Raw genomic sequence first — 72,089 nt, forward strand, 5'->3', positions numbered from 1 at the left:
ATTGCTTCTTGTCTTTGCCTCAGTGAGTGTGTTGAATGGGTGGGATCACATGCGTGCGCACAATGACATACATGTTGTTGAATTCCCCTGCATGCAATCAACAACACTGCTCACCATGTCTGCTCTGTGCCAGCTGCTGGGATGGATCTATAACTTGTATAGGCACAGTTTCATCCGTGAGTTCATGGTGTGCCTGAAGTTGTACCTGTTCTTGCTGAAACTCATTCTCTCGTCTATGCAGCTCATGTTCTTCCTTGAGTTGCTGCTTCAGCACATGCAACTCCTTCTATGTTCTGTTCTCTACCTTCATGCAATCTTCGTGTCACGCTTTCACCTCATAGCATGAGTCTCCAAAGTTGCTTTCATCATAAGTGGATCTACTTGAGCTTGCAACTTTGTTCCGCCTCAGTGTTGTCAACAAACTTCCTCTTGCGTTCATTGCATCTGGTATGCTGCCTTCATTTGTTGTTCATGGTGCTGCTTGTTGTGATGATGCTGTTTTCGTATATTTATGTCCTTGTCTACAAACAACTTGATGTCTTCATGGTAGGCAAGTTCATAGACACTTGATCGATTGCATCCCCAAGTGTGCTATGAACGGTGTCTTCGACTCTGCTTTCCTGGAAACCATTGTACATGTACTGCTGAGAGGCACATGAACACCTGTGATACCTGGAGACATGGAAACACTCATGGTAAGCAATCTGTCAGTTGAAAACCAAAATGAACTTAAGAGTTGACTTGTAACATACATGTGTGAATGATCATGAAGGTCGCGCAATTTCCGCCGAGAGGTCAGGAAATTGACTGCCAAAACTATGCAAGGCACAGTCTGGGCTGTAAGGAGGCTAAATGACCGCTGGAACTGTGCAATGCATAGTCTAGCCTGGCCTGCTAAGGACTGAAACTGCGTAATACGCAATTTCAGTCAATAGTGACATGCAACCAGCAAACTGCATTGTGCAGTTTCTGGGGCCAACAGGACATTGCCTCCAAGAATTGTGCAATGAAAGGCTAGAGGTCAATACCTAGCTAGACTTGCCCAATTTCTAGAGGGAAGGCGGAGTCTTCGCTTCCAGAAATGTGCAATGCTAGCCGGGTAAGGCACGGTCCGGGACAAGGCAGCCCAGTCCAGTCGATGGGTAACTGAAAAGATGAGAAGTCTGAATGCATGGTGAGATGAGTGCAAACGAGAGTGAATGATCATTCATGCAAATAGAAAGTGCAGGATTCAGAAAATGGGAAAGCATGCATGTGTGTGAAGCGAGTCGCCACAACGATGACCCTCCATGCAAAACAGTGTCATGCATGCAACAACAGTGAGATGCAAATGATAATTGAAACGGTGCTAGTACAAGCTAGTATGCATGCAAACGACAACAAGCGCTCACTGAAATCAAGAAGACATCATTCATACAAAGCAAAAAACAAAAAGCACCAAAAATACAACGCAAGTCATGAGCAGTGGGCTTACCCCAAGACAGTTGAGTTGAATGTGTCGATGACTCCTAGATGCAATGTGGGATGCCAGAGCTTTAAGGTCGATGTGAGGAATGAGCTCTACAGCATCTAGTTGATGAGTTTTGATAATATCGAGGATGTGATGTGCATGCCACAAATCTAGGAAAAGCGACACTTAGCGGGAGTTTTTTGAGATGATCCTTACATGTAACCTCCAGATGCTAAAAATATATCTCTAAATCAAGGGATGCCTTTGCATGCTACCTTGGGAGGAGCAGACCATGCATGCAAATAATTTTTTCTCAGTCCTGGAGAGAACCAGTCAACTCAACTGCACATGCAATAGTCCGCTCATCTAGGAGGAAAAAATGTGCATTTCTAGCAAGGAGTTGGGTTGGCTACCCAGAGGGATTGCACAATTTCTAGGCAGAGCAACAAACTGTTGTCCATAATTGCTCAATTTCTGGGCAAAGAAGCTGACTGTTGTCCATAATTGCTCAATTTTTGGGCTGAGAAGCCCTGCTAGGAGGAATTGCGCAATTTTCTCAATGAAGAGTGACAGGGAGCATTGCGCAATTAGGAGCCCAGCAGGCTTCCAGACAGAATTGCACAATTTCTGGAGGGAAGGTTGGTTGCCCTCTAGAATTGCGCAATTTTTTGAGGGAGCTACTCAGCTTGTAGCTAGACCAAGTCCATATTAACAGCCTGTGAGGGGGATGCAACAAGCTTTGATGGACAAACTCTCATTCTGCAAGAAAAACACTGAAGCTTGCGTACTTGACAAGACAAGACATGTTACTGTGAAAGGTTGGTAGGTAGGTTCCAAAACAAAGCTAAGGAAAAATTTTGGAGGGTGGTTGTAGCCACGACAACACTTGGCAACACATTGGTAGAACTCCAACTCTCTAAATGGACCTTGTTCGTGAAAAGCAAGTCTAACAGCTCCTGAAGTATTGTTCATTTCTCAACTCGTCTTGGCCTCCACAGTTGTTTGATTGTAAGATGTAGCACCTGCCAAGCTCTTGGTCGATTGACACACATTCCAAGCCAAGTCAACATAGTATTTTCAATTGGGGTTCAGGGGTATATTGGTGCACAAGCAGTATAGTCATCAGAGCCTTAGTTTCATCTCTAGTGTTGCTCCGTTGCCAGCAAGCCTGGACAATACCCCCGCGAAGTCACGCAGGAACACAAGCATGGCTCCGCTACCAATGAGCCTGGTCAGTACCCCGGTAGAGTTACTTGCATCACCTTTCTATGTAGGAAGCCTTTCTCTTCTTTTGCCTTATTCATTTTCATTTTTTTTTTTACTTTTTTTACTTTTTCATTTTTTCATTTTTCATCTTCATAACTGTGCATATTACTTATTCATTTCAGAGGCGGAAGAGGGATCACGACTTATTGAGAGAAGAAGAGGTTGTTCCTTCAGAGAAGTAGTTTATGTATACCTCTGACGTGCTTGTTAATATTTTCCCCCTCACCTTACTCTACTTGACTGAGCTGACAAGGATTAACCCAAAAACAACCGACTAGAGTAGGTGATACTAGTTAGCGTGCAAGCGTTGTGTTTTCACCAAGGTTAACTTCAAACATTACCTATTTTCCATTGATGTATCATGGATCGAAGACAACAAGTTCTTACATAAGAGAGCAGACAACAGATAACCAAATGTTGATAGTTGTACAAGTCCTCTTGTACTTTACCCGGCTTGTTTCAAGAGTCGCACATGGTCCATGAGAAACTAACCTATGGAAAATAACAAGAAAACAAACCAAAAAACAAAGCAAGAAGCATATGTTGAGTGTATGCATTCTCTTGACTGTGACATGCAAGCAAACATGAGAAAGGTAGACCACTTACGTTGTGCATGTGTGCTTGTTGTGTAAGATTCCTCCAACGCATGAGCGATGGGATTGTGTAGTTCGAGTGGAGGAAACGAAATCTAGGTGTTTGGTTAATCTTCAATGCAAAGAAGAGAGTGATGAGGAGCCTTGAGTGTTTCAACAATTTCTTGACCAGAAGCGAAACCAACCTCACGACAGTGAGGGCCTGACATAACCATCAGCTCGGGATGAAGTGCCTCAACAGTATGTAGGGTTTTGACTTCGTTGACAGATATATCATCATAGACCAGCGTCTTAGACAAATTAACAATGCTTGAATCAACATTGTGACCAGATGAAGAAGTAGAGAGATCACAACAACCAAGATCAGAAAATTCAGGATGTTTTTCGGCATCCTCATGATTTGATGAATTAGGTAGAGGGGTATATGAGAAGCAAAGATGTTCACCCTCTGTGTTTTTTGAAATGACTGATGACAGATTGGATGGATTTTTGAAGGAATATGTGCCCTCTCCATACTGTGATGAAAAAATGAAATTCGACGTGTTCTGTGAATGATCCGCAATAGAAACATCCGAAAATGAGTTTTCATAGGCAAAATCAACAATGGTAGAATCACAAGGGATGTCAGGGTAAAGCAGATGAGGCGCGGCTTGAAGGGAGTCATCCTTCACCGCGAGTTATTCTTTAGATTCCTGCTCACACTCATCATGAATGATGGTGCAGGTTAGTTGCATAACACCAACTCCGTCGACAACTTGATCCTCATTCACAGCAGGTGAGGAGTCCGGAATGGAAGAACGCAAGACAGTACAATCCGGAGGATCAACAGAACACGGGGAAAAGGGTTTAGGGAATGAATCCACATGATGACCAACAGGCTTGCAAGCCAAATCTGTGCAGATCTCAAGAGTAGGTGGGGTGGGAGGATGTGATATTTCAACAGATGTGTGTGCATGATCTCCCACATCACTCCACAGTGGTGGAACTATTTAATGAGGTTCAAGCGGATAGTCACTTGTGACAACAACTTTGTCTGCCTGTGATTGCTCAGCTCCATCACCGAAGTGTGCTGAGCAGGGTTCGAATATGCGAAGAATATACTCAAATCTCCCATAAAGAAATTCCCAATCAATTTCATCTTCGGTAAATCAGTATGCAAGATTACAAAAGCATGTGTAAAACTGATCAACAAGTTCATTGGGTGTTTTTTGTAATTTCAAAATTTCTTGATCATGTGCTTTATGGTTAAAGTGATTGAAAGCATGGTCTATCTCTGTGAGCAGATGAGAAAGATAATGAATAGATTTTTTGGGCAGCGTGGCACACCAATTCATGGGGTGCCCTCGAAGCGTATAGACGAACAACGCATAGGTAATGTACTCTTCAAAGATTCATGTATTTCGCATGAGCCTACAATGCCGATTGTGTGCCTAACCAAGGCTAAGTGGCCTCCACCATCAAATGTTTTATGTGACAGGTTATCCGAGAGTGTTTCCGAGATAATGAAATCGTTTCCATAAGACATACACTCCAGAAGAGCAACTTTGTAGTTAGTCATGATAGATATGTAGAGACTCAAAACAGATGTGAGGACTCAGCTTATCATTTGGCCCTCCTCCTAGCACCAAAATGTTGACGGTGCTAGATCCGCCAACCTGTAAGGGGATCTCCCCGATAAGAACTCCCAATTAGACCTCAAACTGTTTGGTGTAGGAGTCCCAGCAGTGGCTTGTATGGTAATGCCTTGACCATGATTTCGCACAGAGGCAAGTAAGATGTCCCTGTTGGTAGCAAGGGTGTGACAACCATATTAAGTCAAGGAAGGTACATGAGAGGTTCTAACACATTGAGGGTGAAGAGAGTGCACCCCTTGGAAACTTGTAATAGTACCTAGCTTGGAAGGGAACACACGAGTGAAGATGCATCACAAGCTGGAAAGAAAGTTAGTGAGAAATCCAAAGCGATGGTTAAACCAATAGCACATTTCATAAAGATTAATACATACTTATACAGAATAGTCCATACATGCATGCGTAAGCAAACAAATACATATATCATTTAGAGTAAACCAGATAACATATAATACAATACAACATATGGATGAAACGTGTTGGATCTGTTATATTAAGAAGTGTAAGTTCCAGTCATACAATACATCCATGTCCAACCACTAGTTCCGACAGCGGAACGTTACAGCCACAACCACCTGATCCTCCAAAGAGATGTACTAACTCTGCGCACCGGAGAATCCAAGGCTCATTACAATATTGTCCAATCTTTTTCTAAGATAGTCCTATCAGAAGCTTGGCTAACCAAAAGCCTTTACAATGAGTTATGAGGTTCTATTTATATCAAATGATGGGGTGACCCTTGACATTCCCCTTTGTGACAGTTCATCTACTCTCATGACTCTTCATCTACTCTATGGTTGTTAAATCCAACTATCGGCACTTGAACTTCCACTTGACAAGATGTTACATTACAATGCACATGTTCTCATGTGAGACAACATGGCTTGATCAAGCCATGCAAGACACCACTGACACTCAGTCCATTGTGGCGAGACCAACTCTTTGACATGCTTGTGATGGTGAAAGTGGTGAGCTGATGCCAAGCTTGGTCGTCTTTGATGGTGTGCATGCACTCCATGGTGACATCTTGTTGAAGCGAACTCTTGCCTCTATTGCATTTGGGTGCATTGGTGTGGTTCCTCCATCCAACTCGTCTGCTAGCATGTGCATGGTCTTCTTGAGTTCGGTCGAACCAGCAACACACTAATGCATAGTGTCCATGTTGATCTTCTAGTGTGTGTTGGTGGTCATGCGCATCAACTGTCAACTGCATGTTCAGCTCCAGTCGAACTTGCTTCTTGTCTTTGCCTCAGTGAGTGTGATGAATGGGTGGGCTCGCATGAATGCACACAATGACATGCATGTTGTTGAATTCCCTTCCATGCAATCAAAAACATTGCTCACCATGTCTGCTCCATGCCAGCAGCTAGGATGTATCTATAACTTGTACGGGCACAGTTTCATCCGTGAGTGCATGTTGCGCCTATTGTTGTACCTGTTCCTACTGCAACTCATTCTCTCGTCTATGCAGCTCATGTTCTTCCTTGAGTTGTTGCTTCAACACATGCAACTCCTTCTCTGATCTGTTCTCTACCTTCACACAATCTTCATGTCACGTCGTCACCTCATATCCTGAGTCTCCAAAGTTGCTTTCATCACAAGTGGATCTACTTGAACTTGCAACTTTGTTCCGCCTTTTTGTTGTCAACAACCTTCCTCTTGCATTCGTTGCATCCATTATGATGCCTTCAGTTTTTGGTCATGGTGATGCTCTTTGTGATACTGTTGTCGTCACATCTTGATGTCCTTGTCTAACATCTTGATGTCTTCGTGGTAGGCAAGTTCATAGACACTTGATCGACTGCATCCCCAAGTGTGCTCTGAACGATGTCTTTGACTCTGCTCTCCTGGAAACCATTGTACCTATATTGCTGAGAGGCAGATGAACACCTGCAATACCTAGAGATATGGCAACACTTATGGCAAGAAATCTATCAGTCAAAAACCAAAACGAACTTGAGAACTGACTTGCAACATACCTGTGTGACTTATCATGAAGGTCGCGCAATTTCAGCCGAGAGGTCGGGAGACTGACTGCCAAAATTGCGCAAGGCACAATCAGGGCTGTCAAGAGGCTGACTAACTAATACACAGTCCAGCCTGGCCTGTTGAGGACTAAATTTGCGTAATGCGTAATTTCAGTCAGTAGTGACATGCAACCAACAAAATGCATTGTGTAGTTTCTAGGGCCAACACGACATTTCCTCCAAGAATCACTCAACGCAAGCGTGGAGGTCAGTGCCTGGCTAGAATAACACAATTTATGGAGGGAAAGTAGAGTCTTCACTTCCTAAAATGCACAGTGCTAGCTTGGAAAGGCATGGTCTGGGCCAAGGCAGCACAGTCCAGCCGACGGGTGAATGAAAACATGAGAATCCTAAATGCATGGTGAGATGAGTGCAAACAAGAGTGAATGATCATTCATTCAAACAACAAGTGCAAGATTCTGAAAACAGGAAAGCATGCATGTGTGTGAAGCGAGTCACTGCGATGAGGACCCTCCGTGCAAAATAGTGTCATGCATGCGACAGCATTGAGATGCAAATGAAAACTAAAACGGTGCTAGTATAAGCTAGTATGCATGCAAGTGACAGTAAGCATTCACTTAAACAAAGCAGAAAACATTCATACGAATCGATACACAAAAGCGCCAAAAACGCAGTGCAAGTCATAAGCTGCAAGCTTACCCCAAGACAACGGAGATGAATGTGTCGACGACTCCTAGATGCAATGTGGGATGCCAGAGCTGCAAGGTCAATGTAAGGAATGACCTTTGCAACGTCTAGTTGATGAGTTTTGATAATATCGAGGATATGACATGCATGCCACAAATCTAGGAAAGGCGACACTTGGCAAGAGTTTTCTAAGATGATCCTTACTTGTAACCTCCAGCTGCTAAAAATAGATCTTTGAATCAAGGGATGCCTTTGCATGCTGCCTTGGGAGGAGCAACCCATGTAGGCAAATAATTTTTCTTAGTCCTGGAGGGAACCATCAACTCAACTACACATGCAATAGTCTACTCATCTAGGAGGAAAAAATGTTCATTTCTAGGAGGGAGTTGGGTTGGCTGCCCAGAGGGATTGTGCAATTTCTGGGCAGAGCAACAGACTGTTGTCCATAATTGCTCAATTTATGGGCAGAGCAGCTGATTGTTGTCCAAAATTGCTCAATTTCTGGGCTGAGAAGCCCTGCTAGGAGGAATTGCGCAATTTTCTCAATGAACAGTGACAGGGAGCATTGCGCAATTCTGGAGCCCAGCAGGCTGCCAGAAAAAATTGCACAATTTCTGGAGGGAAGGCTGGTTGCCCTCCATAATTGCACAATTTCTTGAGGGAGCTACTCAGCTTGTAGCTGGACCAAGTCCATAGAAATATCCTGTGAGGGGGATGTAACAAGATTTGATGGACAAACTCTCATTCTGCAAGAAAAACATTGAAGCTTGTGTACTTGACAAGACAAGACATGTTACTGTGAAAGGTTGGTAGGGAGGTCCCAAAACGAAGCTAAGGAAAAAATTTGGAGGGTGGTTGTAGCCACGACAACACTTGACAACACACTGGTCTGAAATTTTTTAGGTGGCCTCAACTTGCCCTATGGGAAACCAAGTCTCTTGGCCACCTAACATCATGGTATGCCATCCAAAAGGGATACATTTTGAATCTTTATATCCAAGCTACATATGATTTTATGTCCATATTTATCCCTCTATCTACTTACCTACTAACATAGCTATAATTACAAGTAAAATTAAATGATATCCACATCAATATCTACAAAAAGATAGAGACATCATTTCATTAACCTACTTCTTCTACTCAAGCAGATTCAACTGGAACCAGGTCTTTTGCATTCGACCCCAAGAGTTCACCTGCTCTACCAGTATGCATAGAAAATGATTTTCGATTCATTGGAGGCACCCATCTTGCTTCTACATCTGAAACATGAGTTTCTATAAGTCTTTTGTAGTCCTGGGATGTCTGCACTGCAATAGCCAAATTCAAGGCATTTTGTTCCAGGGCCTTGCCCAGGATTCCCTTCATCGACCAGTAGAGGAAAAGAGTGTGCTTGAATTGGTTCACTGGCCTCGGGTGTTCTCTGAGTCAGGCACTAAGACCCACTAGTCATTGACTTCGATCTCCATAGAACCTAACTGACGGTTCAGGTCTTCCTCCCACTTCTCTATTAGCTTTCATATTTCTTCATCTATGCCTTCATGATTGGATTCCACTGCTTCATTGATGATATTAAAAATCGGTTTACGACCTCTCGGCTTGACCCCGAGGTTGTTGGGTTCCCCTTCCTCTTACTTTCCCTTATTTTTTCGGCCTCGACCTCGGCCACGCGGGGTTCGGCTGCGAGATTTAGTTGTCACACAAACCATTTTATCCCACTTCCTTCAAGGTGTTATGTGGCGATGGATGCTCTCTGGAGGAGTGAGACCTTGGCCTTTAGAATACCCATAACTATTTCCAACCTGCTTACCTATATAGAGAGCAACAAGCATAAATAAAACCTGAAAGAATTTATTACCAAGCATCTGAGGTTCAGAACATATTTTAATGTAATTTCCAAAAGTGACACATGCCAATTCAAACTTAGAATTGTGGTTGCCAAGTGCTTGGCTCCATATATTCCACCTCTCTTGAGTGTGACTCAAGGGAATAACCTTCCCATGCTGATAGGAGGTTACAGCCATAGAAATATCCCCATGCACCCAGTTACCCTGCTCTCCCTCGGCACAATTTCCCGCAGACTGCTAGCACCAGTCATACATAGGCTTCGCTATAATTACTCAGTTCTTTGTAAGATTGGCCCTGCTCAGTTGTGGAGTTGAGGCCACAGTTTTAATGAGAAAGCTACTCTTTATGGTTACGTGGATTCTCCCATCCCCCCTAGCATAAAGCATTTCCCAAGGCCATTCGACTAGAAGCCCAACGGATCGCATGCATGCATGCAATTCCCCATTCCTACCTACCCTCCCTACATTCCAGGCTAAGAAAATCCCCTAATGAGATAGACATGTGCCAAATTGCATAGAAATGGTGGTGCCTCATAGCCAATTCCATATATAGACCCCCCAACTCGACGTAAACCCAGACAGTGCAAGACCAAGACTCTTAGAACCCCACTGAATTATGCCCAACTATCCCAGAACGTAAATCAAGTATACTTTCAGTATTGCAAAAAGGGATATGGAGCAGACAACATACCAATTCACCCATGCAATGCCTGGTCAATATCACCCCTTGTCTATCCGCTCTCTGCAACTGCGAACTCCTAGCAACCTCCAAGTTTCTAACCTCATGCAATCACCCAACACTCGACAACAGAATTGAATACACCTCTTGCTGCCACCCACATACGTATTTCTCTTCCATCTACCCGACGGGACTCTGCAAACCTTGCCATGCATGTGGAGGGTGGTGGGTTGTTCTTTCGAGGCCCTTCCCATTAAAACATTTGATTGCATCAATATTCTCATACACACCCCGATTGGGGATTCTGTTTCAGTGCCAATAGACTGCATGAGCTATTTGCCATATCCTGGTTGAGAATTTCATCCAGTGGTTTCAACCTACCTTCCTTCTGTTGGGGAGGCCAAATCAATTCAAGGGGTTTGGTTTGGTGAGAATAACCCCAATTTTCCAAGAAATCAGTTGCATGATTTCCTTCCCTCCTTACATGCTTTGTGATTACATAGTCAAAATTCTTTATTAGCTCCCCCAGCTCCTGCACCAGCCTAGCAGTTCTCCAACTATGACTAAGCTTATCCCAATTAGTCCCCTAGCTTAGTTTCTTGAGAGTGATGATTACAAGTTTGGATTCCCCCTCCACTATTATCTTTATGTGTCCCATTGTAGTAGCTAGGATTAAGCCTTTACGGGCTCCTATGAATTCCTCTTCATTATTGCTTGCCTGTTTGCAGTAATCCGCACATATAAACCTGGTCTTGGCTTTGTGATCCCTAAATAACCCATTTAACCTTACAGGGCTCAGGTTTCCTTTCGAAGCACCATCGAAACTTATTTTAATGAAGCCCTCAGGTGGGGTGGTGAAGGTTTGAGTTGATTCCACTCGCCTTGAGATCAATTTCCAAGAGTCTGGGGCTATCATGGTCAATGCTAGCTTAAAACGTTTAAGAATTCTAGATTCTTGGGGCTTGACTTGTCAATCTTCTGGTGACCATTTCTCTACCAGGATAGTTTCACGTATATTTTAGACAATCCCTTCCAAAACTAGCTCTTGGGTCTGACCTCTATTCTTGAAGATCCTACAGTTTCGCTCCTTCCAGATTTCCCAAAGTGTAAGGCCAAAGACTAAATTCCAGGCTTGGTTGAGTACCGAGCTAGAGTATAGGCCTTGATACCACAAAAGGGTGGATTCCCTAATGCTCTGGGGGTCCTGGTCCATGTGACCGAAAAGATCCTCTACTTGATCCCATTTTTGTGTGGCAAGCGAGCATGTATTTAGAATTTTTTCCAACTCCTCAGTATGTTTTCCACATAGGATGCAGTAGGAGGGTTAGTAGAAGCCTCTCTTTTCAAGTTGAACCCATGTTAAAATTCTACCTCTACACACTAGCCATAGAAAGGTAGCCACTTTTGGCCACCAATTTCCTCCCCATATTTTTTCCCAAATTGTTTGTTGATTCTCGTGACCCCGGCCTACCTCTAACCTATAGGCCTCCTGGATCATGTAAGTGCCTTTTGTTGCATATCCCCATCTTAATATGTCCAACCCTTGTTGTCTAGTTATTCTTCTGGATTCCAACGCTTTTTCTAACTGCATCCATTGGTTCAAGTTTGGTGGTTCAAGCCAATCCTCCTAAGTTTTCCATTTTCTCCCTTCTTCAATGCCTGAGCCTTCTTTCCAATATTGGTTACTGTTTGATATTTGTTTTCTGAGGCATAGAGGAACATATCACTTAGGTCCTGTCTGGCAAAAAGCTTTCCCCTTTGTTGCCATGACTCCTACCAAAATCAAGTGGTAGCCCCTTTCCTGATTTCCCAGAAGAAATTTTGGTGAATAAGGTATCTGTTTTGAGCAGCTAGGTTCCATATTGACGATCCTTTAAGCGGATCCCAGTACCTAAGGATATCTTCGGTGCAGGTTGGCATAGCGTATTTCTTTGTCCAAATTTGTTTCCATATATTTGCACCGCCTCTTAGCCATCTCCACCAAGATTTAGCTCCCATGACTTGGTTTAATATGAGAGGATTGCGTAGCCCCAATCCCCATTCCATTTTGTGCTTAGATAAGTTGGGCCATGAGACTAGAGCCCATTTCTTGAGTTGTTGAGCTCCTCCCCAAAGGAATTTTTTGAAAGTATCAACCATTTTGGAACAATATATTTTAGGGGCAGCCATATAGCTGATAGATTGGGATGGAATACAGAACAGCTTTGAGGAGGACAATTCGACCTGCCAAGTTGAGATTTCAAAAAGTCTAGTTACTAAGCTTCTTCTGAATTTTCGGAAGGAGAGAGTTCCAGCGGGAGGTTTTTAAGGAATTCAAAGATGGGGGAATTCCCAAGTATTTGGAGGGTAGGGAGCCGATTCCAAATCCTAGCACACGTGCTAAGAAGGTTTGGATATTTCTAGTTGTATTGAAGAAGAAGATGCAGAATTTATCATTGTTGATTAGGGTCCCCGAGGCATGCATGAAGTCTTGGAGGATTTCTTTGAGACGTCAGAGTTCTTTCAAGGATACGTGGAAAAAGAGAATAATATCATCAAAAAACCGCTGGTGGGTGATTGGTAGGTCGTTTCCCCAAAGTCTGAGACCTCGAATTTTCAGGGATTGGGCTTCCTTTTTCAAATATCGACCAAGGCCTTCAGCATTAAAGATGAAGAGGAATGGCGAGAGCGAATCACCTTTCCTCAAACCTTGAGAGGGGTTGAAAGATCTAGTCAGGGAGCCATTTAAGTGGATAGAGTAAACATGAGAGACCACCATTGTTGAGATCCAGTTGATCCATCTCTAATTGAAGCCATAGGATTGAAGGATGTTGTTGAAGAAAATCTAGCTAATACGGTCCAAAATTTTGGATAGGTCGAGCTTAATCATCATACAAGGTGCTTTGAACTGATTTAAGGAATGGATTGCCTCTTGAGAAGTTATGAAGTCATCCAAAATTTGATGGCCCTCGACAACTCCTACTTGTTCTAGTGAGATGAGGTTGGGGAGCAGTGGTTTGAGGCGCTTCAATATTACAGTGGCTATGATTTTAAATATCACATTACACAAGGCTATAGGTCTAAACCCTTGTGGGTCCTTAGATTTAGTTGTTTTATGGATTAAAGTGATAAAAGTAGAATTCAATATTGGACATACCTTTTGGTTGCGTCTTGATTCCTCCACCATTTCCAATACATATTTGTCAATAAAGGTCCAGGCAACTTGGAAGAATTCCATTGTGACATCAAGGCCAGGGGCTTTATTCTTTTTCATTACTTTAACTGTCTCTTCCACTGCCTCCAAAGAGACGACCCTCATAAGCCTCGGGTTCTGATCTCTAGAAACCAAGTGGGGGATGTTTTGGGTAATTCTTTGAATTGCCTCTGACCTTTCATTATCTAGTTCCGTAAGAATATCATGGAAATGGTTCACATTCAGGTCCTCCATTTCCTCATGCTTGACAATTATGTTCCTGCCCTAGAAGATTCAGTTGTGATGGCGGTGTTGTACCATTTCTTTATGGAAGAACCGAGTGTATTTTCCCCTTCTCTTAGCCATTTAATCCTTGATTTATGTTTCCAAAAGATCTCTTTTTGTTTTCTATGTTCTTCCAGTCGGTTGATGATCCTCCCTTCTTCCTCCACTAGATGTTCGTCCCTTCCTTGGCTTATGATTTGTTGTTGGATCTTTTCCATCTTCTTGCTCAGTTGTTGTCGGTCTCTCATAATATGCTTTAACTCTTCCTTATTCCATTTCTTAATCTTGCTTTTCATTTCCTTGAGTTTCAATTGGAATGTGTGCATATGATTTATTCCCACTTCCTTATTGTCCTTCCACCGAGTTTCCACTTTCTGCATCAACTATGGATCTCTGAGCCAAAAGATTCGAATATAAAGGGTATGTTTTTGGGCCTCTTTTCAGGTCTATTTCCAAATGGATTGGCCAGTGATGAGAACCCATCCCCGGTAGGATATAGGCTTCCAAGAATATGTCACGGGTGACTACCTTCTCAAAGACTAGGAATCGATCTAGCCTAGAAGAGATCTGGTGAGGTCCCCCCCTCTTATTATTCCAAGTGTGGATTCCATTATTGGTCTCCATGTCAACTAAGTGAAGCTCAGTGATCATGTCCCTGAACCTTTCCATATTTGTGTCCTGGCTTCAGTTTCCTCCATTTTTCTCCTCCGAGGATGTGATCATGTTGAAATCTCCCTCGATGACCCATAAGTCATCTCAATAATATCCTCTCAAATTTTCTAGATTTTGTAAAAAAAAACCCTCTTTCTCCTGGAATATGTAGTCTAAATTCCTGTGAATAAGGCCTAGTCTCAGGATCCTATATGCTTAAATCTCCCAAAAAGGATTCTGGGCCTACTAACCCAATCCTCAAAAACTACCTCCGCCAAGTTCCATATGATAGCTAGTCCACCTGCATTGTCCCTGGCATCTTGGGCTACCACTTCATACTGCAGTTTGAAGGTATTTAGAATGTCTTTGCATTTGGATTATGATATTTTGGTTTCCTGAACCACCATGATGTTGGGCTTATCTTTCCTGAGTCTCTCTTTCAAATAGCGTTGTTTTCCTTTTCTATTAAGGGCTCTAATATTCCAAGATGTGATTATCATTTAGACGATTTGTTAAGTTGTTGGAAGACCACAGATAGCAGTATTACACTTCCTGAGTTCACTAGTGCTTCTCCTATCAATTGGATCATCTCATTTAATTTTCTCTGGCCTCATTTCTTCCCTCCTTTTCCCGAGGGTCCCTAGTCCCCCCATCAGTGTTTTGAGATCCTATTGTTCTAATTGAATTGATGCCCCTGTGTCATGTTTTGCTTTGTACTGTTGGAATGTTTCTTTGAAGAGTTTCTTTTAATATTCTGGTATAAATCATTCATCCAAATGCCTCCACTCGCTTAGCAACTTACATAGGACCTACTCCTCATTGCTTATCTCTTCTCTTTGGCTATCAATCTCCATGTTGGCCTGTTCTACTGGTTGTTCCATGGTCTCCTTTTCCATTATTACATCTTCCTCTTTTCTTTTGGCATTGTTACTATCCCTTGGCAAAGTTGGATGGTTGTCTAGTGGTTCCATTTTCACTTCTCCTATCTCCTCCTCCTCTTGTAGGATATCAAATCAATTATTAGCTTGTGATCCTTTGTTTGTTCATGGCTAGGGTGGATTATGGTGGTTTTTTTGGTTCCGCCTCCTCCTTTAGACTTCCTGAAATCCCTCCTCCTCCCCTTCTTTATTTTTCCTAGCGCTATTGGTTTTAGATGCCTCTTGAGTTTCGGGTTGGTTCAGAGGGAATTCCCAGAATAGATGCCCATATTCATGGCAGCGACGGCATCGGAAGGGTATGTGTCCTTAATCAATGGGTTGTTTCCAAACCTCCTCTTGGTATTCCAATTCAATGGACTCCGGCAGGGGTTTGGTTATATTCATATAAACACAGAGACGAGTGTCGAATGTATACTTTCCTTTTCTCGTCGAGTCTGCAACTGTTGGCATTGTGGTACATGTGTTGTCCTTGATGGAAACTCACATATATGATAACTAGATGTATCCACAGGTCAATTCAGAAATGATATAGTGATGTATGATGGAAAATCACATTGTAATAGGTTAATTCAGAGGTAACAGAGTAATGGCACAAAAGAACATGATGATGGGACAAAGTACTATAGATCAAAATCAAGAAATTGAGGAAAGAGAATGTTTTATGTTGTATACGTGTTTAACCTAGTCCAAGTCACATATACACGTAGGTACACAGAATAAAAGGAACGTATACGTATGCACGTAGTTTCATAGAAGGAAAAGCACATATGGGATGGAAAATTAAGGTTAAGTAATACCAAGGGTCCATACCATGGTATTAGCCCACAATATTGAGCAAAATAATGGTTACTTTATCCCGTCTAAGAATACCATAGGTTCTAAGTGGTTTTTTGGTTCATGGTATTGACAAAGGCTCTAAGTATATAAGGATGAGAAGATCAAAGGGCTAAAGGTGTAAGTGTAAGTGAAAGGGTTTTTCATGAATACTTCTATCTGAAGTATATTTTGTGTTGTAAGGGTTATGGGTATGATATATATCTTAAACATCTTATGCACCCTTGGATACAATGTTGGATCAGGATCATGAGACCTAAAATGACTTATCATTGTATGATCTGATAATGGATAGGCTAGATCTGAGTGCTAACGCATGTTTCATCCTTTAAATGCTATGATCTGGGTATATCTGAAGTCTTGGAAAGTTGCGAAGTTATAAGTCATTATTTGTAGATCTATACACAGCTTTGCCTCGATGAAGGCGTGTCTACACGCGAATTTAGCACTTCCAAGTAGCGTATGCAAAGGAAGGGCTGGATGTTCAGAAATGACTGATATATCTTATCAGTGTTGCTGCCTTATTGTTGTTTGTCAATGATGTCTTCATTAGATCTGAAGTTAAACTAATTGTATAAGGAGATTGAGTCTGGTTGACTGATTGATTGAGTAAGAAGGGTGATATTTTGTTGTTATCTGTTTAGAACTCTATTATATGATAGTAGATGTCTTTGGTTCAAACTTTTTATGATTTAGTATCTTTAGAGGTATATGCAAGTTGAGTTATAGAAAGTGGCGTATACACACAGGTTGTCCTCATTGAAGTAGTGTACACATTCTGACATATGATTTTTGAGGTTGCAGTTGGTTATGGTTGTTGTTGCAGTGTTTTGGGTTCATCTTTGTGTTCTGGTGACAATGATCTAACTATTCAAATTGATTGATTGTGTTTTTCTTCAGAGTTGATGGGTTTCAGTGATTGGTTGATGCAGTTGCGTTTGGAGGTTGTATTGCAGTGGTGATTGACTTTTATCTTTAATGTTACTAATGGGTCCATTCTAAAAATTTGATGAAACGTGGCCTACATATTGTGTTGATGTGTATCAAGAGTATCCACTCTGAAAATTTATGAAATGTGGTCCATGGAGGATGCTAGGGGTTGAAGCCTTCAGTGAGGAAGTTGAAGCTTCCTGCCAACAGTAGTTGGTGATCAGGGGGTTGAAGCTCCCTTCCAGTAGCAACTGGAGAACGAGTGAAGGTTGTATCCTTTTGCGGTTTGGTGCCTGCGTACTGTTACAAGTTTACGCCAGTACAAGAACCAGGGGGTTGGAGCTACCTTCCCGCAAGAGTTGGAGAACAAACAAAGGTTGTAGCCTTCTGTAGGTGGGTGTCTACGTACTAGTATGAGTTTGCACCAATACAAGATTGTAAGAAGATTTTTCTCTATATTAAAGAAGACAGAGATGACAATAGTAGGCGGTTTTCTCTCGCATTGGGTTTCCACATTAAATCCTGGTGTTCATGTGTGTTTTTTATGTGTGATGGTTTATATTGTTATTACAACACATGGTCATTGTTTATCTAATGTTTAATAAATTACTGATGCATTGGCTGAAGACCAACATATGATGAATTAACTAAATTATAAGTTCATTGGATATACGATGGTTGTCTTAAGAACAGTTGCGTACACACACAGGTTCCTTTCAGTAAAGTCATGTATATAAATATGAATATGAATGTAAAAAGTAATTGATTTGAAAATAATGGTTCACCCCCCCTCTCAGTTTTTTTCCCAACAATTGGTATCAGAGCAGGTCCTTTGATAGAAGCTTTATCGCTTGAAGGAGATCCGTCAAGACAATGGGAAAGAAGCAAAAGAAGAAAGCACCTCAAAAGAAGAAGTCATCTCAAAGAAACAATGACAGTGGTAGAGACGATTAGCTATTAGGTGGAAGTAATTATTCACATTCAGAATCACATCAGAATGAAGATGAACAAGAAAAATATTTATCAAGTACTGATTTTTGGTCCTTTGGAAATACCTTTCTCTGTTCATGCAATATTGAAGATAATGAATGTGACAATGAAACAACTGAATTTTCTCCCATGGGTGAAAGTGTTCAAAATAAATATAATAGAGGAAGAATTTAAAGGGCTCAAATAAAATTAGATATCAACAAGATCTATTTGATAAAAGGGAATGTACCTACAAAGAAGAGGTTACCAAGTTAAAAACTCAGTTGGAGGAAGGAAACAAAATAAAGAAGCAGTACAAGGACAAGGAAGATCAATGTCAAACACTGCAAGATGAAGTAACATCATTGAGAAGTCAAGTGAATGAAAAGGATACAACAACCAAGGAACTTAAATAAAGAACCAGTGACTGTGAAGATCTTGAAGTTGAGGTCGTCTCTTTAAAATAAGATCTTGAAAAATAAAACAAGCAGAATGAAGAACTACTTCAACCATTTGAAGAACAAGAAAATGAGACTCTCAAATTAAAATAACAAATGGAAGAAGGAAGAAAAGCTGAAGAAATCATGAAGAAGCAGTATCTAGAAAATGAAAAGCAATATCAGGTTGAGGTAAATATCCTAAAAGGTAAATTAGAAGAAAATGATAAACTTTTACAATTTCAAAATAGTACTAAGATTTCGGATAATATTGTTAGTAGTCAAAGGTCTCCTACCATCAAATCTAGTCTTGGTTTTCATGAAACTGTTAAAGGTGAATCTAGCTCACAAACTGAGGCAACGAATTCTAATGCAAAATCTGAAATGCTCAACAAGGAGACAAGAATTCAACCCTATCAACAACCAAGGAAAGAAAGTCTTCAAAGAAAATCATTTACTAACTATAGAAGTGTTATTCAATTCTTTCCTCTGATCAATAATGTTGAATGTTCTATATGTCATAATTTCTGACAGGTTGCAGCCAGTTGCAGAAGCATAATGTTTCAGGCTAATAACTATTACACAGAAAAATCATCAGCTTCCAGGTACTTTAAGGGGTATTGTTTTTCTTGCAATATTTTTGGTCACAAAGCCATTGATTGCTATAGAAGGAATATGAATAATATAAGATGTTATGCTTGTAACAATTTTTGGAATATAACAATAGACTGCGGGAACAAGTCTATGGATTGACATAGACAATTTGGTAAGCAACCAAATAAGAACACTGATATCGGAAAATCTGAAAAGGATGGATCCACTAATCATAAAGAAAAGGAAGATCAGATAAGGTGTGGTCTTTCTCTCTACTCATTTGAAGACAAATATAATAGTGTATTTTATCATCACATGATTGGATACAAGAGTAAAATGGAGTCTCTGATGAAGAACCATCATGATAATGGTATTCTTGGAACTGAAGTTTTAGAAAACATTCTAGGACCAGGTATAGTAATAACAGACACAGGGGAAACTGAAAGTATGAAATTTCAGTGTTAGACTTTTCATACGCGAATCTTATGAAGACAGGTCGTGTATATACGTGATTTTGAAATTGCACAGTCACGTATATGTTTCTTTGATGAAGAAACAGTGGGACGGACTTAGAAAAGGGGTCTGATATGGTTCAGTCAATGATCAATTGTCTTTTCTGCCTTGATGGTTGATGATTATGGTCTTTTGATACTAGTTATAATTTCTTTTGTCCCTCATAATTTTTTGATGAATTGATGTATAATTAGTTGATGATTATGCATTGATGATTCTTACTAATATATGCAATGATCAGATTTGACAGTGAATAGTTGGCACAGGTTCGGGGGAGCATTTTCTATGTTTCTAGTAATGCACTGCTGGCATTGTATTTTCTTAGAAGTCCTTGATTTATGGATGATTTTTTGATGAATATTTTGATGATGCATATATTTATGTTGCTTACATGGTGATCTTCATAAGTTCAAGGAGAAGAACAAAGCTTTAGTACACAACTTCATTATTTGATGATGATAAGTGTCACTCATTTCTATTATGTTGTTGTCATCGTTCCTTCAAATATGCATAAATTTTATATGGTGCAATTATGGATGAGGATTCCTATAGTTCATGGCTCTCACATGGTATATTTTTTGAAGATTGTTGCACTTGATGGTATCAAAAAAGTTTGACAAATGACTGTGAACTCATGGTCTATTTTGTGATGAGAATCTAGATACGTATTGCTATCTCTATGCTAGATACATGGAAGATTACTTAAATTGCACATTGGTAAATGATGTTGGTATAAAAGATCTTCTTATGAAGAAAATTGGCCAAGAGAATGGTGTTATTGCAGGTTTCATGAAGACATGGCTATTTGGAGAAATGGCTTACTCAATCATATAATGATGATGACTTCTTACTTTATGATGATAGTTTTGGTTCTCACATATGTTGATTATCAAGGTTGATGCTTATCAGATGTGGGATGTTGAAAAACTCCCTTGTGATGATACATGGTTGATTTATTGAGGGTTTTTATGGAAAGATCATGCAGTTGGTGCTACAATGATGATGATATGGTCATGGATGATGAATATGGTGTTTTCGCATATATATATGGTATGATGTGAATGATTTCATATCACTACTTGGAGATATGGAATATGCTTAGTTGATTCATGAAATGACATGTTTTTTATGAACATAAGGCTTTTTCTACTAAGGAAAAGGAGCAAGTTGATATTGATAAGCTCAAGAGGATGAGTTGATATCTATATGCAGCATACTTAGTCATAGGTTGATGATATTAAAGCTACATTGACTTATCTTGTGAACTGATGATGGACATATACATGTTGTTGTTCTTGATGCTGTTAACAGATGCTTATGGTGCAGATCATATATGGTGTATGATAGTTTCTAATAATTGTCATGATCTTGTTTAGGTCTTTGGTCTTTTTTATAAATGTCATGTATATCGTTTGACGTAAAGGTCATGTAAAGACCTATGATGTAATAATTATCATATTCAATCATGTATGGACTTTTGAGATCATGTCAAATATGTAATCCCACTTGGTTGGGTGGTTGAGTCAAATATGTATCCCCACTTGGTTGGGAGATTGATGTAAGTATGGGTCATTGGTGATAGGAAGGTCATACTCACATAGTTGAGTTATAGAGTCATGTTATTCTTTTGAAAAATATTTCTGTAGACTCTACATGTGCTCAGGGGGAGCATGGACAATATAGTGCATCTCAGCATGTACTAAGAGGGAGAATATCTTGGTCCGCCCTTTGCCCTTGATGTCAAAGGGGGAGAGTATCTTGGTGTTGTTTGATATATCTAACAGGTTCTACATCTTGAAGTGATCAACATCAATATGGTTTCCATCAAGTCCAAAGGGGGGGATTGTTGGCATTATGGTACATGTGTTGTCCTTGATGGAAACTCACATATATGATAACTAGATGTATCCACAAGTCAGTTCAGAAATGATAAAGTGATGTATGATGGAAAATCACATTGTAACAGGTCAATTTAGAGGTAACAGAGTAATGGCACAGAAGAACAAGATGATGGGACAAAGGATTATAGATTAGAATCAAGAAATTGAGGAAAGAGAATGTTTTAAGTTGTATACGTTGTTTAACCTAGTCCAAGTCGCGTATAGACGCAAGTACACATAATAAAAGGCGCATATATGTATGCACATAGTTTCACAGAAGGAAAAATGTGTATGGGATGGAAAATTAAGGTTAAATAATACTAAGGGTCCATACCATGGTATTAGCCCACAATATTGAATCAAATAATGGTTACTTTATCCCGTCTAAGAATACCATAGGTTCTAAGTGTTGTTTTGGTTCATGGTATTGACAAAGGCTCTAAGTATATAAGGAGGAGAAGATCAAAGAGCTAAAGGTGTAAGTGAAAGGGTTTTTCATGAATACTCCTATCTGAAGTATAGTTTGCGTTGTAAGGGTTATGGGTATGATATATATTTGAAACATCTTGTGCACCCTTGGATACAATGTAAGATGAGGATCATGAGACCTGAAATGACTTCTCATTGTATGATCTGATAATGGATAGGCTAGATCTAAGTGCTAACGCATGTTTTATCCTTTAAATGTTATGATCTGGGTATATCTGAAGTCTTGGAAAGCTGCAAAGATATATTCTTTATTTGTAGATCTATACGCAAGTTCGCCTCATTGAAGGCGCATCTACACACCGATTCAACACTTCCAAGTAGCGTATACAGAGGAAGGGTTGGATGTTCAGAAATTACTGATCTATCTGATTAATGTTGTTGTTTTATTGTTGTTTGTCAATGATGTCTTCATTAGATCTGAAGTTAAACTAATTGTATAAGGAGATTGAGTCTGGCTAACTAATTGATTGAGTAAGAAGGGTGATCTTTTGCTTCTATCTATTTAGAACTTTGTAATATGACAGTAAATCTTCAGAATGTCTTTGGTTCAGAAGTTTTATGATTCAGTATCTTTAGTGGTATACGTAGGTTGAGTTACAGAAAGTGGCGTATACACGCAGGTTGTCCTCATTGAAGTAGCGTATACATTCTGACATATGATTTTTGTGATTGCATTTGGTTTTGGTTGTTGATGCAGTGTTCTGGGTTCAACTCTTTGTTCTGGTGATAGTGATTTGACTATTCTAATTGATTGATTTTGTTTTTCTTCAGATTTGATGGGTTTCAATGATTGGTTGACGCAGTTGTTTTTTATGGTTGTATTGCGGTGGTGATTGATTTTGAGCTTCAATTTTACTGATGGGTTTAGTTTCAAATTTTGATGAAACGTGGCCTACATATTGTGTTGATGTGTGTCAGGAGTATCCAGTCTGAAAATTTATGAAATGTGGTCCATGGAGGATGCTAAGGGTTGGATCCTTTAGTGAGGAATTCGAAGCTTCCTGCCAGTAATAGTTGGTGATCAAGGGGTTGGAGCTCCCTTCCAGTAGCAGCTGGAGAATGAGTGAAGGTTGTATCCTTTTGCGGTTTGGTGCCTGCATACTGTTACAAGTTTATGCCAGTACAAGAACCAGGGGGTTGGAGCTACCTTCCCGCGGGAGTTGGAGAACAAACGAAGATTATAGCCTTCTGTAGGTGGGTGTCTACATACTAGTATGAGTCTGCACCAATACAAGATTGTAAGAAGATTTTTCTCTATATTAAAGAAGACAGAGACGATAGTAGCAGGCAGTTTTCTCCCACATTGGGTTTCCACCTTAAATCCTAGTGTTCGTGTGTATTGCTTATGTGTGACGGTTTATTTTGTTATTACAACACATGGTTATTGTTTATATAATGTTTAATAAAGTACTAATGCACTGGCTGAAGACCAACATATGATGAATTAATTGAATTATAAGTTCACTGGATATACGTTGGTTATCTTAAGAATAGTCGCGTACACACGCAGGTTCCTTTCAGTAAAGTCGCGTATAGAAAATTTGAATATGAATGTAAAAAGTAATTGATTTGAAAATATTGATTCACCCCCTCTCAGTATTTTTCCCAACAACAACTTTCATGAAACTGCCAATGGAGTTGTCGATACCTTCCAAGATGTCAGGATCCCAGAAGTCCATTGGGAGGCTAAAGAGGAGTACCCATACCGGAGGTACTATGATTTTTTCCAGATCTAGGTTATAACACTCCTCCCATTCTCTCATAAGCAACCCTTTTTTGTTAAAGAAGTACGGGCCACCATCAAACGCCCTTTCTTTATCCTTTAGGCTGGCGAAACTCACCGTGTAAAATCCCCTGCTGCACAATTTCAGCTCGATGTGCCCCTTTGGTTGCCATTTACGTTGGATCCACTTCACCAGATCCCTTTTTGTTGGCTAGACTCCTATAAATTTTCAAATCATTGCGTGGTATTTCATATGTTTCATATAGTCTTCAAGTTTATTGTTGGGTATGACGAACCGAGGCTTCTTCATAGCCCTTGGAAGGCACTGGCCACACATCTAGTTCTGCCATTGAGCCCCGAGGATAGGATGGCCTTTTCCATGTTCGTTACGTGTGTTGGTCACCTGTGTGCCCTATGCACTTTCTTCGTTGGTTACTATATTTCGGTAGGAGGGGATCTCTTTCCCCCCCATCGTGACGTTCATCTCTTCCATCAGCGTTGCCATTTGTGGAAATTGATCTCTGTTATCCTATGGCGTACAAGTCTGCAATGTCGGGTTGCTCAGAGCCCTAGCCAGACCTCCAAACCCTAGCTTCAGAAACATCGCCAAGCGCGATTTTCTTAACTTTTGAAGTTCTTTGAAAAACATTGAATATATGTCAAAGGGAATTATTACTAACTTAATGATATGGAGAATATTTTGAATTTGAGAGAATGAGAGATTCTTGAAAAATCAAGCTAATGATTACCAAATTGAAGGGCCAAGTTTATTTCATGAGAGTTAAAAAAAATTATACCTATAAATTTATACAAATTTAATTATAATTGATCATTTGTGACTAAAAAACCATACAATATGTAAATACACACTTCATACAAGAAAGAACATATTCAACTAGTCTTTAAGTATGATATTGGAAAGCCTACTATACAAGATCAAATTAGTTTGGAAATTTTTTCTTCATTAGAAGCACCATATCATTTAGCGTTTTAAAACATGTAACTAAAATTACCATAAAACAATAGTAAGAAGAACTTTCTTAAAGGAATAATTTATCGTAACTATAGAGAATTTTACAATTCCAAACAAAAGTGGAAGAAATGTGAGATGAGAAGTATGAAAATACCATTGAAGTTGTTTATAAGGAAACAAAAATAAATCAAGAGATAGAGGTTTTAGTGGATTTAGAGAACAAGTACGATGCTTCAAGGCCTTATCAACAATGGATGTACATTTTTATCATTTGTGGTGAAGAGGGGCACAAGTGATTTTAGTGTTGTTTATGAGAGAATGTACATGGATATTTTAGTGCAATAATCAAGTAGGGCACAAGAAAGGGTAAGAGGATTCAAAAAACTGCATGTTTCTACAAGGAATAATTTTTATGCACTTGCAAAGAAGGATATCAAATGTCTTTTATGTTTTCAATTATTTTCATCAAATCTTGATAAAGTATAAAGTAAGGTTCCTCTTTTTTACTTTTGAACCATACTTTGCAATATATTTCACGATTACATGTTGAGAAACAACTATATGAATTTAATCAATATTAGATTGCCACATTCTAAGAAGATTTACATTGTAAACATTTCTAACATATCATAAATACGTGCATGCTTATTTATTTCTTTTGCATTTATAGTTTATGAATTTAATATTGATTAATCACATAAACCTTCCATGGAGCATTATAGTGACATGCAATAATACATTCATTTTTGTACAAGCAAAAATCTACACTACACTTTGTATGTCTTTAAAAAAAATATTCTCTAAAATTCTCATAATCTTCATGGGAGGATTGAAAGAAGAAACTTATGAGGTTTTCAAAAGTATGGATCATCATTTAGGATTCAAGTAACCATTAAATGTTATATATGATGATGGATGTCACGAAAATTTATTGTTGTTATATGTTTAACTAAGAATGTCTTCTCAACATGCGCATTGGAAGGAGGGATACTCTTTCTCCTTTTAAATTTTGACACGTTTTCTCTCTTTTAACTCCTACAAGAATATCAGGCTCCAATCAAACTAATGTTTATAGGTTTTGGAGCACCTATGTTACAACCATTTCTGCTAATCCCTCTTGTAAATAAATTGTAATGAATTGTAATTCATGTAAATAATATATAGAAATGTAACAATTTTCTTTGGTTAAATCACGTCCTTAAATTTTGTGGATTATCCTAGACCATTACAATTCGAAGGTGGTTCATAATATTCATGAATTCAAGTGGTTTCAAAAAATTCCAATGAGCCATTAATCACACCAGGTGATTTTTCCTTAGCTATTGTCACATATCAATTTTTTTATCTACACGGTATTACTTTCAATGTTTATTTATCTTAGTTCTATAGTTTCATTCTCCATTTTTTTTTTGTTTTTAATCATATTTCCTAATGCATACAATATGGAGCAAGTAATATGAGAAGTGAGACAACTTAAATTACCTATATTTACATGAATTTGTTGAGTTGAATAATCGTGTTGTTCTCTCAATGTCTGTTGTCTTTTTCTCATCCTTTCTTTCGATTTTTTTTGCACTTCCTTTGTGCCTGGAACTTTTTCTCCTTTTTCAAATCGAAATCTCTAATTTCCCATGTTTGTTGTGAATTCTTATGTAATTTCCACATTATGTTATTTTTTTATCAATGAATGTTTGTTGTTATTTTTCCATGCATGCACATTCGAATTTGTATTGTTTTCTTTTGTTTGGGGTGGTAACAGGGACTTGATCAAGCTCCTAGTCTATAGCTTTTTACATCAATGCCATAAACAAAGTTGGTGCGCAGTTGGTAAGTTATTAATTTTTCAAAGGCTCGATTGAGTCGTTGGTTAACCACATTAATGGCTCAATTGAGGGTTTCTTAAACCCTTGATCAAGCTATTTGAATTTATAACTTAAGTGCTCGATCGAGCTACTGAGGTACTAAAAATCGTAGTTTTAGCACCCCTTCTGTAGATTTCTCTGCAACATAATTTTCTACCCTAGCAGATTTAAGGCATAATTTGTCCTTAAGTGGCAAAGCTGATCATGTTGGATACATGAAAGAATCCTCTATCTAATGGCATGTGAGCTTGACATTTTCGAATTCATATGATATTTTTCATTTAATTTCTTTTAAACATAATGTTTGAAATTTTTTTGAACAGTTTCAAAGGGGTTGAATAAAAAATCAATAACATAAAATATATGCAATAAAAAATCTCACTATCTTCGTTTATGAGTCCTCTTCAAAAAGGTACTCTTGGTTTTTCAATTTATTTAAATAGTTGAATAAAATCTTAGGTGAACGTGTTTCTGCAAAATGCAATTGAAATATTACTTCACCAGTTACTTCAAAAAATAACAAAAATTATAATTTTGCATAAAAAAATACATTTTTAATATGTTAAATCGTTAAAATGTTTTAATGGTGAGTTGTCCAAAATGAGGGAGATGGGTGAATGCATGAAAGTCGGAAATGTGGTAATGAAATTTCAAAATTTCATTCTTTTATTGAATTGAAGCTTTTAAAATTTATTAAGCATTGTGAATTTTGATTCAGAGTAAAAAGACAAATTTGTAGAGAATTATGTTAGTGTCCTAGTGATATTTTCTGCAAAATGAAATATTGTTGTATAATTTGTCAATTTTCCATTAAATAAAATGTTCATCCTTACAAATTTTCACACATCTTAAGAGATATATGTGTGTTCACGTAGCATAACTTAGTATAGAATATGTAATTTCATATATATATATATATATATATATATATATATATATATATATATAATCAACTTCCACATAAATTATTTTTGTAAACAGCATAGTGGAAATCGCCTTCCGCAGAAAACGGAGCAGGAAAACCAAGCCGAGTAAAAGAGCACCCGAACACAGAGAAGAAAAGAGGAACGCAAAGGCCTTTGAGAAAAACGAGAGGGTCGAAATATTGATAATGTTAGGAAATTAAGAATTACATATTTTATCAAAACGATTGGAATAAAAATAAAAGAATAATAAACAAATTGATTTAGAGTAGTCTACCTAGGTGGAGGAATTGCCCGGTTTCCCTCGTCGCCCAGAAAACCTCCTGCTCCGGCCGCTGGCAATTCTTTTGCCCAACTCCGCCACCCACTGCATTAATGACGACGTCTAACCGAAGTTCCATCACCGTCTTGTGGCCATTCACCCCTCAATTCAAATTTGGGAATTAACCGCTCGACCCGCACTCCCCTGCAGCTCACCAGGTCACCAAAACAAGTGAAAACCGGATTCCTGGGCTCGACTCAACGCCTGCAGCTAACCAGAACAAGCAGAAAACTCCAGGCTACAAACAGGCAGGTTCATTCATCGAACCCACTCCTAGCCATGTTCATTCATCGAACCCACTCCCTAATCTTATTATATATGTATTTTGTTTCTGACCTGAAACCGGGCTGTATATGTGTTTCCTGAGTAGGGTTCGAGCTCAATTCCTGCCAAATCTGTCTGCGTGCCTACTCTATTTCACATGGCCGATTTCTTTGGCCCTTCCTGTAATGACGACGAATGCAATGGTGTCATGGAGTCCGAGGTCAGCGGATACAGAGATATGGAAGCTGCTATCCCGAAGCTCGGAATGAACAAACTCTTGGCGTGGCTCCACGCCAATTTAATTGCTTCTATGCAGAATCATTTCGGGAAAGTTACCAGGGCCATGATCTCCTCTTCGGGCTTCAATGACAATGTGAATGATTACTGTGGCTTGCTTTTGGATCAGGCCACATCTACCATACCAGAACTGAGAGCAGCCATGTTTATACCTGGAGCTAAGCACCACGCTTTAAATGTGATTAAAATGCAGGTAAAGCAGGGGTTGGTTTTGCTGCTGGTCGAGAGCGGCGAAAACTATAATGATGCCAAGGCCTTTGTAGATCTGTATGTTACAGACACAGTTTAGCCAAATAATTAAATGCTACCGAGACTCAAGGTCTGAAGTGTTGTAAGCTGTTATGCGGTTTTGTGACTCATCTTTGCGCCGGTAAAGCGGGCAGTGGGGGCCGAAACAATCGGGCAGATAAAACTGTAATGCTGTGAAAATATTTTCATTGTTAGTTCTCCTTTGTCTGAATATGTTGTGTCATCTAAGTACGTAGGGAAATTTCAAATGATAAATAACGATTTAATTCAGTGCTGGTTCAAGGATTTCAGTTCGGATCTACTGAGTTAGGGAAATTTCAAATGATAAATAACTATTTAATTCAATTCTGGTTCAGGAATTTCAATTCGCATCTTCTGAGTAGGGAAATTTCAAATGATAAATAACGATTTAATTCAGTTCTGGTTCAGGAATTTCAGTTGGATCTACTGAGAGAAGTTTATTTTGAAAATACTTTTAAAATTTTCTTTAACAAAAATCGGCCAGAAATTTACTTTGAGAATAAATTTAGATATTTCTGTAACAGAAATCGACCGGGTGGTTTGTCAAACTAAACCTTGGCCTCGCTGAAAAAGTAATTTCAAAAGGAAAAGTATGTTCACTATTAAGGCACTCAGTTTAATGGGACAAATCATATATTACTTTGAGTAATGACAGGACTAACTAAAGCATACTCTGAGTGGAAAGCACATACCATAGATCAAGATGAGATAAGATCAAGAAAACCTGAACGTCACCTTTTCAATTCATTATGTTATTTTTTATTTGTAAAATGCAATGCATGTGGTTCTTAAAATGTTGACATCTCAGCAAAGTCATTACAATGCATGTGATCGTATGAACATAATAGTGTACCAGAGTGTAATGGAGTACGGAATCATTTGTCTGGTGGGACAATTTTTTTTCTTTGCCAACAAAAATCAGGCTTAATGAAAGCATATTTATGGATGATTTATATGAAAAAGTGTTTACTTTTTGTTTTTTAATAGTAGTTTAAAAGATAGGTCTTTTGGATTTTTTAATAGCGAATTTGTATCATAAAAGATAAAACATAACATTATAGTCACTGTTGTTTTCATAGGAGAAAATGTAAATTTTTAGGTATTGTATGTATAAATTTCTTATATTTATAAAATTTATATTTATTAGCTTGTTATGTTCTCTGTTTTATATATATGGGAAATTCTAATATTATTAATTACTTCGTAAATTATAACATTTTATTGAGATGTAGTAATGTTGTCTTTTTTTCACTTTTAGATTAGTTAAATTAGATTTTTAGTAGTTAATATTCATACTATAATGAACAATATCTTCTTCAATTTCTAGATGAACAAAATTAGTAGGCATCTTAAGATTTGAGGTAGTGATTGAGAGTGGTTACTTAAATTGAGAATCAAATTTCTAATTTTGTAGTGTGTTTTTAGGGAATCTTTTTGTTGTTTATATTGTGCTAGAGTAATCCTAATTATGAAAAATTTAAGAGAGAATTGGTGTTCATTCTCTTAAAGACTTGAAGTAATTGAGCTAATGGAAGTCCTCCTACACATGACTCTCCTAATATCTTGGGCCTTTGGAAAGTGAGGAGAGAATTGGTATTCATCCTCAAACCTTTAAAATAATTGAGAAAATGGAAATTATATTATACTAAGTGGACTCTTTGCGCTTAGACACATTACTCTCCTAATGAGATGGCCTTCCTATAATCCAAAAAATTAGAAACTTCATAGATAAATTGGAATAAGATGCCAAAATAAACATCATTGCTTACCAATAAGATAGTAGTATATTAAGACCAAAGGGCTCAAAAAGATGCATTATGAAATTGCTAGGGAACCTAGAAAAGAGTCCCAATTACCAACATGAACACTATCACTACCTCTTTAAACAACCTACAAAAACAATAGACCCTTATGCCATCACAATAATAATAAATCTCAACAGAACAAGTAAGGGGCATTGTTTAACTATTTTAGATTTTGGAGTCAAACTATGTTTTTGTTGTTGTTTAAAATCCATTTTTGAATGTGTAAATGGATTCAAAGCTTTGAAAAACTCTCAGGGAAATTCTTTTTGTAGAGTTCACATATCAAACTTGTGATTACAACAAATTCCTGCAGGATTATAGGAAAATTTAATTAAAAAATATGCTCAAAAGACCTCCAAAACTTAGAATAGTTAACTATAACTATATAATAAGTCAGAGGCAAAAGGAGTGGAGGATATGGTGGCTCATCAACATCTCCGTCTGTAACTTCTACCGGTGGACATGCTTCAAAACATCTGGTGCACTCTCCATACGGACTGACATTAATACTGGTGCTTTGTTTCTCATATCCTTGCTTTATTTTTGTTTGTGGCTGCTATTACACATTTCCTTTTGCTGGGTTCGAATACCCCAGGTGTTTGGACATCCCTGTCGTCTTATGTCACGACACCGTGTAAGTGCACTTTATAACTGGCGGTTAGCAATTTGTTCCATTTATTTGCCTCTACTATCCTCATATGCCTGTTTCTCTGGGGTCTATTGGTAACTTTTCTCTGGCCGTTTCATTGTGGTGGGTATTCATTTGATCGTTCCCGGGGGTTTCTTCATTTGTCATTATTGTCAGATGTCTTTGTTCAGTGTACATTCTTGGGTTTTCAGTGGTTTTTCATGTTAACTTGGTGGATTTTTCGTAGTTCGAGTGGTGTTCCCCGCTATTTGGGTAGGATTGAGACCTGGGTGGTACCGTTTGTTGCTGGTATTTTACATGTTTGGTGATCACCATGGGGCTGACATATCTTGACCTCCACCTACTGGAATGTTTACTTCTTAGTTCGTGGAGGTGTTGCACATATTTATGCCATTCATATGTGCCATTTTCATCGTGACGGACATCTAGTTGAACATTTCAGCTCATGGCGTCTACGTACTAAATTGAGTCTAGTTCGTTGCCCATAAGCACTCCCTTTTGGTATTCTTTTGCTTGCACTCCTCGCTTCTGTATACAGATGCACCACCGGAGTGACGATCTTGGGAGGTTATTCAATGGGGACTCCTCTGCTGATATAGAACAACAAGGACAATTTCGACTTCCACACCTCTGGCGTAAATGGAAGGACTCTTTCAACATATCATGTCTGTTCAAGGATATTAGTTTCAGATTCTGCAACTTGTGGTGAAGGATTATGGGTTATTGGTCCTGTGAATAAATCATTGTTTGTGACCGCTTCTCCTCCGCTCGGGTCATGCTGGGTCCTTGTTGGGTGGCGTTGGGGTTACCACTTCTGACTGGTTTTTTCCTCGTTCTCCTTTTTCTAACTGTTTTCATGTGACATTTACTTTTTTGCGGTGTGGTTGACATTATTTGTGATCCGCGTTTGGGCAAATCAGTGGTCTAGGACTTTGCGTGGGCTCCCATTACATGTTCTGGCGACGTGTCTTTCCTTTTCTGCCTTCCTACATTTAATCCTTTCCTCTCTGACTACGCATTGTGACCCGACATCCACTCGTTGTGGGTTTTTTATTCTTCTGGTTCCTTGTTACATGTACGCACTCCCTCTGACATCCTCAGTTGTTTCTTCCCTTGCATGAGGATGGTAATATTCTTTCCTCAACATTTGCAATTTTAGACTTTTGCTATTCCGGACCTTTGTGGTACACATCGTTTGGGGCGTTCTTTTTCTCTTCATCAAATTGTGGTAGGTGGGGTTGGTTTTGACATGGAAATGCGTTCTGGTTTGATATGTTCCGGGGGCGGATGGAAGATTACTTGGCATCACTGGATGCATACATTTCTGCTCAAGAGACCTTTCTATGAGCTATGTTGGAGATGGACCAATCCTAGGCTCGTAATATTGACCATCTGAGATCTGAGTGGGATGGTGAACGTGTGGTTGATGCCGATCCTATGCATGCACCCCCGTGATATTTGCATGTGCATGCAAATGATGTGATGTCGCAGGATGGGGGCTTCAGTAATAGACTGATACATCGAAGGAGGAGGCACAAAAATGTCCGCAGTGTCGTTAAACCCAAAATGCTCAGTTTCATACATGATGTCATTTGGGACTGAGTTCAGATCCTCCAAAACAAGGCGTTAGAGGGTCGATGGTATTTCGATGGCTCTCAGAATATGGATATGGAGGGTTGGGTTTTGGCTTAGTGGAAACCATTATTGGGTTATACCTCGAAAGTTAGTTGTTTAATGAATCAGTGGTACAACTTCCATTTCCTACATCAGGTGGATGTCCAGAAAATTTTAAAGGCTTCATGGGTGCGCAGCCAGATTTTTCTGCAACTCTGTAAATGGTATGTGAGTTCAACCTGCTCACCAACACTCCTCTTAACATACACACCTGTGTTAAACTTCCTGGCTTACGGCTGGAATTTTGGACCAGGAAGGCTTTGGAGGAGATCAAAAATTGAGTGGGTAAGTTTGTTTATATGGATCCTAAGGTGTTGGGGGCTTGCAACAAGAGGATGGCTTGGATCCTCATTGAGGTGGATTATGTGGGTGGCTTGCTGGAAGACATTATTTTGGAATGGGGTCCCCTGTGTTAGCGCTTGAGATTTCACCCTAGGCTGAGGAAGGTAAACCTTCAAGGCAACATCAAACCATTTCACTTCGTAGCTAGCCCTACGAGGTATGAGAACGCTCTCTCGGGTCAAAATTGGTGGATTTCTCAATGAGATGAGTTTGACCAATTAGGAATAAGGATTTTAGGCTAGTAAACTGATAAGGGGATTTGATTTAATGTTTTTGGGTTTTTTGGTGGCAATTTGGAGGGAGTGCAATTCAGGGTGCGGGGATTGAGCTCAGTTTTTGCAGGTGGGTCTTTGGGGCAAGGTAGGAGTTTATGCTGATGCCTTTAGCTGAAAGAGATGATCAAGGAAGAAAGAAGAGAAGCTAAATAGGGCGAACAATGAATTCGAATCCTCTCTAGACAGTGGAAAACATAAATTTTAAACAAAATTGAAAGCTGAGCATGGCATGCATGAATTCAAACTTTATCACTTCTTTTGTTTAAATAGCAGCAAGAGATTAAGAAATGGAACACATAAACAGACTTACAATAACAGTAGGAGACACACCATCAACATAATAATCCACAAGAATCCACAATGAAGTCTGCAAAATCCTGGCCTTCCTTTTCCTCAAATTGCAGAAAATACAAGTCAAAAATACAATAGCACTTCTCCCTCTAGAGTCCAACCCTGAAAATGAGAAAGAGAAGGCATAATATAGAAGGTCAAACCTCTTCCCCCACCTCTAGGGGTCGAGCTCAGCTTCCTAGGAGCTGTTACAACTAATTCTAAATCAGTCACTAGATAATAGGCCAGCACAACAACTTGCCTCTAAAAGTTAGGAAGCCTATCCATGCATTAAATATTAACTTTTTACATCAAAGAAGCTTCTAGAAGAGGTAAAGAAGAGTAAAAGTATCTAATGCCATGAAATTTACTCAAGAATCCATCAATTACATGCCTAAATAATCAACCCAAGTGAAAACTGTGCTTAGCTGGCCGAACTGGTCAAAAACTGGCAAATTTTGCTTGACTGGTCGCACCTTTGGCTTGACTAGTCGCACCTTTTGGCAGCGCTGTTTGAGGGCCTTTCCGGAGTCCAAATCAAGTGCAGGATAGCTCGTTGGAAAGGTCTGGAAGTCTACTTTCCAACCCAACCGGAATTTCTGAATGTGGAGTTGATTTGACCCCTAAAAAATCAAATCTCCCAAACCTGCTTTCTGCAACTCAAAAAAGGGGCAGAAAGTCAAAATTTGGCTGTATTTTGAGCTTTTGGCTGCCCAAATCTTCACAAAATTTGATACCCTTCCATAGGCAAGTGTACTTTTACAAGACAAATCCAACCATGTAGATTTTTCCCCGTTCTGAGCTGTATCGACGACTCGTCTCGTACGGGGTGAGACGAGTCGAGTGGCCACAACCTGTAAAATTCCAAAAAAAATGCCAAAAATGCCTCAAAATCCTCAAAATTTCTTGGTTTTGCTGCTAGAAGAAGGCTAGTCAGTATCATGGTGAGTAAGAGAGGCCTCAGCCAAGATACGGAGCGGGTTGGTCTTTTTCCTCCTCTTGCGGGCCTCGGACAACTTCCTTTGGAGTATCTTCATTTTTGCCTTGCAAACGTGCAACCTTGCCCAGTAATGGTTCTTCATGTTTCGTAGCAGCCTTTTGTCCCGGTTGGCTTTCTCTAACAGCCTCTCCAAGTGGGCATTCACCTGAATGAGCATGGACTCCCGATCAGCAGGCAATGGGTCCCCAGGCCTCCTACGGTTCAAGCCTCTATTACCACGGATCCTCCATAGCTCGTCAAGTTCTTTCTCCGCCTCTAATTGTCTGTTGCGCTGCTCCAGATAAGTGATGGTCCATTGAGCCATTTCGAGCTTCTGCTACAACACGAGGTTATCCTCCTCTCTCTGTCTGATAAGCTCATAAAAATCAGAAGAAGGAGAATGAGCATCAAAATCAATGAAATCATGACGTGTATCGCCAGCTCTCTCATCCTCAATCATGGGCTGCTTGCCCCTCTCTGCTACCTGTGCTGCTGTCGGCAACGAGGCCCCTTCCACCTGGTGTGGAGATAACACTCGCTGATCTGATGATGACGACGAGACCCCTTCCACCTGATGTGGAGAAAATACTCGTCGAGCTGCTGCAAACAAGGTCCTATGACCCCTCTGATATGTACACTGTAGTGGGGAAACAACATGTGTAGGCACAATAATCTCTGCCTGGCGTGATGGACCTCCCTCCTCATGAATGATCTGTGGCTCTGGCTGACCTCTCTGTGGCTCTGGCTGACCTCTCTGTGGCTCTGGCTGTGGCCGTGATGTCGCTGTAAAAACCTCATGAGAAATGAAGTCTGCCCATGAAATGCCCTGCTGCCTCAACTGATGGGAAACAATGAGCTGAATGAGACCATGATGGCATAGATTCCTATGCTGCTGGGCTGGGGTCCACCTCTGAAATACGGATGACATCCTCTGAAAGTCCTGGCAGAAGAAAACCAGGATGTTCATCATCCTCACCCTGGTAAAGTGCATCAACATGCGAATATGACAAGTGGAGACCAGTGAAAATCTTCCGTCACATGTAAAGTACTGCATGATAAGCTTCATGATCGAAACATACTCCGCCCGGAGGAATCTGGAAGGAAAGATCCCTGACAAGAGGCTCACAAATGAGGGCCTGACATATGGCTCAAAAAAGATAAAGTCCAGCAGTTTGCGCTTGGGCCACACTTCCCCTACATTCGGTATCCCGGTAGCCTCTGAAATCATCTCTGAAGATAACACAAAATTCACCCCTGCAAGAGTGACCTGCCCATCATGAAGGTGCAAAACAAATAAACGTGCCAACTCACTATGATGCTGAATGTGAGCAAGCCTCTCACAGAACTGAAAACATGACATGTACCGAAAACCGTTTATTGCCAAAGGACAAGCCTGCAATGCTGCCAAAGAAGTAGGTTCCTGTCTCCTATGATGACCACCCCTCTTAGGAACCCTCTGCTGTACCACCACCTCTGTAGCTGATGAATGGTCATCACTAGGCTCATAACTCTCAGTGTCTGACATGGTTTTGGAACCAGATGAGCAAGCTGAAAGGTAAATAGAACTGCTGCCTCTGCCTGCAAAATGCTGAGAAGTATGCTGTTTTCAAGGGGAAAAATCATAAGGGAACTGTTAGGGGAGGGATTTTTAATAAGGAATGGGAAATAAAAACAGGGATTTTTAGGGAAAATTCACAAAATGTAACACATACCATCTTATCATTTTTAAGAAATCATTTGCAACGAAACCATGTATGATAGGGACCAAGGGAAAGAACATATATTATGACAGGGGGTATGGGGCAGCATTATCCATTTGATTTTTATCCTTTAATGAAGCAAACTCTGCTATCTGGACGGGATTCATATGCATTTAGTGATAAGGGAAAGAGAGCTTCACTTGTATTTTTATCAAAAGGAGATTTGACAACTTCAAGGGAATGATAAAAAAGGGAAAACAGAGTTTATTTTGGGCAGCACAGCAACACGATTTTATAGACCAAAAACACAGCAATATGTCCATTATGAATATATACACAGCTGCAATCTTTGATTTTTCTTTTTATAAATTTCATAACAGCAGCTTGCCTCTTTTTTATACCCAATAATATCTTTGTTTTTCATATTTGGGTCATTTTGGCATTTTATTTTTATTTTTCTTTTCATATCAATTTATATATATATATATATATATATATATATATTTTATTCTTTTTGTTTTATTTTCTTGCTGCAGGTCCATGTAATTTGCTTGTTGTGGGAAGGAGAAGGGCAATTTAGGGTTTGTGGGAACATGAAGGATATTAGGGTTTAGCGAAGAAATTTGGGAAGGGAAAGATTTTGAAGGAATATGTGATGGAAACCTTGTATTTCTGGCAAACGATATAAATGAAATAATAAGATAAACATGCAGCAACATTTGTGAATTTAATTGCCAAGGGAACAAGGATGGGATAAGAGGGATTTTTACCTTGAAAAACAAACAAAACCCTAGCAGATTTGCCTACATTGACAACATTTAAATTCACCATTTCTCTTGCAAATTTTTGAAGAAGAAAACCATGAGACATGTCATCATTCACTTATTCCTTGTTATCATAGATGAATTTGGAGCTTACCTGGTCGATTTAGCAATTTGGGAGGGTGATTTGGGTGATTTGGCACGTTTCTTGGCAAACCCAGCTCGACTAGTCGCACCCCTCTGACTCGTCGCTCCAGTTCAAAAATTACACTGTGAGAGCAGCTCTGACTCGTCGCACCTGCCCAACTAGTCGCACCTCCAACTCAACTAGTCGCTCCTCCAGAAATGACTAAAATCGCAGCCAAATCGCCTTTCTTTGCTTCTCTTTGTGTCTTGCAAGTTTGTCAATGCATAATGAGGCCATGAAGAGGGCTTTTTGGTCTTTATAGGTCCACATTTTAAAAAAATTAAAACATCAAACCCACTTTCAAATGTTGCATGTTTTGGCATTTAATTTAACACTGTTTTTTAAGTTGCACTTTGCCTGAAATTGATTTTTTGAGTGTTTTCACTTGGTTCTTTTTGCAGGTTGATTCTCTGATGGATTCTGAGGAAGAGACCAGGGTTGTTGCCGGCATTCTGAAGATTTTTGAAAATTTCCTTTATTGTTGCCATTTTCACATGACCTTGGGTTTAAAAACAGAGTTTTTAAAACCAAGGTAAAAATAAGCTGTAGCAGATGAAAACTATCAATAAAACGTAATTACAAACCTCCTTCTGGCTTGCTGAAGACCATCAGACTTTTGACTCATGACCTGGCAATGATTTTGACCGAAACCCTATACCTAGACTTGGAATTTCAAGACAAAAATGAAACAAGTGTGACACAAGGTTTTTTCAAATGGTATGACCTGATTCCAGCAAAGCCAAGAAGGGAACAAAGACTAGCCCTCCATTCAGTTTTATGGCATGCCTAGCGGGATGCAAAACTGACACTAATGAGACACCTACCTATGCATATGCAAAGAGCTATTGATCACCGATGGAGGGCTCAAGACCGACACTAACATTGGCTCCAATGGGGATGGCAGCTCCTTGGAGGTGCCAAGAACCTCGGACCTCTTGGGAGAGCAGACCAGTGCCTTATTGGGCAATGGAGTCAACTAGTACAAATATAACCATACTCGAACAGACTTTATTTGACTTGGATTATAAACTGAAAACTTTCAAAGGACTATGACTCAAACAAACTGATTCTTGTAGAAAATAAACAAACTGAAAACCTCACACCAACCAATCTTCATCCTCGGAATTATAGCCTTCACTGCGGGCCCCAAACCAAGGCTGAGAGATCAGTTCACAGTTGCTGTAGTAAAGTAAAATGATATATACAATGAAGATGACTTAGAGCAGCATTGTTCAAGCATGATATCTCTTGAGAAGCCGGCCATTCACCGACCCACCGGGACATTCATCACCATTCAACTCTTTGAGAATGAAAGCATTAGGACCACGATATGCAGCAATCTTATAAGGACCTTTCCATAAATTATCAAATTTACTGTGCTTACCTTTGTCCTCGTTTCGAGCATCCCATCTCAAAACAACATCCTCTAGCTGAAAATTTTCCAACTTTGCCTTCTTATCATAGATTTTCTTGATACGTTCTTGCAGCTTTAAAGAGTTTTGGAGAACTTCTTCCCTTGTTTGCTGTAAGTGGACCATTTGATTGATTCTCCGTTGCATTGGATCCATATCTTCTCCCGTTTCTTGAAGTAATTTCGCGACCGGTACACTAAGTGATGTTGGAAAGACTGCATCAACTCCGTATACAATCTCAAATGGCAACATTCCAATGGACTTCTTTTGGCTCACCCGATCAGCCCATAATGCATTGACCAACTTCTTGTGCCAACTTTTCTTGTTAATTTCCAGCATCTTCTTGATAATGTTCACTAGTGACTTATTTGATGATTCGGCCAGCCCATTACCTTGCGGATGATAAGCGGTGGAGTGACCCAAGCTGATGTTGTACTTATAGCAGAAATCAACCATCTTATTGGACTTAAAGGCAGCTGCATTATCTGTGATTATTTTGAATGGACAGCCGAAACGTGATAAGATATTAGTTTCAAGAAAAGCGATAATTACCGAATCTGTGGCCTGCCGAGTAGGAATTGCCTCTATCCACTTTGTGAAGTAATCAGTGGCAGTCAAGATCCATCTATGCTGCCCGGACGAAGCTGGGTGGATTTCACCAATGAAATCAAGGCCCCACTGCTGAAATGGCGCACTAATCTCCACCGGTTTGAGAGGCAATGGCTGCAACTTTTGTTTTCCTTGAAATATTTGGCACTCATGGCAGTTCTTTACCGCTTTGTACACATCAGAAAAAAGAGAAGGCCAATAAAAACCAGCTCGCAAAATCTTGTTGGCTATAGTTTTCCAAAATAAATGACCTCCACAGTCACCTTTATGGAAGTCTTCTACCGTCGCTTTTGCTTCCTCTTCAACCAAACAATTAAGCAAGATGCCCCCGGGATCTTTCCAATACAATGCTGATTTCATAATGCAAAATTTAGCAGCCTTTAATTTCAAAGTCCTAGCTTTGTTTTTCGACATTCCAGGAGGCGCGGACACATTCTGAAGTACATACACTATATCAGCATACCAAGGAGAATTAATAAAAATATCTGATACCTGAACCGCTGAATTTTCTCTTTCACCATCGGATAAGGCAGCGATCAAGTTGATATCAAGGGCATGAAGGTTTGTTTCAGCCATTAGTTTAGCAAGTCCTTGTCCTTTAATCAGCTTGGTGGGCTTGATTTCAACATCATATTCCAAGAGAGCAGCAATCCATTTACCTCTCCTACCTTCCGGCTCTGTTTGTACCAAGACATCCTTTACCGCTGCACTAGGAACATAAGCTAATACATGAGAGTGAAGAATATAAACCCAGAAATCTTTCAATGCCTTAATCAGGGCCAGCGCTTGTTTCTCAATGATATTATAGTTTAATGCCCCATCTCTAATGATCCGGCTGAAAAATGCAATTGGCCTTTCAACACCCTCTCTTTTTTGCATTAATACGGCTGCTAATGTATGCTCGGAAGCAAAAGAAAACACAATGAAATCCTGAGTATAATCAGGGCTGATTAAGGTCGGGGCTGAAGACAAGATTACCTTGATTAAATTGAAGGATTTGACTGCCTCCTCGGTCCATTTGATCTCGCTGTCCTTCCGAAGCATGTTGGTCATTTCTCTAAGGTGCTCTGCAAGATTAGGAATGAAGCGGCGCAGAAAATTTAATTTACCATTAAAAGATTGTATCTCCTTCTTATTTCGGGGCTGCTCTAGCTGCTGAATTGCCTCCACCCGTGCGGGATCAATTCGTATACCGTCTTTGGAAATGATATGTCGCAGCAATTTACCTTCACTCATGGCAAAAAGACTCTTTTTTGGATTTAAAGAAATGCCATATTTTCTGCATTTTTGGAACACTTTAGTTAAGTGAAATAGATGCTCCTCATCGGATTTGGAAAAGACCGTTAAGTCATCAAGATATACAACTAAGAATATGTCCTTTTCATTGGCAAAAGCCATATCCATAGCTCGCTGAAATGTAGCACCTGCATTCTTCAAACCGAATGGCATTTTAGCATAATGGAATGTTCCCCAAGGCGTAGTGAAAGTTGTCTTATCACGGTCATCCTCATGGACTAAGATCTGATTATAGCCGGAGTATCCATCTAGCAATGACATCTTTGAGGCACCCACTACCCGCTGCAATATGTGGTCCATTTTAGGCAGCGGATAGTTGTCCTTTAGCGACACTTTGTTTAAATTTCTGAAGTCTATGCACAAGCGAATCTCACCGGTCTTCTTTCTCACAGGCACTAGGTTGGAGATCCAATCTGAAAAGCGAATGGGAACTATGATTCCGGACTTGTAGAGCCTATTGACCTCTTTCTCAATCAAAGGCAGCAACTTGGGATTGATCCTCCGCAACTTTTGCCAAAAAGGCTTTTGATTTGGCTTTATAGGAATAGTGTGCTGGATGATGCTTGTATCATATGTCTTTAAATCTGAATAATCCCAAGCAAATACATTAGAAAATGATGACAGCAATCTAATGTATTGATTCTTTACCTTGAGTGGCAGAGCCTTTGATAATTTCACCATCTTTGGATGTTCTGCTGTCCCAAGGTTCACATCTTCCACACCTTCTTCTGTTGGCATCAAAGTTGGCTTGCGAGCCACATCATCTTGATCAAAAAGTTCTTCTAAAGGAATTAGCCCTTTAGGAATATGATTATCTTTCAGCTGCAAAACATCCATTTGATTAACTCCTTCAGGCTCCATGTCTATTGAAATTTCTTCAAATTTACCTTCTCCATGCAAGAAATCTTTGATTTCCTCATCATCCTGAAAGACTTGCCAGCTCCTTTGGTTGTCCGGGATTGTAGGGCGATGCTTTACATAGATTTCAAACTTGTTGCTCGAATTCATTGGTATTTTCAAATTGCTTGCTGCCCTGGCCAATGCATCCGCAACTCCATTTTGTATCCGGGGTATGCATGTTAAAGTATGCTCTGAAAACCGCTTCAAAATGTCTAGAACAGCATTGCGATAAGCCCGCATACGAGGATGTTTAGCTTGAAATTCCCCCTTTACTTGTTTGATCACTAACTCGGAGTCGCCATAAACTGCTATCTTCTTTGCTTTTAATTTCCGGAGGATTTTCAAACCAGCTATAAGGGCCTCATATTCTGCTTCATTATTCGAACAATCAAAAGCCAATTTATAAGAGCACACTTGTACCTTGCTTGGGACTTGGTTAGGGACTGAAAACGGACTACGAATCCATACACCTATGCCAGCTCCATCGCTGCCCACTGCACCATCAAAATCCATGGTCCAAAGACCATCTTCATCATCGTCCAAGGGCTGCACTTGTGATGTTGTTGCAGTCATGACTTGCTGCTCATTTGTTTCGGCAATTGACTTTATGACAGTAGTCCTTTCTTCACTGTCCGTTCTCAATACTTCCCTGAAATTTTCTGCCATGCCTGGGATGTCTTCTATCTGAACTAATTGACTATCTACCTCATTAAAATTATCAGCAAATAAAACAAAGGATTCTAAATCTGTTTGTACATAATTTACAGGATGATTTACTGGCTTTTCCTTGCTAGTAATCATATACTTCATCTTTTGCTCTCGGTACACCTTTCTCATTTGGCCAAACACCGGAATAGTGGCATATGAAAAGTCCAGCTGTAAAGTACCTTTAAGTTTTGATCCCCATGACCTTGAAAGGAGCATACCAAACCTTGGAGGAATGTCCACCACTACCACATCCATCAAGAGATTCTTTGCGGGAATTTGATCCAAGCTAACAACCAAATCTTTAATCAAACCGATGCATCTAACTCGGCTGGAATCAAATGAATATAGATCATGGTAGTTACGAGTTATATCAAGTCCCAACTTCTCCATTATTGCCTTGGGCATTAAATTGTGTGATGCTCCCGAATCGAACATAGCATTATGAAGCACATAATCATGAATTCTTAAGCTGATATAGAATGGCGGGACATCGCTTTCCGGAGACTCACCGTTTAGAGCTGGCCCAAAGATTAATTCCGGCTGATCATCCTCCACATTTACCGCATCTAACATTGGATCAGTATTGAACATCTTAGAAATTTGTGCTCTGTAGGTAGTGTTCTTCATGAATTCTGTTAGTGGAATGGACAATTTCAATTTCGAAACTTCGTTCTCAATGCTGAATGCTTGACTTTTCTCACTTTCTTTTGCCGGGTTATCTCGTTTTTCTGCTCTATCTTTGGGTACATTTAATGGCTGATCCATCTTGTTTGCTGGAACTATTTGAGTTGATGGGGGATCCATGACTTCTTTACCCTTTTTCTGTGGAACAGCAGCACCATTCTTTGCCAAATTTTCTGCCCTCTTTTGAATTGGATGTATGGGAACTGTCCGGTTTCTCAACTGTCTCTGTTGGCCTTGTTGAGCTGATAAAGCATGTAAGTAACCTCTTTAATACTCTTCTGACTCTTCTTGAAGTACAACATCATTAGATAGAATGTAATGCTCATCTTGAGGTGTATAAGCATTACTTACCAGCTCTTCTTCTTCCGTGATGTAAGTGGGCATATCATCGGGAGTGAAAAAATGATTTTCTTCACCAAGACCTTCACCCTCATCTTCAGATTCTTGAGTGACATAATTTTGCTGAAATGGAGGTTGGATTGGCTGCTGCACGGCCGCTTCTTGTGCTCGTGTTTCCCGCTGTTTGATCCTATATTGGGGCTGCTGTTGTTGGCCTCTGAAGTTTGGATTTCGAACTTGTGGTTCCGGTTTGCCAAGACTGAGATTTTGGAGTGCCTTTGACACCTCTTCCATTTTCCGAATAACTTGAGAAGTGGATGGCACCTCCTCTTTGATTGTGACCTTCTTTTCCGCTTTCATTCTTGCCCTTTTATCATTCAAATTAGCCTCCACACTGACTGCAATTTTCTGCATTTCCTCCAAGGTAGGAGGATCTCGGTCCCGCAGTGAGTAGGCCATCTCCGGATCAAAACCATCCGGGAACTTAAGCAATGCAGACTTTCTTGATGGTTTCAAATCATCGGGTATAGCGTTATACACTGAATTAAATCTGATTATATAATCTTGAACCGACTCACCCGGATTTCGCTTGAGGTTGTTGTATTCAGCGTTGATTTGCAGCGGATCTTTTCTTATTTCCCATCGGTCCAAGAACTGAGTTTGAAGTGCTTCCAAGGAAACAATGCTACGAGCTGCCAACCCTCTGAACCATTTACGAACTTCCCCTCCAAATGTCTGAACAAACAGCCGCATCGTAACATCTTCTTCATCCAATTCATAGAGATCAAAGAAAGTGGTCATTTTATCAACGTGTTGCTGCGCCGTGACACTTTGAGGAGTGCCGTCAAACATGGGAATCTTACTTTGGTAATCAGCGGGCATATCATGAAGGTTTTGTGGTAAAGCAAGAGGGGCAAAGCGGGCAGCCATGGCTCTAGGTGGAGGAGGCGGGGGAGTAGGATGAGTTTGAGGAGGGGGAGGTGGAAGTATGATAACAGGAGCTGTAACAAGGGGAAGAGAAATTTGTGGAGATGGAGGGGTAGAAGGAGTGCGAGGTGTGGAAGGAGAACCAGCCGAAGATTCGGGGTAAGTGATTATCGGTGAAATGGAAACAAAGGGAGGGGACGATGCTTCGTGAGCCGTGATAGTAGCTGCAATATTCTCAGAGATATTCTCAAGTAGATCAGCAAGAGTAGTGGTATGCAAGTCGTTTTGGAGATGTCTCAAAATGAAATTGTCAATCAGCTTGTTGTGTCTTTCGTAAGCAAGAGAAGCTGCAAAATCAGGGTCAAGGACTAAAGAATCGAGAGCACTTTCAGATTTAGCTTTAAACAAAGATAACTCAAAACTTTCGTCGAATTCAAGATCTTCAAAATATTCAATAACAGCAGGTGATGAATTAGATCTAACAATTGGTCTTGAAACAGAAGCCAGCTTGCTTTTACGAATAAACTAGGAAAGAAAAAACCGCTCAGCCGTATGAAAACTCTTAGCCTATCATCCAAGGCTTAGAGTTCCATAATGATACTGGGATAAAGATGTCAATGAAGTGCGGATTTCAGAAGCTCACGGAGATCGACTGAAGCAGCGTTTATCTACTAATGCTGATGTAAAACAAGAGTGTGTTCGAAGGCTACCTGGCGTATCTTCAGACTCCGTCTAAGACTTAAGAAATTACACAACAATGAGCAAATAACAAATTTGTTCTCCCCAGTATGGTCGCCAATATGTTAGCGCTTGAGATTTCACCCTAGGCTGAGGAAGGTAAACCTTCAAGGCAACATCAAACCATTTCACTTCGTAGCTAGCCCTACGAGGTATGAGAAGGCTCTCTCGGGTCAAACTTGGTGGATTTCTCAATGAGATGAGTTTGACCAATTAGGAATAAGGATTTTAGGCTAGTAAACTGATAAGGGGATTTGATTTAAAGTTTTTGGGTTTTTTGGTGGCAATTTGGAGGGAGTGCAATTCAGGGTGCGGGGATTGAGCTCAGTTTTTGTAGGTGGGTCTTTGGGGCAAGGTAGGAGTTTATGCTGATGCCTTTAGCTGAAAGAGATGATCAAGGAAGAAAGAAGAGAAGCTAAAGAGGGCGAACAATGAATTCGAATCCTCTCTAGACAGTGGAAAACATAAATTTTAAACAAAATTGAAAGCTGAGCATGGCATGCATGAATTCAAACTTTATCACTTCTTTTGTTTAAATAGCAGCAAGAGATTAAGAAATGGAACACATAAACAGACTTACAATAACAGTAGGAGACACACCATCAACATAATAATCCACAAGAATCCACAATGAAGTCTGCAAAATCCTGGCCTTCCTTTTCCTCAAATTGCAGAAAATACAGGTCAAAAATACAATAGCACTTCTCCCTCTAGAGTCCAACCCTGAAAATGAGAAAGAGAAGGCATAATATAGAAGGTCAAACCTCTTCCCCCACCTCTAGGGGTCGAGCTCAGCTTCCTAGGAGCTGTTACAACTAATTCTAAATCAGTCACTAGATAATAGGCCAGCACAACAACTTGCCTCTAAAAGTTAGGAAGCCTATCCATGCATTAAATATTAACTTTTTACATCAAAGAAGCTTCTAGAAGAGGTAAAGAAGAGTAAAAGTATCTAATGCCATGAAATTTACACAAGAATCCATCAATTACATGCCTAAATAATCAACCCAAGTGAAAACTGTGCTTAGCTGGCCGAACTGGTCAAAAACTGGCAAATTTTGCTTGACTGGTCGCACCTCTAGCTTGACTAGTCACACCTTTTGGCAGCGCTGTTTGAGGGCCTTCCCGGAGTCCAAATCAAGTGCAGGATAGTTCGTTGGAAAGGTCTGGAAGTCTACTTTCCAACCCAACCGGAATTTCTGAATTTGGAGTTGATTTGACCCCTAAAAAATCAAATATCCCAAGACTGCTTTCTGCAACTCAAAAAAGGGGCAGAAAGTCAAAATTTGGCTGTATTTTGAGCTTTTGGCTGCCCAAATCTTCACAAAATTTGATACCCTTCCATAGGCAAGTGTACTTTTACAAGAAAAATCCAACCATGTAGAGTTTTCCCCGTTCTGAGCTGTATCGACGACTCGTCTCGTACGGGGTGAGACGAGTCGAGTGGCCAAAACCTGTAAAATTTCAAAAAAAATGCCAAAAATGCCTCAAAATCCTCAAAATTTCTTGGTTTTGCTGCTAGAAGAAGGCTAGTCAGTATCATGGTGAGTAAGAGAGGCCTCAGCCAAGATACGGAGCGGGTTGGTCTTTTTCCTCCTCTTGCGGGCCTCGGACAACTTCCTTTGGAGTATCTTCATTTTTGCCTTGCAAACGTGCAACCTTGCCCAGTAATGGTTCTTCATGTTTCGTAGTAGCGTTTTGTCCCGGTTGGCTTTCTCTAACAGCCTCTCCAAGTGGGCATTCACCTGAATGAGCATGGACTCCCGGTCAGCAGGCAATGGGTCCCCAGGCCTCCTACGGTTCAAGCCTCTATTACCACGGATCCTTCATAGCTCGTCAAGTTCTTTCTCCGCCTCTAATTGTCTGTTGCGCTGCTCCAGATAAGTGATGGTCCATTGAGCCATTTCGAGCTTCTGCTGCAACACGAGGTTATCCTCCTCTCTCTGTCTGATAAGCTCATAAAAATCAGAAGAAGGAGAATGAGCATCAAAATCAATGAAATCATGACGTGTATCGCCAGCTCTCTCATCCTCAATCATGGGCTGCTTGCCCCTCTCTGCTACCTGTGCTGCTGTCGGCAACGAGGCCCCTTCCACCTGGTGTGGAGATAACACTCGCTGATCTGATGATGACGACGAGACCCCTTCCACCTGATGTGGAGAAAATACTCGTCGAGCTGCTGCAAACAAGGTCCTATGACCCCTCTGATATGTACACTGTAGTGGGGAAACAACATGTGTAGGCACAATAATCTCTGCCTGGCGTGATGGACCTCCCTCCTCATGAATGATCTGTGGCTCTGGCTGACCTCTCTGTGGCTTTGGCTGTGGCCGTGATGTCGCTGTAAAAACCTCATGAGAAATGAAGTCTGCCCATGAAATGCCCTGCTGCCTCAACTGATGGGAAACAATGAGCTGAATGAGACCATGATGGCATAGACTCCTATGCTGCTGGGCTGGGGTCCGCCTCTGAAATACGGATGACATCCTCTGAAAGTCCTGGCAGAAGAAAACCAGGATGTTCATCATCCTCACCCTGGTAAAGTGCATCAACATGCGAATATGACAAGTGGAGACCAGTGAAAATATTCTGTCACATGTAAAGTACTGCATGATAAGCTTCATGATCGAAACATACTCCGCCCGGAGGAATCTGGAAGGAAAGATCCCTGACAAGAGGCTCACAAATGAGGGCTTGACATATGGCTCAAAAAAGATAAAGTCCAGCAGTTTGCGCTTGGGCCACACTTCCCCTACATTCGGTATCCCGGTAGCCTCTGAAATCATCTCTGGAGATAACACAAAATTCACCCCTGCAAGAGTGACCTGCCCATCATGAAGGTGCAAAACAAATAAACGTGCCAACTCACTATGATGCTGATTGTGAGCAAGCCTCTCACAGAACTGAAAACATGACATGTACCGAAAACCGTTCATTGCCAAAGGACAAGCCTGCAATGCTGCCAAAGAAGTAGGTTCCTGTCTCCTATGATGACCACCCCTCTTAGGAACCCTCTGCTGTACCACCACCTCTATAGCTGATGAATGGTCATCACTAGGCTCATAACTCTCGGTGTCTGACATGGTTTTGGAACCAGATGAGCAAGCTGAAAGGTAAATAGAACTGCTGCCTCTGCCTGCAAAATGCTGAGAAGTATGCTGTTTTCAAGGGGAAAAATCATAAGGGAACTGTTAGGGGAGGGATTTTTAATAAGGAATGGGAAATAAAAATAGGGATTTTTAGGGAAAATTCACAAAATGTAACACATACCATCTTATCATTTTTAAGAAATCATTTGCAACGAAACCATGTATGATAGGGACCAAGGGAAAGAACATATATTATGACAGGGGGTATGGGGCAGCATTATCCATTTGATTTTTATCCTTTAATGAAGCAAACTCTGCTATCTGGACGGGATTCATATGCATTTAGTGATAAGGGAAAGAGAGCTTCACTTGTATTTTTATCAAAAGGAGATTTGACAACTTCAAGGGAATGATAAAAAAGGGAAAACAGAGTTTATTTTGGGCAGCACAGCAACACGATTTTATAGACCAAAAACACAGCAATATGTCCATTATGAATATATACACAGCTGCAATCTTTGATTTTTCTTTTTATAAATTTCATAACAGCAGCTTGCCTCTTTTTTATACCCAATAATATCTTTGTTTTTCATATTTGGGTCATTTTGGCATTTTATTTTTATTTTTCTTTTCATATCAATTTATATATATATATATATTTTTTTTATTCTTTTTGTTTTATTTTCTTGCTGCAGGTCCATGTAATTTGCTTGCCGTGGGAAGGAGAAGGGCAATTTAGGGTTTGTGGGAACATGAAGGATATTAGGGTTTAGCGAAGAAATTTGGGAAGGGAAAGATTTTGAAGGAATATGGGATGGAAACCTTGTATTTCTGGCAAACGATATAAATGAAATAATAAGATAAACATGCAGCAACATTTGTGAATTTAATTGCCAAGGGAACAAGGATGGGATAAGAGGGATTTTTACCTTGAAAAACAAACAAAACCCTAGCAGATTTGCCTACATTGACAACATTTAAATTCACCATTTCTCTTGCAAATTTTTGAAGAAGAAAACCATGAGACATGTCATCATTCACTTATTCCTTGTTATCATAGATGAATTTGGAGCTTACCTGGTCGATTTAGCAATTTGGGAGGGCGATTTGGGTGATTTGGCACGTTTCTTGGCAAACCCAGCTCGACTAGTCGCACCCCTCTGACTCGTCGCTCCAGTTCAAAAATTACACTGTGAGAGCAGCTCTGACTCGTCGCACCTGCCCAACTAGTCGCACCTCCAACTCAACTAGTCGCTCCTCCATAAATGACTAAAATCGCAGCCAAATCGCCTTTCTTTGCTTCTCTTTGTGTCTTGCAAGTTTGTCAATGCATAATGAGGCCATGAAGAGGGCTTTTTGGTCTTTATAGGTCCACATTTTAAAAAAATTAAAACATCAAACCCACTTTCAAATGTTGCATGTTTTGGCATTTAATTTAACACTGTTTTTTAAGTTGCACTTTGCCTGAAATTGATTTTTTGAGTGTTTTCACTTGGTTCTTTTTGCAGGTTGATTCTCTGATGGATTCTGAGGAAGAGACCAGGGTTGTTGCCGGCATTCTGAAGATTTTTGAAAATTTCCTTTATTGTTGCCATTTTCACATGACCTTGGGTTTAAAAACAGAGTTTTTAAAACCAAGGTAAAAATAAGCTGTAGCAGATGAAAACTATCAATAAAACGTAATTACAAACCTCCTTCTGGCTTGCTGAAGACCATCAGACTTTTGACTCATGACCTGGCAATGATTTTGACCGAAACCCTATACCTAGACTTGGAATTTCAAGACAAAAATGAAACAAGTGTGACACAAGGTTTTTTCAAATGGTATGACCTGATTCCAGCAAAGCCAAGAAGGGAACAAAGACCAGCCCTCCATTCAGTTTTATGGCATGCCTAGCGGGATGCAAAACTAACACTAATGAGACACCTACCTATGCATATGCAAAGAGCTATTGATCACCGATGGAGGGCTCAAGACCGACACTAACACCCTGCACATTCTTCAACATATTGACTATTGAGGTGTCCTGTTTAGATGTTTGTTGTGCCACCATACTTGTAACCTCCTTGATCAATGCCCACGACGCCAACTTACTGCTAGTTCTTCTCATTGGGACTTGCACAGCGATAGACAAGACTGTGTTGTTTCTATGTGAGGGCTGACTTCGAATCTAGGTACTTTCACTCTTTCAGATGGCCCATCTCATTGTGTATATAATTATTTATGTGTTCCCTCTCAATCTCCTCGGTCCTCTCATGATGATGATATTGATCTTGAACCCCATCCTTACCTTCCTATTACAACTCTTAGTGATCTCTCCATTAACACAACTGACCCGCCCCATGACCCGCCTTTGCCTCCTCCTTCGTGTGATAATGTGGATACACCTAGTCTGCCTCGTACCACTATGCCTGGACCTTTTTCCTGTCCCAATGAGTCAGGGCCTTCAACTTCTTCACTCCCGCATGATGGCTCTTCCTCCCCTCATGTTTTGATTGCTCTCCCCTCTCCCCGCAATCATGTGGAGAGTGATCTGGGATTTCTCCTTCTTAACCCGACCATGGATCTCCCCATTCTTATCGTCTAAAAAGGAATTGGCAAAGCCTCTTCCCCTATCATCAACCCTTCCTCTGCTAAGAATATCACCACCCAACGTAAGGCTGGCAAGTGTGTCCGACATTCTCATGGGCAATCCCGAGGTTTGCACATAAATTTGGATTTTAGGGATCTGCATGATATTCTGATTCTTGATTCATACTATTCTAGGGCCCTTAGAGATCGTATGCCATATGATATTGGCCCATCATGATCATCCTCTCCCTCATTTTTCACGGCTTGGGGGATGCCGCTAAAAGGCTGTCATTACGCCACCTCCTCTTTTCTTTCTGACCTTTTGTTGTTCTCATCCAAGAAACTATGGTCGATTCAGCGAGATCTCTGGCGTCCTTCTGTTTGATTTTTCCACACTGGTATATGGTGGTTGTCGACTCCTGTGGTTTATCCAATGGTCTAGTTGCTTTATGGGATCCTTCTTAGGGGCATTTTCAAGGCCTACAGATTCTTTGCCGACATTTTTCTCTCTGGATGTCTCAGGGGATCTCGCGAGAAGCTTCACATATGGAACATTTATGATCCTTTTTCTGACAAACACTCTTTTTTGGATTGGATCAGGAACACAAACATTCTTAACATCCCCTTGCTGATCATTGCAGGGGATTTCAACTTGACATTGTCTAGAGATGAATGTTGGGGGTCCACAAGACCAAGGGACCCCTTTTCAGAACAACTGGCTGGACTTTTTGAGGAAAACCATTTGGTTGATGTATGCCCTTCTCCCCTCCAACCCACTTGAAACAATGGTAGAAGCGGGGAGGAATATATTGGAAAATGATTGGATCACTTCTTGGTACACCAGAGCCTTTTGGAAATCCTTGGTAATATGCAATCAATGGTGGTGAAATTGTTCATTTCTAGTCACTATCCCACTCTGCTTCAGTGGAGGATGGAACAGGTTCGTAAGGGCATTCCTTTCAAGTCCAATCATACCTGGCTTAAGGACGAGGGATGATGTGAATATGGAAGATCTTCTATGGGCTATGGAAGAGTACTTTGTGATGTTCGATTAGGAAGCAAATGCGAATCTAAATCACCCTATTTATTTAAAGGAAATTCACTCATTACTAATATCTTTTGCCAAGGACAAATGCCCTGGTCCTAATGGATGGACTGTTGAATTGTTCCTACACTTTTTCAATTTGATGGGAGGGACTCTTCGGGATATGGTTGATGAATCATAGATCAAGAGGAGCATATATGGCTCCATTAAGGCTAATTTCATTGCCTTGATCCCCAAGGTTTCCACACCTATTTCATTTTCAGAATTCAGGCCTATTTCTTTATGTAATATTGTGTACAAGCTCATCTCCAAGGTCATCGTTGAGCAGATTAAAGGAGTTCTTTCGGTCCACATCTCAAATGAAAAATTTGGATTTCTTACAGGTAGATCCATACATGATGCCATCACCATCACACAAGAATGTGTTCACTCCATTCATACTAAGAAGAAAGAGGCAACTGTCATGAAAATTGATTTGCAGAGGGCTTATGATTGTGTAGACTGGAGACTGCTCCGACTAATACTCATTAAGATTGGTTTGGAATATGGAAATGTCGAGTGGATCATGGCATGTGTGACCAATATTTTTCTTGCTATCTTGATTAATGGTTACCACACAATTTTTTTCAGAGCTCACAAAGGACTGCAGCAGGGGTGTTCATTACCCCACTTACTCTTTTTGTTTGTCATGGACGATTTCAATAGAAAGATCAATGATGCACGAAGTTTGGACAAATTTCAGGGTTTGCAGATGGATCCACAGGTAAGCATTAGACACCTATTCTTCGTGGATGATATTTTATCATTTGGTATTATCAAGAAGGAGAAATGGGAGACTCTACTTCACATTGTCCAAAGGATGGGGGCTACTTCCGGGCTATTTATAAATGGTCCCAAATCCTGCCTATACTTTTCCTGTGGCAATGACTTTGATAATAGATACATTGCAAACCAATTTGGCATGAATATGACCCATTTACAAGAAGGTTTTACCTACCTAGGCTTTAGACTTAAGCCAACTTGCTACAAATTTGATGATTGGGCTTGGCTCCTTTTGAAATCTGACAAGAAACTAAAAAGCTAGTCGTTCCACTACCTCTCTCTTGGTGGTCATTTCACTTTGATACAATTGGTTCTGCAACATATGGTGACATATTGCTCACATTTATTTACCCTCTCGACTCACATTTGTAACCTGATTTGATCTCTCCTCGCTCGTTTCTTATGGTCGGGCATGAGATCGACACATAAATTTCATCTAGTAGCCTGGGAGTCCATTTCTAGGTTGAAATCTGTTGATGGATGGGGGATTTTGGATAGCCAAGTTTTTTGAGTTTCATTACTTTTTAAGTATTTATGTCATGCACTTTTTGGTGGGGGTATTTGGGGACAAATCATTGCTAATAAATACGTTAGAAAACAACACATTACTTACTGGTTTGTGAAGCATGAGATTGGTATCAAAGAAGGATCTTACATCTGGTCTAGCTTTCATAAGATCAAGTCCTGGTTCTTCCAGAGGTCAAAATGGATGTTCGGCATGGGAAACTCAATGTTTATCCGACATGATATGATTGTTGGAGTTAGTGCAACAAATCTCCTATCAGTGGACACCATCAACATACTTCAGCGCAAGGGGTGTTTTCTACTTAGACCAGGTCATCAGAGGTCAGGAACATTGTATGCCAATTTGGATGGAGGCATCACAGGTTGGTCTACAAGGTCGTATGGCTATTGAATGGAACCTCTACATTCAAGTTCTCAGATAAGCAGGTTTATGTAGGAATATGCTAGGTAAAAAATCACCTTGGGTGGCATTATACATAAGGGCTCTATGGTACTAGCTGATACATATCATTACATCTTACAACAAACTTTGGGAGCTTCGACAAAAAATTAGTTTCTTGCTATATGGGGAATGAAGGTCCCCCTCAAAATTATATGTTTTGTTTGGCCAACCTAAAAGAATAAGATCATCACCTGGGACAACTTGTGCAAGAGAGGTTTCCTTGGTCCGGGTATATGTCCACTATGTGGTTATAATCGGGAATCTGTTGAAAATTTGTTGTTTACTTGCACTTTTGCTATGCAGGTTTATTCCTACACCTTCTCCTCTCTTGGTATTACTGTTACTCAATTTACTTCTATTGAACTTTGCCTTAAGTGGGGCGTGGAGTGTGGCGGTTTACAGGTATGCGAGTTTTCCATATTTGTAATGACTTTGCTGAAATGTCAACATTTTAAGAGCCACATGCATTGCATTTTGCAAATAAAAAATAACATAATGAATTGAAAAGGTGATGTTTAGGTATTCTTGATCTTATCTTATCTTGATCTATGGTATGTGCTTTCCACTCAAAGTATTCTTTAATCAGTCTCGTCATTACTCAAAAAGATTTGATTTGTCCCATTAAACTGAGTGCCTTAATAGTGAACATACTTTTCCTTTTGAAATTACTTTTTCAACGAGGCCAAGGTTTCGTTTAACAAACCACTAGGTCGATTTCTGTTACAGAAATATCGAAATTTATTCTCAAAGTAAATTTCTGGCCGATTTTTGTTAAAGAAATTTCTAAAAGTATTTTCATAATAAACTTCTCTCAGTAGATCTGAACTGAAATTCCTGAACCAGAACTGAATTAAATCATTATTTATCATTTGACATTTCCCTACTCAAAAGATGTGAATTGAAATTCCTGAACCAGAATTGAATTAAATCATTATTTATCATTTGAAATTTCCCTAACTCAGTAGATCCGAACTGAAATTCCTGAACCAGCACTGAATTAAATCGTTATTTATCATTTGAAATATCCCTACCTACTTAGATGACACAACATTTTCAGACAAAAGAGAACTAACAATGAAAATATTTTCATGGAATTACAGTTTTATCTGCCCGGTTGTTTCGACCCCCACTACCCGCTTTACTGGAGCAAAGATGAGTCACAAAACCGCATAACAGCTTACAACACTTCAGACCTCGAGTCTCGGTAGCATTTAATTATTTGGCTAAACTGTGTCTGTAACATACAGATCTACAAAGGCCTTGGCATCATTATAGTTTTTTCCGCTCCCGACCAGCAGAAAAACCAGCCCCTGCTTTACCTGCATTTTAATCACATTTAAAGCGCGGTGCTTGGCTCCAGGTATAAACATGGCCGCTCTCAGTTCTGGTATGGTAGATGTGGCCTGATCCAAAAGTAAGCTGCAGTAATCATTCACATTGTCATTGAAGCCCGGAGAGGAGATCATGGCCCTGGTATCTTTCCCAAAATGATTCTGCATATAAGAAATTAAATTGGCGCGGAGCCATGCCAAGAGTTTGTTCATTAAGCGCTTCGGGATAACAGCTTCCATATCTCCGTATCTGCTGACCTCGGACTCCATGACACCATTGCATTCGTCGTTGTTACAGGAAAGGCCAAAGAAATTGGCCATGTGAAATAGAGTAGGCACGCAGACAGATTTGGCAGGAATTGAGCTCGAACCCTACTTAGGAAATATAAAATTACTAATCCCAAGGACTGGCCAACGATTTAAGCAATTCAAGACAGCCTGGTTTCAGCTCAGAAACAAAATACATATATAATCAGATCAGGGAGTGGGTTCGATGAATGAACCTGCCTATTTGTAGCCTGGGTGGTGAGCTGCAAAGCTGGGAGTGAGTTTTCCGCTTGTTTTGGTGAGCTGCAGGGGTCGCGTCGAGCCCGGGAATCCAGTTTTCGCTTGTTCTGGTGACTTGGTGAGCTGCAGGGGAGTGCCAGGTCGAATTCAGCCCACGGTTAATTCCCAAATTCGAATTGAGGTGTGAATGGCGGCAAGACAGCAATGGAACTCCTGTCAAACATCATCATTAATGCGAAGGGTGGCGGCGCTGGGCAGAGCTCGCGGAGGGTGGCAAATCTCGGCAGAGGAATTGCCAGCGGCTGGAGCCGGAGGTTTTTCTGGGCGGCGACAGAAACCGGAGAATTCCTCCGCCTAGGTAGACTACTCCATAGGTAACTATCCACCCGCCTGGTTCTCTCTAAAGTTAATGTTTAACGTTGTAAGAGGGTTTTCTTAATATGTTATTGTGGCCAACTATTACCAATAATTCTTGGCCTTAGAGAAAGCTCTCTAAAATGTTATGTGACTTTACTAACCTAATTAATTATGATCATGTGTCACCTATAAACTTATTCCTTAGAGTATTTCGTCGTAGGTATCTCCTTTTTTTTTTGGTCGAATATTCCCTCATATGTGACCATAGTCCTTGTTATACATATATTTTTTTAATTATGCCCTCATACATTGCAGAGGTACCACAACGGACAATGTAAATGCGCAAGGTATTTAAACGCGGAACGGTATATTCATATTATTTCAGAATGGATTTCAGGATTATAGAGAGATTCTTTATCAGAGATTGACTATCTTCGCATTTATCAGACTTTATGTTGTTCGCAAGGAACAAGCAATACCGAAGGTTACCTGGCGAAAGATAGGCTCTGCCTCAGAATATGATTGGACTCATATACAGACTTGAAGACTTCTAAAATGATCCAGCCACTTTAGGTTCTTACCAGTGTCGAGCACACTGATACGCAGGCTTCTCAGATCAGACTGACTCTCTAAGACACTTTAAGACTCGATGCCTCAACAATGAGCCTTACCCTCATTTTATAGGAATGGGAGGGGACAACCCTTATTGTTAGTCATCAGTAAACTGACTGAAAGGTGGATGGAATCATTGCTTTCGGGTAACACCAGAGCGATCTCCGCACAAAGATTCCAGCCCGAAAAAGAAAATATTACATAAAAGCTTCCGACAAAACAAAGTGGATGCTTTTAATCTATCAAAGCCCACGAGAAAAGATGTTTCATGCATTATTTACACAGTGGAGGCTTTAGTACAGCGAATCCCACGAGAAATTTGGCCACAATTAAGTCCTTGTGACTAGACATCATGATTACACTATGGATACTTTTACGGAAATCCCATGTGAACTGTTAGAACATAGTTAGTTCTGGGAATCTATTTCACTTATACAATAATTCATCCCAGGGTTTTGTATATATCCTGTGAACGATCATAGGTTTACCCAAAACAATTTGATGTTTAATTTTTGTTAAGACTAACCATTCTAGATGTTCTCGCATGTACTCTTGGAGTGAATAGTTTACATCATGGAATGGGGACCATTCTTGATCTGTCATTTCTTTGACAGTTTTGTAGATGGGATGAAAGCATTCTACAATATTTTGTTCAAAACATAAGTCACAATGCTTTCTACAATATTCTGTATGGTATATAGGGTCCATTGCAGTTCTGTTTACACCATAGTCACGCCACCAATCTCTGAACCATTTGCACTACTGATTCCTTTGGAAAGTGCCTGTTGCACTGAATTTTAACTTTGTATAGTGAGTTTCTTCTTTGTCATCGACATTGAGGAAATCCCACCAAAGTTTTTTATAACCTGCAAAATCATACACAGTGTCAGGGAAAATAATCTTTGGGTCACCTTTTGGCCATAATGCAGATGGCTGGACTGGCCAATGTCTTTTCTCATTCCAAGCAAGATCTCTTGTTCGGTAGATACAAAAGTATTTTTCATATATGTTTGTGCTTTGTCCCCCATAGTACCAAATTCCAGCAATGTCATGGAAATTTTGTTGCAGAGCTACTTCTGCAATACAGGCATCTCTTTTTGCTTTTTTGTAGACCATATCATGGATCCACTTACTGCCTTTAGGATATACTTTCTGTTCTGGCACAAGGTGTTGAATGTCAGTATGTGGTTGCAAGTTGGCGTCGAGTACCTTTGTATTTCTGAGCTGCCATGTGGGTTTCCAATTCCTTTTGTACTCTTCCCAATCTTGATCATCTGGGATAGTTCGTAGGACCTCTTGCTTTTGATGTTGGTCCCACTCAGTGACGATCATCATAACATGATCTTTTGGCTCAAGATATTCCCTGCTGAGAAAATCAGGAAGGTTATTTTCTTCTCCCTTGATATGCTCAACTTTGAAATCAAAGTTAGCAAATAGTGCTTGCCATCTGGCAAACTTTGCTTCTCCCACTTTCTTGATATCTTTTGTCAGGACCTTTTGTAAAGCTGATGCATCAGTTCTGAGAAAAAAGGGTTTATTAATGAGATATACTTCAAACTTACTGATACAATTCCAGGTTGCTTTGACCTCTTTTTCTATCATGGAATAGTTTTGTTCAGCCGGATTCCATACTCCTGAAGCGAACTGAACAATCTGTTCAGTATCTCCATTCTTCTGCTTTAAAATGCCTCCCCATCCAATGTTGCTTGCATCTGTTTCCACAATTTTAAATGCAAGATCATCAACAACATATAAAATTGGCAGTGTTTTTACCTTGGCCTTAATATTTTGTACTGCCTTAGTATGGACTTCTGTCCATTCTGGAGGATTTTTCTTCAATCTTTTATTCAGTATCCTTCTATCACTTGCACAATCTTGGTAGAAGTTACTGACATAATTGAGGCACCCCAAAAATCTTTGCAGCTGATTTTTATCTATTATGACATCAGGGAATTTATCAGCGAACTCTAATGCATGCTTTTGTAATGAGATCTGTCCATTGGAGATTGTATGCCCCAGAAATTTGACAGTGGTCTGAAAGACCTCTATCTTTTTCTTGCTAAGCACAAGACCATTGTGCTTCACCAGATTTTTGAAAATATTTACATGCTTGAAGTGATCTTGAATATTCTTGGAAAATATTAACACATCATCTATATACACAATAAGCCAATCAAAGTATGGCTTAAAAATCTTATCCATTACCTTTTGGAATTTGGATGGCGCATTCTTCAATCTAAAAGGCATCACATTCCACTCGTAGTGGCCTGCTGGTATACTGAAAGCAGTCTTGAATTTGTCTTTTTCTGATATGGAAACCTACCAAAATCCTGCCTTCAAGTCAAATTTGGAAAAAATCTTGGCTCCTGCTATTCTTCTAATGAGATCACCTTTGTGTGGTATAGGATATGTGTCATCTGCAAGAACTGAATTTAAAGGTTTGAAATTTATCACTAGTCTCGTAATTCCTCTGATCTGTTCTGCTCTCTTGTTGACATAGAAGCCATAACAATTCCAAGGACTATTTGATTCCCTGATAAGCTTTCTGTCAAGGAGCTGCTTGATTTCCTTTTCGCAGAGATCTCTGTATTCTTTACTCATAGGGATTGCTCTGCTCTTGCATGGTTTACCAGCATAACCTTTTTTGTAAGGGAGCTCAACTGTATGTTGCTTCCTATGCCAGAATGCATTAGGCTCTTCTGAGCAACATTCTTCTTCAATTTTCCTTTTCAAATCCTCAATCTTGCTTTTCACCTAAGGATGTTTGAGCTGCTCTTCAATCCTGAGAGTGGATTTTAGATCCTTCAGATTTGACAATCTTGCTTCAGCTTTGTCCGGATTTTGCACTGTCTAGACCATGGTGGAAATTCTCTAATTTTAAATATATGGCAACTCAATTTTTTTTCTGGTCCCTTTTGATGTGGGGACTGATATAAAATATCCAGCCTTTCCATTCTTTAGCCTCACTGAGCCATGAGGTTCTACTGCTGCTAAGAAAACATTGCCAAGTATGCAATCAACAGGAATATCTGCAACTGCAAATTTTAAATTAATGCAGTGATACTCAAAGCATAGAGATGCTTTGGGTACTTCATATTTAAGCATTTTGTTGCCTAGACCCACCACCTTTCTTTCTGTAGCAATCCAGTATCTTGCTGGAATGGTCTTGATATTGAGAATATTAATATCTGCTCCTGAATCAAGAAGTGCAATTAATTCAAACATTTCTCCTTTAATGCAGATATTTACCTTGATATGATGTTGCTGGTAAGAGATGGTCATAAGCCTCATCTCTTTGAATCCAAAATTTGGATCTTTGAATCCTTCAGCAACTTCAATTTGATGACCATTGTATTGGGCAGTGTCCCATGACCGATCTTCTTTTTCTTCTTTTGCTTTACCAGTCACCGATTTTCCCTTTTTTAATTCTTCAATCTGTGCCTTCATAGTAGAGATTTATGTCTTGATGTTGTGAATCTCGTGACTCACTTCTCCCAAAGTGAGAGATCTCACTCTGTCAGGTTTCTCTTGGTGCCTTTGAAATGATTTAGTATTTCTTTCAAATGAGGCATCAATAAACAAAGATTTCTTACCTGAATCTTTTGAAGCTCTAGATTTTAGCTGGTCCATGAATGCTTCAGTCAAGCGATTCTTCATTTCACCTTCTTCCATGGCATGGATCTGAGATAAAAAATTTATTTCTTATTCTTCAGTGTCTGCCATCAAGACTTTCTCTTTCTGTGGCTTGACATTTTCTTCTACGTCACTAGAGTCACTAAAGAATTCTGAATCAGAATCATAGTGAACTTGGCAGGCACATTCTTCAGATTCAGAACATAAACATTCTGAAGAATCAGAATCTGAACATTGCTGTATGTGAGCATGTATTTCTTCTGCAGAAGAAGAACTGAAAGAATCATAAGATGATTCTTCAATCTGGTGTTGCTGAGCTATTTCTCTGATTACAACATTGGGACAGCGTTCTGTTTTATGAGTATGGGAACCACATTTCATACATTGCATTGGTCCCTTCCCTTCTTGCTTGACTTGCTTTCCTCTTGGAACAAAGGCTTGTGATTTCTTACCTCTGTTTTTCTTTGAATCTTCTCCTTCTGGACATCTAGAGGAGGTATGTCCAGTCTGACCACATAGCCAACATGTAAGGCTATTCCATTTTTCTTGTTTTGAAGTATGCAGATGAATATCTGAAGGTCTGTAATAATGTGTTCTCGGGACATACTTATAATATCCTTTTTTAGCTCTGGAGGTTTGGCCTCGAGACTGCTTGGGATATTTTCTTCTACTCTTTGGAGACCCTCTATGATTTTTATAGAATCTTTCTTTGTATTCTCTTTTTGCTCTCTTCTTTGCTTTCCTTCTTTTTACCAAAGGATCATCTGCTGTAAGTCCATATTTACTACAAATGGACTTTTTGTCTGGAAATCTGGAAAGTTTTTCCAGAGATTTATTGACTTTGGAGCTGGTACAAAGACTTACCAGGGTCTTTGTAATATGAGCATATATTTCTCCCCATGTATAAGATTCAAATGGCAATTGAAAGACTTCTTGTAATCTGATATAATCTACGAACCTAGATGGCAGTGCTGCAAGGTAAACTTGTTTCCATAACAAGTTCTTTGAATCTTTAACTTCATAAATCCGCTGCATCCAGTCTCTGTGGAAGTCTTCAAACTGAGACATTTTATGACATTTCAGGTTCATAAGAATGACTTCATTCTTATTTGCAATTTTTGTCTCACTACCACACCAGTGTTCAAGGATCATTGATGTCAATGCTCCTATCATATTACTGATAGTGGTGCCATCTGGATTATGTATGACATCTCCATTTTCATCTTTTAGTACTTCTTCTTCCATCTTTGCTATGAGTTTTGGAGATGACTCTGTTTCCCACCACCTGAGAAGTGTGCCTGTGAAGCACTGTATGATTGTCCTGCAAGCATCAATCTCACTCTTTCCCCTTAGACACATAAGTTTGTATTCAGTGTACATCATGTCTATGAGCTGTCTGATTTGACCAACGCTCATGTTGTCAATGTTCCATTCTCTGTGAGAATCTGGGAAAAAGGTATGAGCTTCAGGGAGCTTACCTTTGCCTTCAAGGTCAGGTGCTGGATATGTATTGAACCTATGCTCAAGAGGTTCATAAATGGGAAAGATCTGAGTATCAAGATCTTTCTCTTCTTTTTTCTCTTCTTCTTCACCCTTAAATAAGGATGCAATAGTTATTTTCTCAGTAGCCTCAGATTCTGAAGACGTGGCTACTTCCTTTGGAAAAAGTGCTGGGAACCTGTTGACAGGCTTGACAGGATCCTGCATCTTTATATTTCTTTTGAAAAGAAAGGAGTTTGGAACTGGTTTTTCTATTTTTGACAAATTCATCTTTTCTACTTTATTTTCCAAACCAGTTATAAGATTTTTAGTTGAATCCAGGTGATCAACTAGTTTATCTTCTACTCCTTCTATTTTTGACAGAGATTCTTTAGCATATGAGTGAATAACAGCAGAATCATACTGTACATTATTCAAACATTTATTTACTTCATTTATTGATACTTGGACAGTATCAATTTGTTCTTTGACCTCTACTGCTTTAGCTATATTAATTTCTAGGCCTTTGATTGTTGTGTTTGTCCAATTCAACTGTTCACTTGCCTTCTGTATTCTGCCATCAATGCCTAAAGCATTGTCATCTTTTTGTACCATAGGAATGGCTTTGGCTACATTTTGGTTTTCTCCAATAACAATTCCTTTGAATGGAGGAAATGTTGATGGAGTTTCTACTTTACTTCCATCTAAGGCAGTCCAAACATGCTTATTAACTGAAGAGGTTGATGATGAACCAGTTAAAACATTGATTGGAGAAATATTATCTTTCCAGCAATAAAAATATACCCCTGAGTTATTAACCTCCATGAAATGCTTCCAATCTTCAGCTAATTTCTTTTTCTCATGAGGGGTCTAAGTCTGATCAAATTCTTTTGCTTGGGGATTAGTAAACAAATCCCAATTAAGCATTTCTTTCATCCATTTAGCACTTATTTCAGACTTTAAACACCCATCCATAAGAGAAAAGAATTTGTGCATTTCCATTACAGCAGGCTTTTTGCAATCTTTTGGGACTGGACCAAATCTACATGCTGGTATAAGGCCATTTGCTTGCTCCAGATACCCTAGTCCATATCTAGGCTTGGCTAGTCTCATAAGACTCATCATCTCTATTAATCTCGAGTGTTCTCCTTCCAAAGTAATTATTTCATGCATCATGAGGACATGATCAGACTCCTGTTCATGAGGGAAAGGGATGTCTGAACATTTAGGATTTGGGCATGGATTTACAGAGGTTGATGGAGGAGCTATGCCAGATCTGGGATTATGGTTTGCATGAATTGCAGTTTCAGCAAGCGTGAGTAAATTTACATTATTTTGGCACTCTGGGCATTTAACTTCTAAAGAGGCAAAGTTAACAATTTGTGCAAACTCAAAAAGGGAAATATGTTTACAAGAGGAAGAACTGGAACATGCAGTATCTACAGTAGAAGGATCCCTGTAATATTTAGAACTTTTACAGGCTTTCTCAATACCTCAGTGATCGATAGTAGATCTTCTGGGAAAGGATAGGACTGCAGAAGATTGATTTTCTTTGATGTCAGCTGAGGTGATTCTTTTTGGGATCAGAGGCTTAGGATTTTGGACTACCCAGTGTTTAGGGAAAGTCAAGTCTTCCCATCGAATTGTTTGATGCTCGATTTTCTGATTTTTAGCATCAGTCATAACAACTACACTTGACTTGGAATCTCGACTGGGAGTGTGGCGGATGGCTGGCCATAAAGTATTGGTATGGTAAAAATAACCTTTTGTATGGATGGCTATATTATTTCTCTTCTGGTGCATATTGAAACCAGTGGTTTGGATTTGGAGCTGGAGGATCTGGTCAATGGTTTCATCAAAAGTATAGATAGAGAAATTTGGAAAACAGTCAAAATAGACTGGGCCATTTGAAAGTGGAGCAACAATTCCGCCAATCAAAGAATCAGTATACTTGTTGTGTGTAAGGTCTCCAATGGCTGCTAACACAAAAGTATTTAACCCTTGATGTACTAAGGGACTGATTCCTACTCTTATGCATTCTAGATGTAGATATTTAGTGTTCAACCTTTTGGCCTCTACATGCAATGCTTTAGGATTCAATAAGGGAATGATCTGGATGACATCAGAATTTTCTTGTATTTGGATAACAAACTCTCTTATGCTGATTCTAGTAACAGCTTTTAGGTGAAACATAGATACATCATTATAGACTTCTGAGGGAGCTATGGCAGGTAATTCCCATTGGGCAGATGGCTGACTTTCTTCATACTCAAGTTCAGCTTGGTTTAAGACACGACTTGAACTTGAAGCAAACATATCTCTCAGTGGATTTTCTTTAGCCAAAGATTCTCTCTCTTCTAATTCACAGAATGAAACAGATTTCCGGAATGAATCCATTCTTTGAGAGTTTAAGAATAGAATACCGACCTTAAAAACCAGACATTACTGGCTCTGATACCAATTTTAAGCATGGGTTTCTGTCACAAGCTTGCTACTTGTTGCGTCTCTTCGATTATCTCTGATAGCCAACTCCTGGTGAACCAGTGGTGAACTCAGCGCGAACCTACTAAGAACTTTCACACTCTTGCAGCCTCAACAATGGCTTCCTCGCCAAACAACGGCCTTAGCGTCCCTACGTTCCTTTGGCAAACCTCTGATGAACTTCCTGTGAACTTCGGATGAGAGCTCAAAGATAACTACTACCACAGCAGACAATGTAAATGCACAAGGTAATTAATGGGTTGTCTTGTTGAAGGCTCTGGAGACAATAGCTACAGTGATGTCTGACACTTGAGTTTTCCTTCATCCAACAGATGAAATTTTAGGGGTTGATTCTGCACCCTAGATTGTGTTTGGGAATTTATCCAGTTAACTTCACTTCGCTCCTCTGGCAACCTTCACTCATTTTCAACTCATAGTTGGAAGGAAGGGTCTGCAACTAAACCCTCGTTGGTGTATTAGGGTATGATTCTTAACCCAATTCCATTGATGTCGTCCTTCCAACTTCACTTAAATCATTTTCCATACTCATATTGTTTATATTTCAGTGTCTATGGTGTTATTAGAACTATGTCAGCCCATGGCGGAGTTGGCAGAGTAACGGAACAAGATTTGCCTCCTCACTTCAAGTATTTCTTTCTCGTATAACTCTTATTTGTTCATTTTTTTCCTTTGTTGAATTTTCTGATCATTTGTTCCAGCACCTGTAGCACGCACAAGGATTTTGGCTACCTTTGGTTCTGCGTGCAGGTAACAAGAGCCTCACCCTTTTGTAATAGCTATAATATTCTATGTTTTTGGGTTTGGGCTCCTAACTCTCTTCTCTTTTTATTCAGGTATGTATGTTAGTTGGTTGTTTCTTGGAAGCATCCTTTCACTTCCCAACATCACCAATTTCTTACAAAAACAAGCCCTCTTTCTTACAGGTCTCACTGACAACCAAGCTCTTATCTTGATTATCGTCGGAGGTCATTTAGATTTCCTATCATCTTGTTGTAGGTTACTGCACTAGTATTTAGCCCGAACGCATAAAGATTTGCTTAGCGAGTCTACCCTGACAATATATGTAATTTATAAAATAGTAATTTTGAATAATGCCTCTCAACCTTGTAACCAAACTTAAGTCTTGGCCATCAATTACATTGTATCGTTATTATCGTTATTTTGTGGCATGGATTAAGGATCTTGCTTAACTTATAACTATGGGTTAATAACATGACATTTTATTGATTGAGGAAAATCTTGTAACAACTATCTAATAGATAATATCCAAACGTTCTCTTATTGGATCACTGTATAACCAAAATTCTTATTTCAAATTCGTTCCTCTTCCGTTAATTTATATTCGGTTCTTTGTTCATACATATAATTTGTTTTTCTCGAAATCTTGTCGTAATGCTAAAGCTTAATACTAATTTTGGGTTATTCTTTAAATGTTGTTAATTAGTATTCAATAAAGAGGGGTTTTTCCATCATTTCGTTAGAAACAACAATTTAATTGAATTGGGGTTTATACGTTTCAACTATCTCCCCTTGTAATCGATTTTCTTGAACTGCGATGATTGTTCTGGATGGCTGGCTCTTGTTGGCCCTAGCCCAGAACTAACCAACACTAGTTCCTAACGTGATTTAGGCTCATGATTAAACTTCAATGTGTTTAAATAAAAAATTGTATTCACGATGGTGTTCTTCCAACATAAATGCTTAGAACCGCACTATATTCCTCGTACGATTTCATACATATCCAGATTATATCGATTCCGTTGGGGCTTAATATATTTCACTTTATGCATGAGTAGAATTTTAACTCCAGTTGTATATATACAAATGTATTTTATTATTTGTTACATGTAGAATGCTCCAACAATTAAAGGGGTATATATATATATATATATATATGGATGTTCAAGGCATGCCTTCTTCATAGATTTATCATCACAGGTTTAGAGTTGTTCTTTAAGTGTTGGTACCTATTGGTTTGGACAACAAACTAATCTGGCTCATTTGTTTAAGATTTCATAACCCATTAATATTATTCTAATTTATATTCAGACTCATAACTTTCATTATGATAGCTTTTTAGACTATTTTTCTCATTGTTTTCTCCATTCAACCACCTTTTTGTTTTTCTCTTTTTAAATGAAAGTAGTTTATTGTTAGGTCCCTATAATACTAGTGATTCCCCCATTACTATTGTCATTGTAGCCTTTATTTTCTATTGTATCTTATTGTATATTACTTTTTGTGCCCTTATATTATTATTGTTAAGTCGGCTTTGGTTATATTGTGACCCCTTAGACTCCTATATATAGAAATGATGCTTTGTCATTTGTATCATCCAAGAATTGTTCATTTGTGTAATGTAAAGGAGGTTTCCCCTAGAAGAGATTGATGTCTAAGTCGTTGATATATCTTTTCTATCTTTTTGTGTGTTGGTTTCATAATATTTACTACAATTATTTATAGATTCAATTCTCATAAATAATTCTATTGAAACCAAACCATTTACAGAAATAGTTAATAGAATCCATTCATTAAAAATATTCAAAAAAAGACATAACATCGGACAATTTCCACCAGAATACACAGAAATACTTATATGTTAGATTGCCATAGGAAATCACTAAGGAAGAAAGAGTGTTCCTCCCAACCAATGAGTGTGGTAACACCACTAGAGCTCCCCCGAGTTGATTTCCCTCCAAGACAGTCTTGCTTGGACAAAGACCCTACCAATTCTACCATGGCTTATCTGACCTCACCAAGTTAATTTCCCTCCAATACAGTCTTGCTTGGACAAAGACCATACCAGGTCTACCATGGCTCATCTGACCTCACTAAGTCTTGCCTAAAACTTTCACAGACTCAAAAGTCTAAATAGAAAGGTCTAAACAGAAATTCCACTGGCCAACTAGCTCAAGAATTTCTCTATGGCAGTGTCCTGCCATACCTCAACAACGTCCTCTCTAAGATAATGAGTTCTTTTCTCCTCCCTCTTGATTGCCTTATGTTTTCTCTCCACCTTGAGCTCTCTTTTCCCCAAATGAGATATTTATCTCTAGGGAGAGGTGCAACTCAACATTCACTGCCTAGTAGGTGAAATCTTCATCTAGCATTTCCACATTCCCTTAATTCCTTGGTTGATTGATCTTGGTTAATTAATATAAACCTCCATGTCTGACATATATTAAGCCTTCTATTAGCACACACTCTGTCAAGTTATTTCTATTAGAAGTAAATTAAGAGGGTATTACAATCATTATTATTATTATTAATGATAAAAAAAATTAAATTTAAATTAAATATATACACATTTAAAAAAATTAACAAATTTTACAATGGAAATTCCAAAACTATTAATTTGTAATTAGGTTAAGTTACAATACTATGGCTAATCAATACAATATGTCCAAAAAATCATAACTTATTTTCATATGACACTTATTCCTATAATAATTTTTTAATTAATAAATTTAATTAAAAAACAAAAAACATTTTGAAAATATATTTTAAACTAAAATATTTTATAGAGATTAAATCTTACCATCGCGTAAATTGTAAAAAATAAAAATAAAAGTATAACTGTTGTTGAAAAAAATCAAAGTATAACTGTTGTGGATCTCTATTAATTTTGTAAATTAAAATATTCAAGATATAGAATAGAATAATTCTATAGAGAGTATCTGTTGTTAGTCCGTAGGCTATCAATGACAAATTTATTTATTTCTGGACGAATCTCCACCGACTATAAAAATTTCAACAAAAGAAGAAAAAATTGTGGTTCCATGTCAATAGTAAGAATCAGGCTTGAAATTAATATTGAAATACATGGCGATTCAAAATAATACACGCTCAGAATATTTAACCCTCTAATACACGCTCAGATGCTTCAACCCTCTATGGATCTATTTACCTGCATTAAAATATACAGAAACAGGTGTTATGTCATTTCATGATGCAGGATTTATCAGTTACGGATCTATTTACCTACATTAAAACACACAGCAGATCAACGGTGCTACCTAAACCGAAGATTGTAATTTTGGACTCGTGTTATTCACATCTAGTTGTGATGTCACCAAAGCTTAAATTAATCCTACCACGCTGGTCTTAGCTTGCACGAATTCCTGTCTGTAACCGATCAAAAAATTTGTTACAGTAATCATCAGTGTAAGCTTTACGAGTATTACAAGGATACCACTGGATGCGGTCATCCCAAACAGTAGTTTCGAGAGGATGGGTTTCTTTCAAAACTTCCCAGACTGCGCTGTTGCACTTGAATCCTGATCCCAGTGCTATCTGCCAAATGCGATCTCCTGCCCTAAAGCGACGCTTAGCTTCCATGTAAGCCGCTTCATACCAGAGCCCGCTGGTGGAAGTGTTCCCGAACCGATAGAGGGCCATGCGAGAGGGCTCCAAGTCGTACTCAGTTAGTTGCAGGCTTTTCCCGATTCCGCTGATCACAGTTCGACCCCCGGGATGAATGCAGAAATGCTGGAAAGCGAGCCTGAAATTAGGAATATAAGGCTTCACATTCATCTTCAGGACCTTGATACATATCATATTGTAGGCGTAGTAGAGCAGTTCCATTATAGGCAGAACTTTGGGGCCCAATGTGGCCATGTTCTTCCTCACCGCGCCCCCTGCGACGTCGATCAGCGTCGTGCGGAGGCCGATGCCATAGAAACCCTCGCCGTCTTCTTTCGCCATGACGCAGCCATAGGCCTCGTCGTCGGCGGCGACATTCGTCCTGACGACGTGCAGGAGCTTCATCTTTGCCCGGGCTGCGTCTTTGGCTTTGTTCGACAGCAGCACCGCGTTTCCGCCGACTCTGAAGAGGCAATTGGTGACCATCATGGACCTATCGTTGCCCTTATAATTGGCATTCAGCGTTATGTTCTCGCTGCCGACGAGCAGAGCATAGGAGTCGCGGTAGATCTTGAAGAGATCCTTGGCCATGTCCACGGCTATTATGTTGGCGCTGCAGCCCATGCCGGAAAGATTGAAGGTCTTGACGCTCTCTTTCATCTTGTAGCGGTTCACGATCCACGCAGCCAGCGACGGCGCCGGGCTGAAAGTAGAGACATTGACGATGAGAATATCGATCTCCCATGGCTCCACGTACGTCTTGGCGAACAACTCGTCCAGAACAGCCACGAAGCTCTCCTCCATCTCCACCCACGCTTCCTCCAACGTCGCTACTGTTTCATCATTGAAAAGGAAGCGCGAGCCGCACGTTTCTTCCCCCAAGCCGGATCGCAGATAAATTCTCCACTGGAAATTTGAATTATCCACGTTTATGGGCTCGTGCCTGCCGCTAAAATACATGCTTATCTCCGTGTTCATCTCTCGCTCCACCGGGGGCTTGTAACAGGTAAATTCTACGAGATAACAGTGGTGGCGGGGTCGATGGCTAATGATATAAAACAGCCCTACGCCGACCATAGAGCACACCAGAAGGATTTCTATCGCCCTTGTAACTATGACTTCCTTCACGTAGCGAAAGTCCCCAACCCATTCAGGCTGAGCTGCAGCGGCCACCGAACTCACTACCGCCAACCATAAGATTCCCACCACCAAATCAGTATGTATAAACCTCAATCTAGCAATTTGCCACAAGAGTGTTGATGAGGCCATGGCAAATATGAACTGTCTATGGATTCTGAGTCTGCACGTAGACGGCATAGGTATTTATATAGATCGTCGTGACATGATTGAGAGCCTACCATAATTAATCTTAATCGGTTCATTGCCTTTGCCTTTGGGCTGAGATATTCCGTTGGCAGTTGTCTATAATGCGATTTTTAGGAAGTTTTTCCGGTGGGTTTTTCCGGCCAAAATCTGGCAGCAATTTATTGGAATCGCAAGTTTGATAGCTACTTTCTGCACAATCAAAGCGTCCCAGAGGTTTTTCAGGGTGCTGAATCGAAATATGCAGTTAAAAAACCATTTTAACTGCAACAAATCAAGATTTTTTCTGCCAAATTTAACTTCAATTTCTTCTGCCAGATTCCGTCATCTGAATCTCCAAAAACTCCAAAAAAATCACATTATAGACAACTCCAGCTGAAACTTGACAGGTTAGTAGATGGTTGATGTGTAAATTGGGTAGGCCCGTTGCTGGACTAGGTACCATGAAACGACACTTTCTCAATTGTCCCTGTCAGTTTTTAAATAAAGACACATAATGTGACCATGTCAGTTTATCCTCGATGCTTCGCATGAATTAGTGACACGTAATAAAACCACGCTAGCCTGAGTGTGGATGATCCGTACATCAAGCCCCACAGCATTGAATTTCTTATTTACCACTCCAAAAGATGATTAGGAAAATTTTCTTCATTATGCAAAAATGTAAGAGTAGATTTATAATATTTATTAAAAATAACAAAAATAAAAATAAATATTTTATAAAATAACACAAATATTTACATATAGATTATGTAATTATAGTAAACATAAATTTATTTATTTATATATTAAAATGATGTGTTTTCTTGATTGTGCAAAAATTAAAGTAGATTTATAATATTTATTTTAATTTAAAAAATAATAAAAAAATTACTTATATATTAAATAATAAAATTACTTGTATATTAAAATGATGTGCTAATTATTTTATTGATGATGATGATGATGATGGTTAACGTCCGCTGAGACCAAATAATGATCTATCGGACCTAAAAAGACAAATTATTTATTTTGATTTAAGATTTTATTCCTATGCTCAAAAAGCTTGGAGAGAAGCCTCCCGAGTTCACTATAATTTTGGCATTGTAAAAGGCTAGGAAGGTTAGTATTGTAACAAAGGTTGTGAAATTGAGATCTAATGTGGTTGTATGCAGGGCACTCTAAGAGGAAGTGGTTTTCATCCTCGATGCTCCTATTCTCACAAATATGGCAGATCCTTTCCATCCATGGCGTTTTAGGAACTGCCCAGCAGCCAATTTCACTATGGAGCTCATGAGAATTCGTTCTAATCTTTGCTATATTAATTTTTTTCTTTGAGCTAGTTAGAATAGAGAGATACTTTTGATCTTCAAGGGTGGGGTTGATGACCTTCTTATAATAACTTAATTTTCTTTTAGACGCTAAATCTTTCTCACACCACAATTTTTCTTTGAACTTAGAAGTAACAATATCTTTAATGTTATTTATGTTTTGCAAAACATCATTCTCATTGATCTCCCAATAGTTTAGCCAGGCCCTTGTGTCCTTATGCCATCCTCGGTTAAGCCTTAGGTGGTTTTGGCTGGAATTTAAAGCTAGCTTAGGAAGTCTATGATTGTCTATGTTATTGAGCTTGTGCTTGTACAACAGAAACCTGCGCATAGCTAGGCTCTCAATAGGAGAAAGCCCTGCTTCTATAAGGAGAATAGGATAGGGTGTATTACTTTTAATTTTCAGGTTATAAGTTATAAAACGCTTCTGGATTTGCTCAATCTTCCTCCATGATTCTCTGGAGATGCTGCAGCCCCAAACTTCACAGCCATATAAGATAACAGGAGTGACTAAAGTTTCAAAGAGGAACTTCTTTTTATCCCACATTACGAGGTTTCCTGTTTTACAATTATTTTCAAGACCAAAATAAGCTTTCCATCCCCCATTGATCCTTTTCGCAATGCTATGGTTCCAGTTGAGCTTGTGATGGATATCAATTCCTAGGTACTTGTAAGAATACACTTCCTCCAAGTTATTATTGTCATACATAAAATTAGCACAAGTGTCCTTCTTGGATTTGATAATCATAACTTTTGTTTTGTCTGTGTTAACAGTCATACTTCGAGCTTATCGATGTAAATGCCAAATAGAGTAGGGGAGAGGGGGCAACCTTGTTTAACTCCGATGTTACACTTAATATCTTTTGACCACCCCTCATTGTTCTTTAGCTTGACAATTACATTCTCGTATAGCCTTATAGCAGCAGCTCTTAACTCAAGAGGAACCTTTAGCTCTTCTAACCTATTCCAAAGGTTGTATCTAGGAACCGTATCGAAAGCCTTTCTAAAGTCTACAAAGCAGCAAAATAAATTGGATTTATCATTACGACATTCCTCCGCAATGATCCTTAGCGTAACAAGGTGGTAATCAATTCATACATCTACACATCAAATTTTAAAATTTAGAACACAAATTTATAAAAAAATAAACGTTTACTTACTATTAATATATTTTTTCTAAATATGTTCATATATAATTATAATAATATTTATATTTAATTATATCAATTATATTTAAATTAAATATCAACTATCATATAATATAATATATAATAAATAAATATTAGTTATATATTTATTTATTTTTATAATGAAAAATATTATATTTAATTAGATATATCTATTTTAGAATAGGAATTTTATAATTTTATTTTAATTATTAAATAGAAAATAGAGA

At 39.4% G+C, this 72,089-nt stretch overlaps 2 protein-coding genes and 1 pseudogene across 2 annotated transcripts; 1 reads left to right on the plus strand and 2 right to left on the minus strand.

The window, feature by feature from the left end:
• Nucleotides 1-28,057: 28,057 nt before the first annotated feature.
• On the plus strand, nt 28,058-28,486 carry LOC149249541 (uncharacterized). The gene has a single exon (XM_089456278.1). It carries the CDS (start codon nt 28,058-28,060, stop codon nt 28,484-28,486), a length of 429 nt encoding a protein of 142 aa, XP_089312404.1.
• Nucleotides 28,487-54,500: 26,014 nt separating this feature from the next.
• LOC149249542 (uncharacterized) lies at nt 54,501-54,929 on the minus strand. Its single transcript, XM_089456279.1, has one exon. It carries the CDS (start codon nt 54,927-54,929, stop codon nt 54,501-54,503), a length of 429 nt encoding a protein of 142 aa, XP_089312405.1.
• Nucleotides 54,930-67,484: 12,555 nt separating this feature from the next.
• LOC149249543 (3-ketoacyl-CoA synthase 13 pseudogene) lies at nt 67,485-69,377 on the minus strand (annotated as a pseudogene).
• Nucleotides 69,378-72,089: the final 2,712 nt, after the last annotated feature.

This window comes from Pinus tabuliformis, chromosome 7 (genome assembly GCF_031772625.1).
Source record: "Pinus tabuliformis cultivar Carrire ecotype Pingquan chromosome 7, CPIR1, whole genome shotgun sequence".
NCBI classification, from domain to species: domain Eukaryota; kingdom Viridiplantae; phylum Streptophyta; class Pinopsida; order Pinales; family Pinaceae; genus Pinus; species Pinus tabuliformis.

Excerpts from the sequence above, each read along its gene's own strand:
- LOC149249541 (XM_089456278.1), top strand. The coding sequence starts at position 28,058 with ATGGCCGATTTCTTTGGCCCTTCCTGTAATGACGACGAATGCAATGGT.
- LOC149249542 (XM_089456279.1), bottom strand. The coding sequence starts at position 54,929 with ATGGCCAATTTCTTTGGCCTTTCCTGTAACAACGACGAATGCAATGGT.